This window comes from Prosopis cineraria, unplaced genomic scaffold, assembly GCF_029017545.1.
Source record: "Prosopis cineraria cultivar Desert tree isolate PC_DT_omini unplaced genomic scaffold, ASM2901754v1 PC6, whole genome shotgun sequence".
Classification (NCBI taxonomy): Eukaryota; Viridiplantae; Streptophyta; class Magnoliopsida; order Fabales; family Fabaceae; genus Prosopis; species Prosopis cineraria.
The window spans coordinates 9,013,142-9,085,230 of NW_026555337.1; the positions used below are offsets into that span (position 1 = coordinate 9,013,142).

General features: G+C 31.2%; 4 protein-coding genes across 11 annotated transcripts; 2 read left to right on the forward strand and 2 right to left on the reverse strand.

Moving 5' to 3' along the window:
- The first annotated feature begins 20,516 nt into the window (after positions 1-20,516).
- LOC129313447 (phytosulfokine receptor 2) lies at positions 20,517-25,246 on the forward strand. The gene has a single exon (XM_054956555.1). The coding sequence runs from the start codon at positions 21,788-21,790 to the stop codon at positions 24,941-24,943; it is 3,156 nt and encodes a 1,051-aa protein (XP_054812530.1). The 5' UTR covers positions 20,517-21,787; the 3' UTR covers positions 24,944-25,246.
- A 9,882-nt stretch (positions 25,247-35,128) lies between these two features.
- On the forward strand, positions 35,129-36,688 carry LOC129312766 (squamosa promoter-binding-like protein 3). Its single transcript, XM_054955468.1, has 2 exons — positions 35,129-35,579; positions 36,054-36,688. The coding sequence occupies exons 1-2, from the start codon at positions 35,224-35,226 to the stop codon at positions 36,280-36,282; spliced, it is 585 nt and encodes a 194-aa protein (XP_054811443.1). The 5' UTR covers positions 35,129-35,223; the 3' UTR covers positions 36,283-36,688.
- A 467-nt stretch (positions 36,689-37,155) lies between these two features.
- Positions 37,156-42,197, reverse strand: LOC129312764 (probable protein phosphatase 2C 39). 7 transcript variants are annotated; one of them, XM_054955464.1, is made up of 8 exons: positions 41,954-42,196; positions 41,490-41,559; positions 41,238-41,309; positions 40,844-40,907; positions 40,068-40,310; positions 38,112-38,388; positions 37,745-37,899; positions 37,156-37,607 (listed from the first exon to the last, which is right to left on the reverse strand). In XM_054955464.1, exons 5-8 carry the CDS (start codon positions 40,260-40,262, stop codon positions 37,470-37,472), a joined length of 765 nt encoding a protein of 254 aa, XP_054811439.1. In that variant the 5' UTR covers positions 40,263-40,310; positions 40,844-40,907; positions 41,238-41,309; positions 41,490-41,559; positions 41,954-42,196; the 3' UTR covers positions 37,156-37,469. The 7 variants fall into 7 exon arrangements, with proteins under 7 accessions (XP_054811439.1, XP_054811438.1, XP_054811437.1 ...); XM_054955463.1 differs by lacking the exon at positions 41,238-41,309; XM_054955462.1 differs by having other exon boundaries at positions 40,844-41,309.
- A 5,820-nt stretch (positions 42,198-48,017) lies between these two features.
- On the reverse strand, positions 48,018-52,290 carry LOC129312763 (protein RICE SALT SENSITIVE 3-like). 2 transcript variants are annotated; one of them, XM_054955458.1, is made up of 7 exons: positions 51,791-52,290; positions 51,610-51,660; positions 51,074-51,208; positions 50,726-50,831; positions 50,477-50,518; positions 50,296-50,352; positions 48,018-48,837 (listed from the first exon to the last, which is right to left on the reverse strand). In XM_054955458.1, the coding sequence occupies exons 1-7, from the start codon at positions 51,925-51,927 to the stop codon at positions 48,256-48,258; spliced, it is 1,110 nt and encodes a 369-aa protein (XP_054811433.1). In that variant the 5' UTR covers positions 51,928-52,290; the 3' UTR covers positions 48,018-48,255. The 2 variants fall into 2 exon arrangements, with proteins under 2 accessions (XP_054811433.1, XP_054811434.1); XM_054955459.1 differs by having other exon boundaries at positions 51,775-52,285.
- Positions 52,291-72,089: the final 19,799 nt, after the last annotated feature.

Below are 72,089 nucleotides of genomic sequence, written 5' to 3' on the forward strand. Positions count from 1 at the left end.
ATTTTACTAGAAGCAAAAAAAACTTGAAAACTCATTCAATTTTTATTAATAAATAAGACTATAGGACATTGTGAACATGAAATTTGTCTCAACAAAAGGAATGAATGAGGAGGAAATCCGGTGAATTAAAATGCATGACCTCCAGAATAGAATCAAATTCAATTAATGCATGCATGTCCATTATTCAACTTTAAGATCATTGGGCCCAATCCTATGATGAGTTCGACCCAAAACCTCGTTTTTTGTTTTATCATAATCAGAGTCACAATGAGTAATTAATTTTATGGAATCCATCCAATTTGAGCATAATCGTCTGACAAATTATAACCTCTTTTTTTATTTCATCATTTCTTGAAAGACTAATTTGAATCCTCATTGTGTGGACTCTTAGAACCACCACCGACAGCTTTAAATGCATATTTATCACAAATTTCAACCTCTAGCTAAAAATAAATCTATAAATTCTATAGGAAAAATAATTTTTAGAATAAACAATATCATTAATGTGAATATTATAATATAACATTTTATTTAATCTATATCTCTATCACATCATGATTATGGAGAATCTTACTGTCCTTTATTATTGTACATGGCTATATATTGAACGAAACGATTCCATTAAGACGATCTGTAAAACAGTAATACTGGATCATTTCATGCTCTTTTTTTTTAAATGCAAATCTAGGATCACGATATTGAATATACTCTAATCTAACTGATGATCAGCGTTATGTTCAGGAAAAAACCAAAAAAGAGGTCGTTAAAATGAGAAATTGTATTGGATTAATTGGATTTTCTTCTTCTTCTTTTTGGCTATAATTGGAGTTTGTTTATATGAACTAAATAATTATAAGAAATTTGGATAAAGGATTTTTTTTATTTTAAAAATGCATATATTGAAATCTAAACATTCGATTCAGCATTTGTTCGAACAACAAATGACCATAAAAGAAAAAACTGACAAATTAAAGAGACGATGAAGATCAGTAACAAAATCATCAAAGTATAATGTCAAAATTATTTTTAAAAAAGGACGAAAATGGTGCTGCTCATATAATTAGAAAAATAAATTAAGAAATAAAAGGCTCATTAATCCATTATCACACCCTGAAATACAGATAAAAAAATAAACTTAACAATAAGCTATTTTATTTAATAACCCCATAATATTCTCAGCGAAAAAGACATCATAGTCCTATTCTTTTGTTGGGCCTAAAATACGTAAATTCATATATTATATAACAAGTGCAGTACAAACATCAAACCATACATACAGACAACAAACGATTCAAGCCACAAGAAAAGACAGAAATAAATTAAACCTAAACTCCAACAAACTGAACAAACAGAGAACAACCGGGAAAAAAAAAAGGAAGAACATAAAAGAGAATGCGCATAGTAACGTAACATATCTATGAGTCCACAGAAATCATATAACGATTTGACTACACAAACATGGAGTTTCTGGAATCATCAAATTCCAGAATGAATACACTGATTGAAGCAAAGACTGTAGCAGTTTCTGGCCCCAACGAATGCGCATTCAGCTTCGCATTCTTGTCTGCAATGTTCTGCGCTGTTTTGCGCTTCTGCTCCTATCACTATTATCATCATCATCATTAACCCTAACACTAACATTGCTGCTGCTATTTTGTTTGAAGCCATTGTTTCTGAGATTGTCTGTATATGTCAACTCTGTTCTATTCTTCTTCTTTATATACATAACACTGAACTTTTAATGTGTTCTGATCAAGACCATATCACTTCGGAATACTGTTGATTGCTTTTCCTATTCTGCGATCTAATATTCGTGAGAATTATATTATAATAGCTTTTACTTATTTCAAACGGAAACATTGAATTTCTTCATAATTGCGTTATCATAATCATTGATCTCAATATACTTGGATGTTCTAGTGATTCGCTGATTTGTTTCTCTTTTAATCCCTTCAGATTAGTCAGATATTGATAATGGAGATTTTCTTAAAATCTTTTTTAATACAATTATCTAATGTATATCCAGTATAATTATAGAATCAGATATTGATATGAATATACCATGGATATTCTAGTGATTTGCTTCTTTGTTAATTAATCTTTTCAAATTAGTCAGATATTGATCATGGGAATTTTCTTGAAAAAGTTTTTTAAAAGTACAATTATCTGATATCCAATTAAATTAAAAGCCTTATATAAAGATTCATATCTAAACCTAAATATAATGATAGTCATTGTCGCCAAATAAATAAATAAAAATGATACTCAATAAAAATATACTCGTGCGTGATAAAAAAAAAAAAAATTGAACCTGATTTTTGTATTATGGGCCGAATAAATCCTTAAATAAAAAATTGTTGGTTATCTTTTATTGAGATTGAGCTTCCGTACTTGCTCGACAGATAAATGTTCATTCGGCCAAACAAACAAAGATGAGTCAAAAAAGTGTCCTCCACCAGAATTCTAAGAATATAACGATATCATATTAGAAGCTTACAAGGATCATGTAAACTAATTAATTATAAGAATCTAATCACACTCTAATGAGTAATGAGTGTGTAGTCTACTCTCAAAACCCGCACTTATTTGTGCAGCACGTGGCGCAAGCTGCAAAATTTATACCTTCACACGTTCTGATGCATGTGTTACGGCACTTAAAATCGTTTGGGTCTCAAGAAGGACATCTCTGGTCGCAGAAATTACGCGATAATGGAGGAGATGGCTGTGCTTCTCCAACTTCTGCAACTGCCAACAACATCATCAGTCCCTGGACGATGATCTTGTATAGTTTTAATGCATTCGTTTGAGGTTACGTTCTCGATTAATTAATATTCGCAAATAAACCTAATTAGTTAGTATTTCTCTTTTTTGTTGATAGAAATCATCCATTCTATTTTGATAATCGTCTATGATTTTTGAACTCTGGTATATATTCTTTCTGTATATGACACTGGTTATGATTACGACACTAAAGTTAATGGATTTTGATCTGAGACCATATGTCAATTCGGAATACTGTTCATTGTTTTTCCTAATTAATTAATCAAAACATAGTTTTTCTCTTAATTCATACGGAATCATTGAACTGAATTAATAATATTGGTATTCTAGTTATTTGATTTTGTCACCGTAATTTATTGTCAATGGAATCGCATAATTCACATTGGGAGGGATGTTCATGGGTCAGACCATTTTTTATGTTTTCATTTTGGCCCAACTCAGCTTAGCCCAGAGTGACTACGCAACCTGGCCACCAAACCGCTTGAGCCTTGAACGCCGTTATCTAGCTAATTAAGTAAAATCTTTGACCTTTACCAACAAACATGTTGGTAAAAATTTAACCAATAATTTATAAAGTTGTGAGATCAAATCTGACTGTTAATATAAAGACCTTATTAATAGGTGATTTAAAAATACTTCTCTAAACAGACTTGATGTAATGACTTTTTTAAATTTAGAAACATGCCCTAATCTTGATGAGCCTCTGAAATCTAACTTATCAAAAAAAAAAAATTGACATTGAATTCATTACCCTTAGCTGCAGTGGACAACATTTTCCTCTTTACAATGTTAAAAAAAATATGAAAAGAAATTTGATAGAAAGATGGCAGTTTTGGAATGCTTATCAGAGAATCACCGACAAAAATCAAATACCAGGCTCATTGGCATGATACGTACATCTTATCAGTTTTACATTATCATCATCCTTTTTCCCTCTTCATCATGTTGCTTTGAAAAAGAGGCTTAATTAACCCGTGAACCTTTATCCAGTGAGATGCATGTACTATTTAAAGCACAAACAAAAATGCATCCATACGTTGAAGCTTCTTGTGGGGTTTGTTTTGTCTGTCCTTATCCCCTTCTCTATCATGTGCTCTTGTTTAACTTGATCTGTCTCACACTCACACACATACATGTGATAGTGTTAAAATTTTTAGAGATAATGGCATGGAATTTGAAAGTGTTGCCCGAAGCTCCATCTTAATTGCTGTCAAGAAATCTTCCATAGAGTTATGCTTTTCTCTTTAAATTTTTTGTATCTTATTTTCAAGCTTGGGCTTGCCAGATGTACTGAAAAAACAGAGAGAATGACGTTCAAGTTTCTCATAAAACAACTAAATATCACCAAAACTATTGACAATTGAACATAACAAAATAAAAAATTTAAAAAAATTGTCAATTTATTATGTACAATTGTCCGTGTATTTTGTAATATTTAATTGTTTTTTGAACGACTTGAAAGTAATTCTCTACAGCTTCCGTGTTAAACTGTTAATTATATATCAATGTTAGACTAGTTTGACGTCTATTTTTAGTCTCGTGTGTAAATATATAGGAGAATAATTAAAGTCTACATGATAATATCGCAGCTTTTGAATAATCCAAGTGGTGTATATATATATTGAATTCACTTATATGACATTAAAGTATATGCAAATTAATTACATGCACAAGACCCCAAAAGAATATTAGACTCTTATATTTATCCTGTTCTGCGTGATTACATTTCATGTCGCATAAGAAGACTTAAATCCTTAACATACCAAGCTAACGACAAAGAATCATGCGAATATATTTGCTGGAAAAAAATTCCCAATGGATGTCTCTTTCATATTTTAGTGAATGAATTATTGTCAGAATCTCTGAGTCAGTGTGGAAAGTGGAAACAAAGTAGTCACACTCATAAAATGATAAACGTTAACTTAATAATTTTTTCCCATCAACTTGACACCTCTCGCTGATCTTACAGCTGCTTCATTTGATTCCAAAGTGATAAAACACCATAAGTTCCCCATGATTTAATAAACCTAGAAAATGCCAAAACAGTGTATGCTTCTGTCTATCAATTGACATATATATTGAATAATATTCACATGCACACAGCCACAAAGGCGCACGCACTTGCTTGAAATTAATTTGTATAATTGCAAAATTTTCATTTGAAAACTGTCGGTTTTTACCCCACCGACAATGTTTCAACACTCAATAGACAGTATAAATTTTCTGGTTTATTATTACCTAACAGTAATCAGCAACGTTTTATTTTATTTTTACTATATTTTGTTAAAAGAAAAAAGTAATCAGCAAGCTTCATCAATTTTCCCCATTGTCTTCCAAAAGTACAGCTCAATGAAGTTCCATATACATGTCAAGCAATGAAGAAACGACAATGTGAACTCAATAATAAATTGCAGTCAGAAGTTCAGAAGATAATATATCTGCACATTCTGTGAAACACAGGTTGAGGCCAACCAAAGGTATAATATATAACGGAAGGATATAAGCAATAATACAATTACTGAGATAAATCTTTTATTTAATTCCTCACAGAACAGCTAGCTCGTAGTGAAGGCACATATTAATCATACATTCGAAAACTGACAAACATGTGTGTGTGTGTGTGTGTGTGTGCAATGGCAGTGCCAACTCTCTGAAGAAGAAAGTAGTAAATTAAGGAGAAGCAGGAGGGAAAGAAAAAAACTGACAGTGATCAGAACAAAGTCTCAATCTGTCTTTCCTTCTTTGGTCTCTTTGACATCTTCTTTCACTTCTTTCTGTCCCTTCTCTTCTTTCACTTTTGGCTGCCCCTTCTTGGGCTTCATGAAGCAGAAGCAAGAGCAGCAAGGACACTGAAACAAGAACTTCATCTTCTTCTCCTTCTGCTCTCGGATCTCAGACTTTCAGGAGAATCTGTACTGATGAGAGAACCAGGCAGTGCTAACAAAAGGTTCAGCTTTGTGATATCTGCTTTTATTTCTTTCATATATCAATAGTCAATATTTATTTATTTGTCCCCACTTTTGCCCCTTTTGTTCATGACCCGTTGGATTCCACTTCGATCACTTTCAATGAAGATGCCTGCCTGGTAATGACAGCTTTTGATGATATGGAGGACTGGCTAGTGGGGCCGCACTAGGCATGGTGTGCTTGAATCTTCTTCAACAGTGCAGTCTGTGTAATTTTTTTTTTTTGGGTAAAATCAGGGCAAAGCCCTGTCATTGTTCACTCAGTGCAATCTGTATAATTATTGGAGAGAGATCATTTATAGTGTTAAATTTAAATCCCACCTATCCAATGCAATTTACTATACATTATATTTTCTTTCTCTGTTCAATTATATGTGGGACATTAGGTTAGCAAAGATTCAAGTTCATATAAGAAATTAAAATGGTACAGAGTGCAAACACTCTCAGAAATTAAGGCTTGTTTGTTTTCTGTTTTTAAAAATAAAAAAGTTTAAAAATTTGTCTGGATAAGTGGTTTTCATTTAATTATTTTTAAAAATATTTTAATTTTTTGTTTTTAAAAACAATAAAATGGAAACAATTTTAAGTTGTTTTCATTTTATTTTCTTATTTTTAAAATATACTACATTTAATTATTAAAAAGTATAATTACCTTGACTAATTTTTATTATTAATTATCACCATCAGTTCATTTTTAATTCTAAAATTGTTTTTAAATTACATAACCAAACAAATTTTTATTTTAAAAGCAATTTTTAAAACTAAATTATAAAACAACTTTTAAAAATGAAAAATGATAATAGAAACCAAACAGGCCCTAAATTTCAAATTCATTCAAGTTATATATGTGTAGTTCTCATGGATTGAATAAGTTTGACAGTATTTTTTTTCTTTTAATTTAAATGTTATTTATTTTGAAAGATGTAAAATGTTAAAAAAAAAAAACGGTTTACATTGTTAACGTAAAAAGCAGGCATAGATTCTTTTGATTAAAAAACAATTTAAACGATTTGTTTTTTTTTTTAAAAGAAACAGTAAATAATAATGAATGGGAAGCATAGTCTCAACCGTGCCAAGCAGTCACGTTTGTGGGTCACCTTGGCCATGAACCAGGGACAAAAGGGCACTCCTTTTTTTAATTTTTCATTGCTCTGTCTAATATTATAATGATTCCTAAGCTGGAAAGTAATAAAATCATCATCATATGCTGAAAACAAAAATCAATATCTAAAAGATTTAGTTAGTATGTTGAGGGTTAATAATCTTGAATAAAAGAAAAGATTAAACTAAAGTTTAAAATATGCTGTGACTTTTGACATTAATGTAATATTTGGCAGACGCTAAAGTGTTTCGTAGAAAAAAAAATTAAAAAAAAATTGCATCTATTTCTTTCTAGATACATTTCACATTTTTTTTCTGAAAAAATACTTTTCTGTGCATCAACATTACTTGAACTTAAAACTTCAGTCTTCTTCCATTGTTTAAAATGAAATTAATAAAATCTCACCGCACCATGAATTTGAATAACTTCAGTCGTCTTGGGTAACTTTGAATCATAGTAATCCTTACACATGAGCATGACCATGAAGCCCAACAAATTAAGAAAGATGAGGCATGAATGGCTCCATAAGTCCAGTAAAGCAAGGCCATGTCAAGCAGATCAAAACTTGATAAAATCTATGTGGTTTAAGTCCCAAATAAAAGCCCAAAAGTGTATTGTGTATGGGCCTCTTTAAGGTCAACCCAGTCTCCAACGCATCACAGTCATTGTTAAATATCATGATATTTATTACCAAAAAAAAAAATGAAACAATTCGTGATGTGTCCATTACTCATGACGGACTCGTCGTGCGTTGACCCAAAACAAGAAAACAATATCTTAATCCCCGCGGGGGGGGGGGGAATGATTGTAGCCATTTTTCTTTTCTAACCCTATATTAACATACAAAGCATGTTTTGTATTTTACGTAGAAACATTACTTGAACTAGGACTTGGATCAAAAGACTTGGATGTGTCAGTGTAAATTTGTTTTTGGTTTGGTTTTTTTTTTCTTCCAAATCTAATAATTAAGGAAATCTATGATTTCACGTAGCTTTCCTTGGTGGGGATGTCCCCATTGTTTGAGCCTCGACGCTTGTATGATCGAGGTATTGATTATATATTGGAAAGTTGTGTGTGTGTGGCTACAATAATGTTGTTAGAGTGATGATTTAAAGGGTGGTCCTAGTGGTCCAATGTATGTGAATCCATTGAGACTAATGCTGAGGGATCCAATGAAGTGAATTTGCTAGTTCTCTTCGATTACAGAAAATATCAAAGTGACAAAACCATAGTATGTATGATGAAGCAAATGTATATATATGTTACTCTTGTTTCATTCACCAGAAGTCATAAAGTATTATCAGGAACAGACATATTCATTACAAATTTCTTTTAATGTATCAATTGCCTCCAATTTGCATGTCCATTCCTCTAGTAGTTGATAATTTTTTTAATACAAGGCTGTATAGCATAATGTGAGAAAAAAGTAATCATGACATATCTTATGAAGATTGGTACTCAGGAGATGAATAAAAAAAAATATTTTAATATCTAAATTGTTATTAGGAGTCTGACAAACAAACCAGTACGTGTATTTACTAGCTTTTATAAACACATGATTGAAAGTGATCATTCAATCTCTTATAATAAAATCTTTAATATTCTATATAGTTTTGATGAGGGATGGTTCGTGATGAAATCATGCTAAATAAGCATGAGAATTTTAAAAGAATTGAAATAAATATTTAATCTAGTGAACTTCTTCATCCAACAAAAGTTGAGATCTTAAAAAATGGCCAAAACCTCACTGGCAATGCTAGAATGTTAATTAAGGTATTTGCAAAAAGTATTTTATCTAATTACATTGACTGTCATGAATAAGACCTCCACTAATAGTAATTATATTGGTGTAGCAAGAGCCATCAATGTCACCAGTAGCAGATAATTTTTTTTATATACGTGTCTCAATGTGTCAAGCCCAAATTTTTTTGGGTCACTGACTAACATGGGAGATTAAGAGACATTCAAAGAGAAGAGGAGCTAAAAGCTTTATGAATTGGGCCAGTTTTGTTGTGGCCTAATCCAACTAAGTAGGGATTGGGGTTGGTGTGTTGCTTGTTTGAATTCAACTTTGTTTGGAGGAAGAGAAAGCGAAAAAGAAAAAACAAATAAAAAAGCAAATGCGGTGAATATAATTTTTGCTTTTTCTTTCTTTTCTTTTCCGTCAGTTTGCGTGGCTGACAGGGAAGAGCACCATCATTTCTTCTTCTTCTTCTTCTTTTCTCCTTTTCCCTCCCAAGTTGCTTCCTCACTAATCCATCCCTCCAATTTGAATCTGTTTCCTTTCTTTCATTATTTATCTTCTTAACAGATCACTAAACTCCACGCCAACAAACAAGACAAGTATTAATAGGCTTGTTAGTTGTTACACCAGATGCTGTTTTGCAAAAATAAAATGTTTTTTTTTTGTTTTTAATGCATTTCTTTGACACTTAAGGAATATGCTACTAATTAATAAAAGATAGAAAAGAACATTAGTCTCTAAACTATAGGCAAAGAAATATTTATAACTCTAAACTCATTTATAGAATAAAATTTCTCTTCAATTTTAAAATGATGTAATCTTTTATCGTTAATACAAGTTAACTTTAATTGTTAGTTTATAAGAAAGTGGCAAAAAAATAACTTTAAAGATTATAAATAAGGATTAAAAAGTTACAATAAAAAATGAACAAAATTACATACAATAACCACAAAAATTATGACAAATGACCAAGAAAATTTTATTGGTAACTTTTTGTTTGTAATTTTTTAGGTTATTTTTTATTATTCTTTAATCAACTAATTATCAAAGTTAATTGTTAACAATAGAGGTTATATTACACTATTTTTAAAAGTTAAAAGGGAATCTTATATAAAAAAATGAGTGTAGGATTTAAAATTTTTTTGAACTTATAATTTAAAATCTAATTTATTCTTTCACCCAATCATTAATAAAATTGTTAAAATACACTTTTGCTCCTCAACTATTCACGTGTGAGTGTTTGGTATCCTAAAATTTTTATGGTAAAATGTCTCTTTTTAATATTTAAAAACAATATAATATTATCTCTATCATTAAAAATATATATTTTAAAATGACTCAAATCACATGAAATAAATCCTTATCAGACGCACTATTTCATGATCAAACGACTTGGATGTCAAACATCACTTGAAGAGAACATATTGATTCATTTTGAGCTAAAGGAACCCTGTTTCTTGATATCATTTGTGTAACATGGAGAAAAAGATTTATCTTAATTTAGATGGGGAGTAAAATGGAGACAAGAGAATACAAGGAGAGAAAATTCTAAAAAACGGATCTTTTTTTTTCTTAGTATTCTCTCCTTTTTTATATTCCTCTCATATTTCTTACCATTGAAGCCAATCATTACACAAGCTATTATTGTTTCCTATAAATGCTTAAAAAATGAGAGTAAACAATACATACTCCTTTCATTTAATATTATAAGATATTTTTTTAAAGTATCATATTAAAAAAAATATAAGATATTGTGGCTCCTTCAATGTACAACAAATAAGATATTTCGTAAAATATTCTTAATTAAGGATTGCAATTAATAAAGTTTTAAGATTGAAACACCATTTATGGAACCTATCGCTTATGAATAATTTGACTTAATATACATTTCAGGGAAAAAGACATTATAGAGACCACTATAACAAATTGATCACATGTACAAAAAACGACTCATTGTTACTTAAAATTATTAAGTGGAACCAAGAGTTTTTTAGAATGTAAATGGATAAAAATGGCAACGTGGTCAGAAACATATATCTCTGTTGCAAGTTTTGGAAGCGTAGTCACAAATTTTAAAAGCTCGATTGTAAACCAATTGTAAATTACAGAATTTTTGTAAATCCTGAAACAATAATCGGAAATTCGGGAAGTTTGGCCGTAGATTTTAGAACTTTAGTCACTAATCATTTTAAATTACAAAATTAATCTTTTCAACTGATGCTAGATAATTTACAATTAATTTTAAGTTAATATTCGAAATTTTATGATTGAACTTTCAGAATTTAAAATTGTCCTTCCGCGATTTATGAAGCTTACACATTTTGCACCTGATTTGTAACTGAGTTTTCAAGATTTACAACTGAATTACAAGAATTTGCAACTAAGATATTTTATTAGCCGTGTAAGAGCATTTCCATCGGTATCCTTTAAAAAAAAAAAAAAACTTGATCCTTCTTTGTAATTTCATAAATATGTGATTTTGTAAATATAATTAATTTCCTATATTGGCCCTAATGAAATGTCTTTTCTCTTCATTTCACTATATGTGTATAAGTGTATTATTATATAAATTTTAAAGAATATTTACACTGCTATATTTTTATAAATTTTAAGAAAAAATTTGATTTCAAGTTTTTTAATAATCAATATTGCAAGTTATACTTTAAAATTTTAAAATATTTTTTTAAAGAAATCATTAGCAGGTGGCAATAAAATTTCCATCCTTGACTCTCTCTTTTTTCCTTGTACTATTACAAAAAGATATGATTGAGCAAAATGTTGAGCCGCTAATTGTATTTGGGCTCAAGTCCTCATACTCCTAAAAATATACTTTCTTTTTTTAAAAATATAAAATATTTTTAAATAAATTTAACTTTTTAATAAAGTAGTTACTTATTTTTAAATTAATTTTATTTTTTTATATTTATCTTTATTTAATAAGATATTTTACTTTAAAAAATATAAAATAATTTATTTAATAGTGGTATTATAAAAAAAAACTAAAATTGTCTTATGTTTTTTTTACAGAGGGATTAATTGTTTTTTATGTTTTATAATCTGTAATTTGTAATTGGTATTACTAATTATAGATTTTACATTTTATATACATAGAATGTGGATTGATGTGGAAAGTTAGTTGCAAGATTAGACCCGTTTTCCAATATTGAAATTTGTTTTCTTAGAACACGCTCTTCACAAAGGAAACTATATTATATGGTTGGACCAATGAGAGCTGGTCACTTGTAGGTCTCATGGCAAACCATATTATAATTATCCCTACATTAAAAACATTTTAAAAGCTACCAGCATGTATTGATTCTACTAAAAATGAGTATGACCACTTGAGCATAAAGTTTAAAGTTTAAATTTGTGTGAATGGAAAAAAAGAAAAATTTACTCCTGATTTGGACGCAGAGAAAATTAGAAAAAAAAAACAAATATGCAAATATTATTCAATTAGATAACTAAATGAAAAACATTTTAAAATGGGCAAAAAAGGCTCAATTTTCTTTCAATAGTTGAAATCTAATGGATGGAAATAATCATGGCAAAAAAAAGTGTAATCAATTTGACCCGATAATGCTAAAGTCTAAACCGATAATAACAGAAACAAGATATATGTAGAAGGAAAAGAAAAGCAAAGAATAATAAATAAAATGCTTAAAAATGTCAACGAAGTAAAAGGAGAAGGAAGGAACAAGTGGGAAAAAGGGATATGATTGAAGTGTTTAATGGTGGGGGTCGGTGCCATGATGGTCAAGTAGGAAAGTCTATGCCCTCTTTCCACAAACCTTGCTTCCCAAACAATAAAACAAAAGTGACTCAGTTGCAAGCCAAATTAGCATCATCATGTTCATATTCATGTCCTATTCATTTCACACCATATTTCACCTTTCTTCTTTTTTAATTTGACTTTGGTTTTAATTAAGCTGAGGTTAACCAAACTCTTAGATATATTAGTTAGCCTTACTTTTGTCAAATCATTTTTTCTCCATTCATCATGTGTATGTTTTCAATGATGATAACAAAAAAGAACATGGGGCAATTTTTTCCAAAAGTCTACCCTTTTGGCCAACACACATGAACTAAATTAATTTGAATTAGGTTGAATCATATACTCCCTCTCACCCAAATATAAACAGTTTTTTTGAGAAAAATATATATATCAATAAAGTCTTTATTTCAATAAAATATATATTGTTTTCTCATTTTACCCTTAATTAATCTCAATTATCGATGTATTTAATGATGAGTGAGGGATATATATTTATATAAATATCTAGATTAATAAATATAAGGGATGAAATGAATTTTTTTAAAATTTGTTAAGTTTGTTTATATTTTGAATTAATATTAATTGAAGGAAAATGTTATATTTTGAATTGGAAGGACTAATTATACAGTTCTTTAAATAATATGCACATAAAATTTGAGTGTTAAATACTTGAATCAACTAACATTAGAATATTCATCCACTCTCTTGTTTATTTATATATCCTCTTTGGGGTCATTAAGTTTAACAATCACCGCCAAATTCACATGCTTCATATGCTTTTGATGTTTTGGAAAATGTGAAGATTTGCATATATCTTGAATTCTATTAAAATTATATATTTCTACTTTCAAAACTATTGCAATTTTATTCAAAGATTAGGTAAAATCATCACCTAAAGTAGTTGAATTGATTCTTCTCCTTCAACAGTTGCAGATTCTCTAGTTGCCTTTATTGATCCACTCGTAAGAATTTTTTGTTTTTATGGAGAGCAAAGAACAAACCTCTTTCAATTGGTAGAAAATTTCTATTTATTTTAAAATTTTATACAAAATTATCCTAAAATATAGAATACATCATGAAATTTTTTATTTGCTTCATTAAGACTGCAATGTACGTAATTATATCTACGCCCCTGTTTTAAAAGAATAAACAATCTCTCATAAAAATAGAAGAGAAATATTATATATATATATATATATATATTAAAAAATTGAATTAAAATGAATTTTCTACCCTGTAATTTTCTTCACAGGGCACCCTATATTAATTAATAAGTGAATTTTTTTCTCTAAATAATTTTTTAAAAGAGCAAAAATCCCTCTATATTAATGATCTGTTGACAGAAGCTAATATGAAAAATGGTTTAAAGAAAAAAAAAATTTACCTATTAATATAAGGTGCCTAACGCTCATCAAAAGAAGGAAATTTCAGGCACCCAATACCTCTAAAAATAGTTCAAGAATAAATTAGTATTTAAAAATATGTCATATCAATAGAAAATAATAGAGTTCACAGATACTAATGAAGGGAGATTCTTAATTCTTTAAACAATAATTTAAACAAAACATCATTTATTAATACAATACTCGGCACTCCTTGAAAAAAAATATAGGAAAAAAAGTACACTTTAACTCTAAAAAATTATAAGAGATGTTTGACATAATTTAATTATTTTCAAGTAAAGGGAATAGAATAAAAATAATTAAACTAAAAATCAAATTTAAAATTAATCAAACTTGTTGATGAATTGAATAAATGGAAGGTCCATGTATAATTGATCACGGTGCCGCGTACATGGCCCATTAATAAAAGGAAAATTCTTGTTCGTTACCGAAATTAAGGACTAAGGTCACTAATGTGTCCCAGAATTAAGGAGCATTGTGTTGATTTTATAGGGAAAAATGTGGACTTTTTACACGACAAGAAGACAAATACTGCTGAAATTGTGGTTAGCCTGATATATATATATATATATATATATATATAAAAGCTCCTTTTTTCATTATCAACTCTTTAGGTTAAAAGTGGTATTACTTTACCCACAGATCTTGCTTCAATCCAATTCTAAAATATATATTCATATATAGACAGACTCAAAAGCTGACTATATAAAACGTATATAATTGCTTAGTTGAGAATTTAATCATCTACATGATAGGCCTGTTTTGCTACTCGAAGCTTGATTAGATGCATTGTTTATGATTATCATATATTATTTTAAATAATATCTACACCAACATTAGGATATAGATGGACAATTCACTAAACAAAATTATTAGTCATATAATTGACGAGAGATCAAGAACATTTCACATTTGGCTCCCTTTAAACTTTTGTTAATCCAGATCACAACATCTATGTAAATTATATAAATTGGATAAGAAGCCAATTATGTGATGTGTTTGGCTCATATTTCGCATTTTGTCACATTTGAAGCAGCATATTTCTAATTATTAAAAAGGAAGGATTTTATTTTTTATTTTTTGGTAATATCAAACTCTGCTTGCGGTAAAGACTATAATTTTAAGAATGGAGAGCAAAAGACAAATTCTTTATAACTCAGTTTGCTTCATGTATAAGTAAATATAATTTATTCAGTCGATTTTATACACTGTCTCTTTATATCTTCTCTTCTATTTTTGATAATTCACCCGGTGGAATGTAGCAAATTCATGTTGTGTTGGACACACTTATCTGTGTGTGTATTTAAGTAGTTTCAATCTTAAAATAAATTTAAAATAAATTATATTCTTATTGTGAATTTTAAAAAAGATTACCAACGATGGCAAATTTTATTAAAAAAAAACCAGTCATTCAAATTAAATTTAAATGGTTCAGTTGTATTATTCTAATGCCCCATGCCTCCATCCCATTTTACAATATCCGGTTTTGAAATTCACGGATACTACGAAAATAGTTAAAAGTTTGTTGATACATTTGACAACCTGTTATAATTTTTCCTAGAATTGTGAAAAGAGTTTTATAAAAAGGACATTATACCCTTCAAAACAGGGTCTTGTAAAAAGAAATGATGGGAGTAACTTATAACATACTCTTTTCATTTAAAAATGTGAGACATTTTTTAAAGAGTTTGATATTTAAAAATGTTAGGTATTTTTAATCTTTTGATGTGTAATTATTAATTTTTTTAAAAAATATTTATTTTATTAATAATGACTCTATATTTATTGTAGGGTGTTTAAAAGGGGTAAATATAAAAAGATATGGTTAGTTGAAAAGTAGGTAACTACTTTATTAAAAAGTGAGATTCAGTTAAAAATATCTTATATCTTTTAACGGAGGAAGTAGATATTTTGTCAAAATTGAAATAAGTATAATTAATAAACTTTATTTTTAAAACAAATACAATTAATGTAGTATAATTGGAACAAGTATAATTTTGTCAAAATTAAAACAAGTTACTAGTTAATAAAATTTTATTTTTATTAAAATTTCTTATATTTTGACTTTTGAAACATGAATCATTACTTCTAAAAATATCTTATAGGCTTCATGTAGAGATTAAATTCAAGAGTGTCTGACATTATACTTAGCTCCCTCTCTCCCGGCACTATTTCATCTTTTTTTATCCCTCTTATTTAAAAAATATAAGCATTTAATTTCAAAATATTCAAGTTTTATTAAGTTGTATTTTTATTTCACAAAAAAAAGAAACTTTTCCAGAAAATCTTAAGTCAATTAAACTTTCTATTCACATGTCAAACTTTTAAATTTTATTAAATATGTGGATAAAAATATAGAAAAAATAAAAACAAAAACCGTCCTCTCCTAAATTCAGTGAAACATATCGGGGGGAAAAAAGTTGCATAGAAATCATGAAAAGACACCTTGTTTATATAACCAATGAATTAATTGATAAACCACTCCTTATGAATTTTTTTTTTTTTATATCGAATGATCGTCGATGACTAAAAAAGTTAAAGATAAAATCAGACATGAGCCAACGTGGATTAGGTTGTGTCCCAATGACAAGGGGTCTAAATTTGTGATCATGCGCTCCTAAAAACTGTGATTCTCGGACACAAGTTGACTACTTTCCAAGTCTCATAAATGTACATATTTTGCATGCTTACAAATCCAATTTTGTCTCGTCTACTGCGTTACTGTCATCCTCACCGTTTTGGGCCTAATCTGTAAATATCCTCGGATCTAAAATGTCAATTACCCTCATCCCCCCCCCCCCCACAAAAAGACATATGTAGATGTCCTTTTACTATGATTATGAACATATACGCAAAATATTATCGTATATATTTACGTTTCTTTATTACTATATTTCATACACCTCTTAGTTACAATTTACTTTTAATATATTTTATTGGTAATTTTTAAAAATTTTTATTAATTTTATTTAAAATTTTAATAAGTTTTTAATTTTGCCCCTATTTATATATACTTTAACAATAAAATTTTTTAATTTATAATGAAAATTTAACTATGTGACTCATAAATGAGACTATTTTTTTTATTTCTATCCCGATGAATAAGACCGGAAAGTGTCTAGTTATAACAAGCTCTATTATAAGAAATACTATGGCAAATTGAGATATCTCCAAATTAAAATCAATAAAATAGAATATATTTTTTTAAAATTTTTTGTTTGGATATATATATATATATATATGCATATGGAAAAGTAGCAGCAACAATAACAGTAGTAGCAACAACAAATAGTAGTAGCAGAGAAGGATGAGGAGCAGCAGCAAGAATAGTAATAGCAATAGCAATAGTAATAATAGTAGTAGTGGTAATAAGAACTGTAAAATTGATCTATTACTTTACTCTGTAATTAAGATTATAAGAAATATGCTTTCTATCCAACTATAATTTGACTCGTGGCAAATTATTGAAGTGTTCTGTTCGTCACATCACACTTGTATATGATATACATTCATTTCAAAAGTCCTCCTATCATAGATAGTTTAATTTTCTGCATCATGTTAATTTATATATATATAATATATATATCCAGTGTTTAATTTAAAATATTTTCAAGGAATCCGAAATGCCTAAACATAGTAGAATTTAGAAGCCTCGCATTTCGAAATAGAAGCATATGAGTACCGTTAAACTTGTGCAAGTTGATTAATATATAATTGTGCGATTCCCATGCATGCAAGCTGCTTCTTCCTCAGTTTTTTGTTTTTTTAAAACCTCTTCCTCAATTTTGAGAGACGATCCTAGCGTGTGCATGTAAATCCCTATGATTTGAGGCAGACTTATATTTACTAATATATACTAGTTTGACTTTGAACTTTCAATCACATGCATCCCAGTAGATCAACTTTATTAGTCCTGTCATTATTTTGTACAAATAAATGAAGTTTAGAGCATTTTAAGTTACATGGCCTGATGGTGAAGAGCGGAGCCAAGTGCGTGACATTACCACATAGAGCTGCATTAAATGTCCCAGGTTTCTTCTTCGGATTATATAAGTTTTTTTTTTTCCCATTAATATACGATATCCAATATTATTATGGAAATAGTATCATATTAGACAGATTTGAGTATCACTTGGATACAAAATCAGATTTAAGCATTTTTTTAATATTTTTTTCTTATAATTACTTTCAGTCAGCGAAATGGATAGGACTCTTACGTTGGAAATATTTATTACACGAAGTTTTTTTCCTATCTAAATACCATACTATTACCAAAAACTAATCAAAGTACTAATGAATTAGTTGTGGTAATCGATAAGTGATCTTGAATTCAAACCTTTGATACAAATTAAATGCTTTAGATTTCAGCTGGATTACAAATTAATCGGTGTCTATACATGACTTCTGGTTACAGGTTGCTTTGATGAATAATAATAAGAATAATAATAGTAATCAAAGTGGGCTAAAGGGGGGGAGAGAAATTTCATCAAGGAGTTATTCTTTCCCATCCAAAAATATATGATATTTTCTGCACGTTAATATTAATCCAAAACCTATGACACTTTGTAAAATGTCAATTAATAACATTAAATTCTTATTTCTAACAAACACTTTTACTAATTGTATTTCTATTTTCTAACAAACATTTTTATTAATTTCATCAAGGAATTGACGCATTTATTGGCAGCGACAATTTTGTCCCTTATTATTTAACTATGAAATAATCCCTCCGGTCCTTATCGTACCATATTTCCAATCTTTTCATGCAATTTTTAAAAAATTATTTTTATATGATAAAAAATAAAATGTATCACTGTTATTTTTATTCTTAACTTTTAAATAATGATACAATTATACTAAATATTTTTATATAATTAAAAAATAAAATAATAAATAATTTAATTATTATAAAGTATTTTATATTTTAAATTAAAAATTATTTTCAAAAGGCAGGAGGGAATATATTTTTTCCTGCTTGAAATTTTATTATAATATACATTTAATAGACTTGAACCAAGACACACAGTAAATCGGAAAGCAGAGAGTATATTGATTGAGAGAGAGAGAGAGAGGGGAGTTGACCCGACAAGGGCGAGAGAGAGAGGGAGTGGGGTGATGAAATAAACACAGCTTCTTCAACCCGTGACGTTCGCCTACCGTACCGCCGCTCCCCTTCCACCTGCTCGTTTTGCAGCGCGTCCTTTTCACTTCAACCTACCTCCTCTCCATTTCACTCATTATTCCTCTTATCTCCGAAATATACCTGTAACCAAGTTTGGACGGAACATGTAGAGGTGAACCGGTTTTGTTATTGAAATAATAAATACTTCTCCATTTTAAATTAAAAATATTTTTTAATAAAATTTTACATATTAATAAATATTATTAAATATATTTAATAATTTTATTTTTTTTAAAATAAAAAATATAAATTTTAAAAATATTTACTATTTAATATATTAAACAGAGAAGTGAAATAAATTAATCATAAAAAGAGAAATGACAATATTAAAATTAATGTATTTAATAAAATATTAATTTATTTAAAGTGTCTTATATTTTAAAATTAAAAATTTCTTTAAAAGTGCCTTATAATTTAAGACAAAAGAAGTAATATTATTAATAAGTTTATCTAGTTTTGGGACTATGATGTATATTATATTTGATACTCCATTTATTTTAAATTATAAAACACTTTTAGATAAAATCTCACATATTAATAAATCTTATTAAATATATTTAATAACTTTATTTTTTTAAAATAAAAATATAAACTTAAAAATATAACCATCATTTATTGTATTGAAAAGAGAAGGAACATGAATTAATTATAGAGAAAAAAAAAGACAATATTAAAATTAATACATTTAATAAAATTTTAATCTATTCAAAATATTTTATATTTTGAGGAAGAGAAATTCTTTCAAAAGCTCCACTATAATTATGGACATAAGTAGTATTTTATAATAAAAAATATTATTTGTTTAATGGTTATTATGTTTTTATAAACTTTTGGCACACCAACGAGTTGTGATTCAAACTCATCTTGTCATCCTAGGGTATTTAATTTCTGGTGGCCAGCACCAAAGCTCCCGTGGTCGTTGTGGGGGCAGTTCCACAAGCCGGGGGCGTGTTATAGTGAGGCTATTTTTTAAAATGAATAATAATTCAATGACATTGTACTCATTTCTCCTCAAAACATATTCCAATTAATTTTTTTTGTTTCTGTAGTGAATTTTCAAATTTTTTTGATCCTATACTGATATAATGTCCCAGTCCTTTAATGAAATTCTTCTTATTTATTTTATTTCACTTGACTAAATTATCCTTGGTTCTTTGGGCATCTTATTGAATGAAAATATTTAATTTCTTATAAGATATAAAAACTTTAACAAATTTTATCACTTTTAAATTATGAAAAATATCATTTTCATGATTCTTTTATTAACAGAATAGACCCATACCATATCAGTTTCATATGATAACTAAATATAGGAGTATGCTGTTAAAAAAAAAAAAATTAAAGATGCGGAGTAGTAATCAAACAAAATAATAATAATAGCGCCAATGAAAACATAGAACCAGTAATAATAACCATGCCACGTGTGCAAAGCACGCGCGTAATTAAAGCGTGGGGCTTGAAAGACTCTTTTTCTCCTCGTTTTAGTGTTTTACCACATCGACCGAATCTGTTGAACCTCTTAACCCCATCGCCTCTCTTTATTCCAAAGAGAGAGAGAGCGGGTGAGCAGACAATGCAGGAGCCGTGCATTGACACTTAGAGGGAGAGAGGGGTGAGCAGAGAAGATAGCCATGTGTGCTCAAGTCAGCATGTGAAAGAGCAGGCAGGCTCGCAGGCATTTATCCACCGTGAAGAAGCAAGAAATCCAAACGATATAGAGAGAAAAATATTGTGTCAAGTCAGCTCCCTTCCGGCTCTCCGTCCTCGCCTCACCTTTCAACCTTCAAACCTCTCTCTACTTACTGCTATGACCCAATCAAATAAAAAAAAAAGATTCTCAAGAAAGAGAAAGAACTTTCCTTTTCTGTCTGGCACTGTGCTCCTAGTGCTCTCTCTTTCTTGCACTATTATTTGATTTGAAATATCTGCTCCCCTTGTCTTTCTCACCTCTAGATTCTACCCCCATCTGTGTTTGGTTTGAAAATCAGAGAGAGGACAGCTATTACGTTTGAAAAAAAAAAGTCACTGTAGTACAGGGAAAAGAGCATAGAGAAAAAAGATCGTCTGGTTTGGAAACCAAGGGATACCCTTTGACGAAAATTTTTTGGCTGAGGTTAGGTTCGCTGGGCCTTGTCTTACACCCGTACTCCGTCTTTCTTTATTCTTCTTTGTCAACTCCCTTAGCGCATAAGTAGCCAAAAGATTTGTTTTTTATTGAAGGGTTTTTGTAGTTATGTTGTGATCTGTAGGGATTTATTAATCTTTGTGGTTCTTGTTTTTAGTTTAGCTTATGCCCCGTCAATTTTAGTTTATGGGTTCTTGATTTTCGGTCAAGGGTCTTAATTTCAGGTGGGGACGAGGGAAGGTCACCAGCTCTGCCTGTATAATTGATTGTAGTTTCCTTTACTTTTTTTTTTCCTTGTCTTCCCTCATGGGCTCTGTTGTTCGCTTCACCCGCAAGCTGCTCTTAGATGGTCCTTTTTGTGCTTTCTTAGGCGTCTGGGGGTATGGGATATAAGTTTCTTCATTTGTGCTCCTTATCTCCTTCTTCAAGGGCTTGTTTGTGAGAGTGCGTTCAGATTGAGCAGGGTTTCTTTCCCATTGTCTCGATCCCTCTTCTAGGGATTTGATTTCTCACTTGGGGATTGGTGCTATCCTTTGTTTATTTATAAGTTTTTGCTTCTTCTTGACTTGCAATTTCAACCTCCTCCCTCGTCTGGGGTTTCTTTGTAGTTCTAAAAGGCACCGTGATTCTAATGACCCTAGCTTCTGCTTCGCCGGTGGCAGTTTAGCCTTGCTTTGATTTGAGCTTGAGGATATTCTCTGGTTTCATAATGGTGGTGCTGAGATATTTCTTGATGAGTTTCCTCCAATGGGGGTTCTTGGCCTGCTTTCTTTGCTTATCTCTGGGTGTGAAAACCCCAACCCCGTCTTGTGACTCTCGTGATCTGTTGGCGCTGAGGCAATTTGCTGGCAACCTCACAAATGGGTCTATTATCACATCATGGTCCACTGATATCGATTGCTGCAAATGGGTTGGTGTTGTCTGCGATAATATGACTGATGAGACAACTTCTAGCAGAGTGATACAGTTGATTCTGCCTCAAATGGGTCTCAATGGGGCAATTTCTAGTTCTCTAGCGCAATTAGACCGCTTAATTGTGCTGGATCTTTCGTTCAATCATCTCCAAGGTGCGTTGCCCGCAGAATTCTCCAACTTGAAGCTGTTGAAGTTTCTTGATTTGAGCCATAATATGCTGTCAGGATCTGTTGCTGAAGTTCTTTCTGGTTTGCAATCCATTCAGACACTGAACATATCCAGCAATTCAATTGTCGGAAATCTGTCTCAGGTTGGGGAATTTCGTCATCTCGTTGCATTCAACATAAGCAACAATTCATTCAACGGTCAGTTCAATTCTCAAATTTGCAGTTCCTCTAAGGGGCTTCGTGTGCTTGATTTATCTGCAAATCGCTTTGCTGGTGGTCTTGAAGGCTTGGACAAATGTAACACATCTCTCCAGGAGTTGCGTTTGGATAACAATTTATTTTCAGGCCCTCTTCCAGATGCCTTGTACTCACTGTCAGCTTTGGAGCAACTCTCAGTGTCTGTGAACAATTTCTCTGGTCAGTTAAGCACGCAGCTAAGTAAGCTCTCTAGCTTAAAGTCTATCATAATTTCTGGGAACCAGTTTTCTGGGGTGCTCCCAAATGTGTTTGGGAATCTGACAGATTTAGAACAGTTAGCAGCACACACCAATTCATTTTCTGGGTCATTGCCATCTAGCCTGGCTTTATGCTCAAAGCTTCGGTTGCTTGATCTTCGAAACAATTCTCTGGCAGGTCAAATTGATCTTAATTTCACAGGATTAACTAATCTGTGTAACCTTGATCTTGCATCTAATCATTTTACTGGCTCTCTTCCAAGCTCCTTGTCCTATTGCCGCGAATTGAAAGTTTTAAGCCTTGCTAAGAATGGGTTGACTGGCTCAATTCCTGAAAACTATGCAAACCTTTCATCACTTTTTTTCCTGTCCTTGTCCAACAATAGCTTAGAGAACTTGCCTGGGGCCCTGTCGGTGCTGCAGCATTGCAAAAACCTCACTACACTTATCCTTTCTAAGAATTTCCGTGGTGAGGAAATACCAAAAAGTGTTATAGGCTTTGAGAGCCTAATGGTTTTAGCTCTGGGAAATTGTGGTCTCAAAGGCCAGGTCCCTGCTTGGCTATTGAATTGCAGCAAATTAGCAGTCCTTGATTTGTCTTGGAACCGTTTGGAAGGTAGTATCCCTTCTTGGATTGGTAGGATGGACAATTTGTTCTACCTGGATTTCTCGAATAATTCTTTCGTGGGAGAAATGCCAAAAAGTTTGACACAGTTGAAAGGTCTTGTATCCACGAATTGCACTAGACCAAATCTGTCTCCATCTGCTGGCGTTCCTCTCTATGTTAAGAGAAACAAGAGTGCTCATGGGCTGCAATATAACCAAGCTTCAAGTTTCCCTCCTTCAATATTATTGAGCAATAACAGATTGAGTGGAATGATATGGCCGGAAATCGGGCAACTCAAAGCGCTGCATGTCTTGGATTTAAGCAGGAATGAAATCTCTGGTACTATTCCTACCAGTATTTCAGAGATGGAGAACTTGGAAACATTAGATCTGTCATATAATGATCTCGATGGAGTGATCCCTCCATCATTTAACAACCTCACATTCTTGTCAAAGTTCAGTGTGGCATATAATCACTTGCGGGGACCAATTCCAACAGGGGGACAGTTTCTAAGCTTTTCTAGTTCAAGTTTTGAGGGCAACCCGGGACTTTGTGGTGGAATAGTTTCTCCATGCAAAACCGACAATATGGGATGGAGGCCCAATATGCCTTCTGGTTCTTCCAGCAAATTTGGTAGAAACAATGTTCTTGGTATAACAATCAGTATAGGTGTAGGGCTAGCCCTGCTTCTTGCCATTGTTCTGCTGAAAGTATCAAAAAGGGATGAAGAGAAGCCAGTTGAAAACTTTGATGAGGAATTGGGTGGGCCCCCCAGGTTATCTGAAGGACTTGTTTCTTCAAAACTGGTTCTTTTTCAGAATTCAGATTGCAAGGATCTCACAGTTTCAGATTTGTTGAAATCCACAAACAATTTTAACCAGGCAAACATTATTGGTTGTGGTGGGTTTGGTCTTGTGTACAAGGCAAATCTTCCAAATGGCACGAAAGCTGCAGTCAAGAGACTTTCTGGGGACTGTGGTCAGATGGAGCGTGAATTCCAAGCTGAAGTAGAGGCCCTTTCCAGAGCTCAGCACAAGAACCTTGTTTCTCTGAAAGGTTATTGCCGGCATGGCAATGTCAGATTGTTAATCTATTCCTACTTGGAGAATGGAAGTTTAGATTACTGGCTTCATGAGTGTGTGGATGCTAATTCAGCTCTGAAATGGGATGTGAGACTCAAGATTGCAAAAGGTGCAGCCCATGGATTAGCTTATTTGCACAAGGGATGTGAGCCGTTCATTGTCCATCGAGATGTTAAGTCTAGCAATATACTTCTGGATGATAGATTTGAAGCTCATTTGGCTGATTTTGGTCTTTCAAGGCTACTTCAGCCTTATGACACCCATGTTACAACGGATTTAGTGGGTACATTAGGATATATTCCGCCAGAGTATAGTCAGACATTAACAGCAACCTTCAGGGGTGATGTCTATAGCTTCGGTGTTGTTCTTCTTGAGCTTCTTACCGGTAGAAGGCCAGTAGAAGTCATCAAGGGTAAAAACTGCAGGAACCTGGTATCTTGGGTGTTTCAAATGAAATCTGAAAACAAGGAGCAAGAAATTTTCGACCCAGCCATTTTGGACAAGGATCATGAGAAGCAGCTCTTGGAGGTACTGGCCATTGCTTGTAGATGTTTGGACCAGGAACCAAGACAAAGACCCTGTATCGAAGAAGTTGTTTCGACGCTTGATCGTGTTGGGGTGGATGGTTTACAGCAATGATTATCAGTTCCTGCATAAATGACAGCTAGCTATCTGGATTTTGGTTGTTCTTTGAGTGCCAACATACATGTATAGCAAGTTTGTTGTATGGGGGTGGAACGTTCTTTGTTTATGCTTTCTTGGTCCTTTGTTACACAACACTGATACTTGTACCCTGTAAAAAAGAAAAAGGCTAATTTTGGCCACTAGACGTTCCTGCAATAAGAATCATAGAAGATCTGCACTTTCTTCCCATTAGCTGTTCTTTTGCATTTGTATGTGCTTGCAACAGATAGTGAATATGACAAAAAATGTTCTTTCCTACTTTGTATATCTCCTTATGGCCTTTATTTCTGGCGATCCAGTGGAGTTGAACATGATTCATTTACTGATGAAATTTCTGTTTTACATTGCTTTGACATCCAAATACATTCTAGAAATCCAAAGTGGGAATTAAACTAACTAGTCAAAATCCGAGGATATAATTTAACAGGTATATATTGGTTCTTGTGGCTCAATGAGACGACTACTTTATCGCCAAACTTGATCATAAGATTATCTATCCACCCACAAAAGAAGGACGAACAATTCATAGTGGTTCAAAAGGGTAATTGACAAAACAGATAGAAATCCAAAAAACCCAAGCGGGATAAGATCATTGGCAAGAGCTCAAGCAAGTTTGAGAAAGAAATAAGTGGAATCTGCACTTCAGAATCAACCAATTGGCTGAAGAAAATGCCACCTCAGTATATGCATAAAATATGTATATTGCTGATGTGAAATCCACTTGGACACAGTATATTACTCGGGATGATCCTTTTGCATATGGTTGAAATTGAAACTAATCCTCTGCTTTTGCTTTAAGAGGCAAGTTCTGGCTGCGGAACTCAGAAAGTGGCCTTTTCTTTTTTATAAAAGGAAGCCAATCTGTGTGGTTGAGAAGCATGGAAGTTTCATTCCAGGAAAAAAAAAAAAAAAAGCTTTTGATCAAACATTAGTAATCCCCATGAAACCAACCACAAAGTTACGATCAGACAGTTAAGGATACACTCAAATATTGGTGTGGTTTGCAAACATTTCAAAGGTGTTTTATCCACTGTCGTATAGTTTTTTTTTTAAATATATATATATATATATATATATATATATTATAGTATTCTGATTACTGGTATGATAATTAAAAGTTATTAAAAAAATACAGCTAAAAATATGTTGAGATTCCTATATCATTTTATAAATTTTAATATGTAGGTATTCTTTCAATAAATTTTGGGGCCCTTGGTCAATTTTATTTTTTAATTTCTCATAATGTGTGGCTTAAGCGTGCTCCTTTCTTTTGGGGTAAATATCAAGTGTTTTTTAGAGTTATATTGAACCCCCAACCAATTTAGATTGAATCAAGCTGAGTTACATAAAAATTTTTAAATTCATATTATTAGACGAGTTTTAAATGGAACGGATGGAAACAGTGTATTTAGATTTTTTTAATTTAAAGTACACTTTTGATCTTTTAATTTTATATAAAATTTTATTTTAATTTCTTAATTTTATAAAATATATTTTTAGTCTTTTAATCTTAACACCATTAATTTTAAATGATTAATTTTTGTGCTAATCATTGTTATGTTTTTAAAAAATTAAACTTAATTAATCAACATTTGAAACTATTTTGTTAATATTTAAAAGTTTAATGTAAATTTTTTTTTGATGAAACTAATAGTGTTATGATTAAAGAATTAAAAATATACTTTTTAAAATTAAATAATTAAAATAAAATTTTGTGTGAAGTTAAATAACTAAAAATACACCTTAACTTTTTTTATTTATATTTATTTTATTTTTTGGTCTTCTATTAATATATTGTCAACATGTAAATCTATCATAACATCAATATCAATTAATATTCAATCAAAACTATAAATGCATAAGGACCGACCCAACATGCAATTATTATTTTCATAATTGTGTGAGATCTAAATTATTCAAATCTTGGACTTAGCTCATTTAATTTAGTGATTTTATAATGACATTTTTTTAATAGTTTGTGTTAAAGAAGATAGTGTGAAACTGCCTAATGCGTTTCCCATTACAAATTGAGTGGCAATTTCACTTTTTTTCTTTTGTTCTTCTTCATGAGATAATGACCTATAAGCTATGGTGCTTAACTTTGAACATTATTTAAAAAAAAACACACACAGAAAAGAAGGCTCAACTTATTCAAACTTTTGATGGGATTAATTAAAAAAAAAAAATCAAACACGAAATGGAAATGCTTTGGACGCGGTCTTCTTTGCGTTACGTCTCTTGGGGTATGGAAGAAAATATTCATATTGTATTTTTCAAAATTTCTATAAATTAAAAATAATGTACTCGTATAAGATTGGAACTTGCTCAATATCTTCCATACACATTCTCTTGTTCTTAAATTGACAAGATAATGAGTGAGGAACAATACAGAATTTCCAGATTTGGATTCTTCACATTTTTTCCAGTGAATTTTTATAAATTTTAAAGAAAAATGATATAAAAAGAATTAGTGTATATAGATTTATTTTCTCTCTTTCTACCCACTAATTTTTTATCGTTTTATAATCGATTGGGGGGCGTTTTGGAGGATAAGATAGTTTCTAATTGCTTGGGCTTAAAAATATTCGTCCAGTTAAAAATTTTATGGCCTCCTACTAATTTCTTGGCCCTTCATAGGTTTCAACATGTTTCTTAATGGGCCAGATGATCCAAAACAGAGTGAGAGGATAAAAGATGAGGCCCAGGTTCAGACTTTTGTGGGAAACAAAAGAAATAAAAAATTGGGAAAACATTACCGATTTAAATGATCAAATAGTAAATTACCCGTACTATAAAAAAAAATATACCTATTTGATAACCACCATGGTGTGATCCTGATTAAGGTGCATTAGCATATCTTTTTTTTTAAAAAAATTCCATGTGGTTCGTTCTCCCAAGTTTTCCAAGAGCGATTTAAATGATTGAAAGTCATCTCCACTCGATATTTTCGTCGTGTATATTGACTGTCGTGAATTAATGGAAGTCTTTTGTTGGTCAAAAAGTGGGAAGGGGGGAATGAAAGCCTTGGTTTTATTTTCTATTTTTATGTTTTTAAAATAATTTTTTAAAATAAATTTTGAAAATATAAAATCTGTCATTATTTTAAAAATATATATCTAAATTGGTGAAATAAAAGGTGAAAGAATACTTTATTTTATTAACAACATGACGTTTTTTGTTTTTTTTTCCTCCAGTTTTGCAGAAAAAATAACAATATGCCTTCTCTTTAGTTTTGTTTAAAAAAAAAAATTAACAAACTGATGTTCTGGTTTTTTAATTCTTCAGTACAATTTTTAACTTTGAAAATTATAAGCTAAGCGGTGCAAAAAGGCTAGAGTGTAGATAACGTGTCCAAAATCCATGAAGGAAGGTGTTATACTAATAAATGGGCGAGCTATATGGGCTCGGCCCTTATGGGCTTAGGCTCTAAAATTTAGTTATCTTAATTTTATCTTAAAATTAAAGCTTAACTTTTATTTAAAGGGTTTAGAGCCGGGCTCATAAGCCCTAATAGAAATAAAATAAAATTTAACATTAAAATTTACTTAGAATATTTTAAAATTCAACATACATCCAACCAAAGTTTTACATAATCTAAAAAATAAATAAAAAATTTAAAAGTTTAAATAAGATGAAGGCAAATATCATCATCAATCCTAATCAAAATCCCCATCATCATCAATACTAATCAAGATTCCCATCATCATCATTCACAAATAAAATATTAGAACCCTCAGATACAGGTCCACTCATGGAAGATGGAGGCGGAAACTCAATATTAACTATCTCTGCAGCTTCTTCATCATCATCACCTACAATACCAAATTTTAAGGCTTCACAAGCTTCTTCATCATCATCACCTACAATACCAACCAAAAAAAAAAGTAAAACGGGCTTCACGGGCCATCCGAACCCGAGTCGTTTTTTTAGGGCTTAAAAGGGTCAGGCTTTGAAACCCAATTACCCAAAAAAATATCAAATTTTCAAGCTCGAATCTTTATTAAAATAGGTTTAAATGGGCAGCCCGTCAAGTCCGGCTCTTATTCCCGACTCTAAACTCATACTCAGGCGGCTTAAATTCGCTCTATGTCAGTGATGAAGAGCAGATACATGTACTGCATATATCGCACTACAACCACTATCACAGAAATGACTATGACAACAATAATCTTCACCAACAACATCCTCAGTATCTCCAAATCCTCATTATTTCTACGCTCTTCACCTCGCCTACTTTCTTCTTGCTTCTCTGCTGCCTTCCGTAGTCGTCGTTCCCAAGTGAGTATATATCCATCTCTCTCTCTCTCTCTCATAGTCTGCAACATGAGAGTGTTTTTTGCTGCATGCATACTGTATGTGAAGCAGGATGGGGAAGGAATAAGTGAGGGTGGTGGATTGGCGAGAGAGGACATCGCTGTGACGAATGATGCAGCACGAGAAGGGCCCATGAGAGCCATGGAAGACTCTGACCAGACCATGAATGAAGGCCAACAACACCATCTCAACAACAAAGGCTCACACAATAACTAAACCACATTATTGCGTAAGGGTTTGTTTAAACATCGTCACAATGGCTCCATTTAGCTATCCGATCATGCATATGTATAAGGGTTAAAAGGAATTTTTGCACATCAACTATTCATTTAGGAGTGTTTAATTTAGTGTCCTAAACTTATATACGTGGTTCAATTTTTCTTATCAACATTTATTTTGAATACCTTAATATTAAAAATATTAACTTTGATGTTAGTTGGTTGATCCAAAAAACTATAAAAAATAACCACAAAAATTACTGAAAAGAACACATAAAATTAAAAATAAAAGTACTCTATTATAGGAATATTAATATGCATTAAGTCTCTAAAATAGTGTACTTATAAATAATACTCCCTCCGTCCCAAATTATAAGATATTTTTGGATAAAATCTTATATATCAATAAAACTTATTAAATATACTTTACAACCTTACTTTTTCAAGATAAAAATATAAAATTTTAAAAATACCCTTCATTTAATACTTCATTAATAAAAGAATATTGAAGAGAGAGAATATATGGAAAAAGTAATATTGAAAAAGTATAATTAATGAAACTTTATTTTTATCAAAGTTTTTTATATTTTGAAACACTAAATATTTCTCAAAAGTGTCTTATAATTTGAGATGGAGGGAGTATTATTTATAAATGAATGCATTCTTATATCAATTGTAAATTTTTGAAGGAGGATTTATAAACTTTGGAGGAAGACTTATCAATTATTATAGTACTATTTTAGAGATTTTATTGATATTAAGTCTTTATAGAGTACTTATATGTATTTTTTGGGTTTTTTTTATAATTTTTAAGTCAACTAATAATAAAATTTAACTTTTTTTAGTGATAGCGTGTTCAATGCATCATTTGTAAGTATTAAAGGAGAAAATTGCACCATTTATAAAATTAGGATACTAAATGCACATGAGTGAATAATTGAGAGGCAAAAATGCACTAAATGTCCTTTAACCCTATGTATAATTATCTGACCATGTACGTATAAGTAGCAAAATATATGGTTTCCTAAATTCAAATTAATAAGGATAACCTCTTCGGCAAAAGGAGATGATGTTGAGTACTACATTGGGGAGACAAGAAAAGTGGAGTTTATAAAAAAAAAAAAAAAAGAGTCTGTCACACAAAAAATAACTTGATAGATTGGAGAACTCTATAAACTTATAAATTCTACTTTCCTTGCAAGGTGAGAGACTCAAAGCAGAAGATGAGTTTTTAAGGTAAAAATATTGGTCTTTCTGGGGTGTTAGTTCATATAAAAGAACAAGGAGTCGAAAGGCTATGATCAATTTCCTATCTACAGTGTTGGTCTAAATTTTTTGTTTTCAGATACACACAGACTATCTGATGTATTGTGATTTATCGTTTGGCTAATTTAGATTCAAGTTGAGTTGGATCAAGTATCAAAAATTGCAGCAGCTATTAGATTATAATTTGTTAACTTCTTTGAGTGAACAAGGCACCGGTGAATTTATACTTCAATATTATACTACATATACAAAGCATACCAGAGCTCTTAATTATACAATTCTTTGCTGTTAGTTTAACTTGACTAATAAGGGCTCATTTGGTTGTGGAAAAAAATGGCTAGAATGGACTAATGAATGACTTAATAGAGAACAAAATGAATTTAAATAAAGTTGTTGATTGATAGAAAGGTAAGGACAATAAAGATATGAAAGCTATAAAGTGATAGGGAGGTGAGAATAGGGATTAACATGAATAAGATCATCAACTCCCATTCCTACTTATCTACCACTCCATGGCTCTCACCTTTTTATTAGCCTATGATCTTATTTTAGTTTATTGCATTTTCTATCAACACATTTAATTCTATTCTATTTCTTTTCAACAATTAAACGAACTTCATGTCAACCAATTTTTATCATAATACAGTTTTCAGTCCTCACTATATGATATCCTTCTTTATGATAAAGCCATTAGCTATTGCAAGTTGTCTGAAATTTATTTTTTAAAAATATCATATATTTCTTAACTAATTAAACAATCTCCTAATTAGTCCATTATCTTCTAATTAATGAAATTTAAATATTAAGAGTAATTTTAAAAAAAGTTGAAGAGAGCAAGTTAGTAGTTTTAAAAGTTTAAGAATATTAATTAATTTTAATTGAATTTTTTGTTCCATACTATATATTAAAATAAATCTACGCATACTTTCTGCCACGTATATATTTGAATATTTGATATGTTTTAAGTGTTATCAAGAAGAAATATTTTTCTTAAACAATAATTACTATGTACTGTGAAGCGAGAGATATTTGTCTGAAGAACAAATCGTTAATTTCTCACTTTTCGATGTTTTCCTGCAGCGAAAGAATCATTCTCGTCTTCTATTGCTAAAAATCAAATCCACAGCGTAACTATATATCCCTTCAAACAAATCGATTACATATATTCTTGTTTGTTCATGCTCTCCGAACTAAAATCTCAACTTGATGACATCGATCGGGATATTTTAAGATTCCAAGACAACCCAAAAGACAAAAAACAAAAATCGAAGAGTCAATTATATGTGAACTTAGTAGAACACCATGTCAAAATTTACATATATAGAATCAGATACCTTAGTCAATTATTTGAGCACCTACGCAAATCCTCCTCGTATAAAGTTACAGCAAAAAACAAACAAACAGGTATGAGCGAGAAGACGGACACAAAGGTACCTTGCCTTCATATACATCATGTACGAAGTGTGGCGTGAAAACAAGTCCTCGGTTTTTAATTTTCTTTCAAGGCCTAGCTAACGTGATTGTTTGTACTTGGGACCAACACAATTATACCATATGCTTCTGCACGAACATGACTTATAATTCCTATCATCTTATCAATCATTGTTCAACTCTCTAGCTGTCTTCACCATCTTTGCTTCTCCACAAAGACACATGGAAGCAGAAGAAGATCAGCAAGAAGAAGAATCTGCTTGAGCACTAAATATATATATATATATATATATGAGGCTTACCTTTAGTTCCTGCTTTTGTCCATTCACAATAAGAATTTGCTCACAACTGTCCTACACAAAGCAGGACCTTTTTCCTCTCTCTCTCTCTCTCTCTCCCCCGTGTCATGCTCATGCATGTACCTTTGTGGGGTTGCAGTACATCACCTGCAATTCCATAGCAACTCACCGCTGAGAGAGAAGAATATAATCCAAGAGAGCAAAAGCAGGGGACCATAAAACAACTCAACGAGGGCGACAGGCTTGATTTTGTGGCGTTCAAGTTTGTGTGTGGTGTGATATTCTGATTCGTTTAGTGAAGGAGAGAGAATAACACAGTTATTATTATCATGAGACTGATTTGATGCTTTGAGTTTTCATGGCTTTGGATGATTATATTGTAGTGCAAATTTCGAAGCGGAACCATGCAAAAATGGCCTGAACTGACATCCATGCATGCCAATGAAAAATCTTTTTGCATCTATGCACGTTAGCTCAAGCTCTGTTTTCTGGTCATGAATTTTGATGGAAACTAAACTAGTAGTATGAAACATCCAAGTCCCTCGCTGAATAAAATAAAAGTTTTAAGATATTCGAGGAGATCAATTCTTCAACCTTAATACCAAGAAAATTTAGATCCTGTTAGAGCAACCATCCGAAAATGGAGAAGAGAAAAATGCCACGAGCCAGTCCCAAAAACATGAGCACAACTAGGGTATAGGGCTTTTAACATGTCTTTTCCATAAGGGTTATGGTATCATATTTTAATTCAAAACTTCAAAACTTAAACTTATTGATTCATTCTTTTTATTATATATTAATTATTAAATTTAATTTTTTTTTAACGTGAGATTTCTCACATCAACTCAAGTCTATTCACACTTGAATATCCTAATAAAACCGATAATTGACAGTTGCTCACATGACTTGACTAGGTGAGATTTCAACTAAAAAGCTTAGGTTAAGCGTTTCTTACTTAAAAGAGGCATTAGCTAACAGAGTTGCCCGGAAGATGCTATGAGGTGCTTGAACCTGTGTTGGAAATTTTCAGATCAGTAAAAAGCACAGAACGTGGATGTCCCACATATGGCGAGAGTGAGAACAAGCTAGCAGTCTAATAAAAGCACAGAGGTGAACATCAAATCCTCAGATCTTTTCTCATTAATAAGTCCCTCGAATCCACCTGCTTTTGTCCTCCATATCCAGATACCTTCCATGGTGAAAACTCACATCACGTACTTAGTACTATGGCATCTTATGAATGGTGCTAGCGTGCTTGGTCGTGTCACTGTAAGACATCATTTTCTTGGTGGCCCAAGTAGTTCAGTACTACTGTTGCGACATATATGAAAAGCGTCATGGTTCAGAATTTTTGTTTTGGTTTGAAGACTACGGTATGATTATAACTTTGATAATTGACACTCACAAAGACTTTTTAAACAAAATGAAATAAAATACATCTGAGGACGCAAAAAGGTCTGCCTCAAAAAATTTTAATTTTCAAAATCAAATGTTTGTATCAAATTTTAAGAAAGTAATTATTAATTACAACTCCTTTTTTAATATTTTCAGAGCAATAAAATCTTCCAAAGATAAATATCTTTTTTATGGGATTGAATAAAATCATACTCTTTAAGGTACTAAATTGAAACAAAAATGGGTGTGTGTCCAACAACAAAGGTAATGATTGAAAAATATTGCGGAGCCCTCCATACAAAGGGAGAAGATGGAAGTAAATAAAGCAGGATCCTATTTTGAAGGCCAAGAAGGAAGGCCGAAATAATAAGGAAAAGGAAACAGTTTGATATACTCTACATTTAACTTAAAAAGGCTTCCAAGTAACACTTGGTATGTCTCTCTCATCTTCCTATGCTCTCAATGTACACTGAGCTCTTCATATAGACTTTTAAGTGAAAATGCAGTGCATCAATACCTTCCACCCAATCCACCTCAGTTAAATGCTTAACCCAAAAAGTTGGGGTGAGATAGTACTGGAAGAGAGACCAGACCTACTAATCTGCTAGATTGTTTACCATTTACCCCATCCATGTAAATAAATAGTGGCAGTGAATAATTTCCTGGTAAAGTTCTTGTGGTGATTCTGCAAAAGTTTGTAGGATATCATGAACTTTTGGTAAATATGGTTTTTGAAGACATGGATTTTATTATGCATTGCATGTAATGTGGATCCTTCATCTGCTTTTCATCAAGCACAAAAACAAAACAAAAACAGACAAAAAGCAGAATTTCCCTTTTTCCATGTATAATCCCTTCAGCAGCAGTAGTTAAGTTTTTGAATGGACATGGAAGTGTATCTGAGAGAACTATCACTTTCAACAAACCTTTCATACAAAATCAATCCCCACTTCCCACTTACTGCAAGAATTGGGATCTAAAACTTTCCTTTATTACCTTTCCATAACAGACAAAACCCATTGCGTAAGGACAAGACTTTGATGAAGTTCTTCGCGTATTTGCTATCTAATTCTCTAATTTTTTTTTTTTAAGTTGTCTACCAATAATTCCTCCTCTATGCATATTCCCCTCACTATTAACAAAATGCACACACTTGACAAAATGGAACCTGTGGTCCACCCTCTCTTCCCTTTTCCTCCTTATAAAACTCCTCATGGCTTCCTAGCTTTCCAAATGGCTTGCTCCCCTCATTGTAATTGCCCCACCATTTTCTTCTCCTCCACCAACACCATCTTATTGTAAGCTCTCAGCAATGGAAGCCAAGCTTGAGAGGAAGAGAACTTCAATTGAGAAGGTAAGGAAGGATAACAACGTAGTTGAAGAAGAAGAAGTAGAGGATGAGGTAGAAGAGGAAGAGGAAAGTGGCGGTGGAGGTGATGGTGGTGTCGCAGAAGAGCAGAAGAGGAAAGGTGTCATGGGAAGTGGAAGAAGAGGGTCAAGTGGAAGTGGTGGAGTTTCTCCACCTTGTTGTCAGGCAGAGAGGTGTGGAGCTGATCTGAGTGATGCAAAGCGTTACCATCGCCGCCACAGGGTGTGCGAGTTCCACTCCAAGGCAGCAGCTGTAATGGTTGCAGGGCTAAGGCAGAGGTTTTGCCAGCAATGTAGCAGGTGTTTAATCCCTAATTCAACTAGAGCTTCATCTTTATGTTAGAATTCAATATAGATTGTACAGATTGATTTTGCCCATACTCCAGTATGATATATCTATTTGTTTCATCCTTAATCCTTTGTTCTTTAAAGCATTATGGTTTTCATGAAGCAGAGGAATGAACAATAGTATGTATATAAAGAGGCTAATAGGGATGGAATAGTGTCCTCCTCTACCTTAAATATAGGAAAATTAGTTCGCCTAATTTTATAAGTCACAAAAAGTTGGTTCCTGTTAACCATTTCTACCAATTGAGAATCAATGTTCTGTGCGTATAACATGAATGAAACCTTGTCTGAGAACTTGAGCTTCCTTGCTTAAGTATTTTTCACTTTACAGTTCCCATGAATCCCAAGGAGAATAAATGCCAAATAAATGTTCAAAATTCTGCGTCTGCTTGTTTACCTGGATAGGAAACTATAATGACTCTGCAGGTTCCATGACTTGGGGGAATTTGATGAAGCTAAGAGAAGCTGCCGGAGGCGCTTGGCTGGGCACAACGAACGTCGCCGCAAAAGCACTGGTGAAATTTACAATGAGAGCTGCAGCCGTGGCAAAGGTCACCACACAAAGGAGAGCCATTGCAGGCATGCTGATGATAGAGGACGAGTCCAAGTGAGCACTCCTGGGAGTTCTGGCTACAAATCTTTTCACATAAAATAAATCCTTAACTATATAAGAGGCTCTCTCTCTTCTGTCATCCTCTAGTTTCTCATGTGCCAAGGCATACATAGAATATTTGCATGTTATCAGAATAAGCCAAAGAGAACAATCCAATGTCGAGAGAGGGTGACTTCTGAGTTTAGTTATTACTACGTGAATTAGGCAGAATAAGCCCAAGAGAACAATCCATTGTCTAGAGTATGTGACTTCTGTTTGTGTGCTTCTCTTCTGTTTGTGTGCCTTAGCTAGGCGTCCTGTGAGAACACCCTTGAATGGAGTCCTCGGACTTGCATGGGCAAAGAGGACGTCCCCCTTTCAATTATTTTCATACCAATATTATGTTCTATTCTATGTTATGAGAATAAACTGTCCAGAAGGGAGTTATTAGCCCGGTCGTTTAAGAAAAGTACCATCTCTTCTTACGTTAATATCCCAAAAAAAAAAAAAGGAAAAATCAATAAAACATTTCAATTTTGATGTGCAAAAGCAACAGAAGGAAAAGCATAAACTAAGCATGTGAAATGAAAAGTCCCATATTTTAAGAAAATAAAAGGCAAGTCGTATTTGATACTCAGACTGCACACCTTCCTGAGTTGCCTTCTCCTCATTTTATTTTCTCACAATGGAAATGGGAATAAGCATGTGAAATGAACTTTCCTGAAAACTTGTTCTCTTAACTATGGTTAGAAGATGTATTACTAATTTTTAGTGCAACAAATACACAAGTTTAGCTTTCCTTTCTCTTTTTAGAAAGACTTGTCCTCAGAGTAAACATAACATTACTGTCCTTAATTTGTTTAATGAAGCACCATGGCATGGCATTCCATATTTCCCCTTCTTTTTCGCTCTCCGAATAAAGTGCAAACAGAATCATACACAACCAGAAGATGACTTGTATTTAATATGAAAAGTGTGTAAGATCTCCTAACCGGAGCAAACATCCTTGAATACAGTAATACGTTTCGCTTGTCTAAACAATCCAAAACTAAATCTTTCCTACATTGTTATATCAAACAACAGTTTCTCCCCCAGATTTTCTGCAAGAAGAGCAGGCATGACATCACGCTCACACCTTAAAAGACTCAAGCATAGCACCTGGCGGACATCAAGTTTTCCAAACAACAAACTATGTTATACACAACTTCCAAGTCTGCACACCTTATTCCACATATTATGAGTTTTTGCGATCAATGAAACTTCAAAACAATGCAGGAGATATCATCTGAGCTCTTCCTGTTAAGTGCTTCTTCAGTGAGAAGCTTTGCTGCTGATCGAGCATCCTTTACATCCTTAATAGTATCAACTGCTTCTTGATTTGACATTACCTAGGATAAATGTGAATAAATGATTGTGAGCAGCAGAAAAGCATGCAAGTGAATCCAACAACATGTATATTTCACAGGTATTGCAACGGAGTATCCGTAAGGTGATTCATGATTTATTATCATTTATCAAATCTGACCTTCCATAATCCATCACTGGCTAGTATAACAAACTCTGCACGATCATCTATAATCTCCTCTGCTACGTGTGGTTCTGAACTAAGGTGTTGCTTCAAGCTTTTGTCACCAAATGCCCTCGACACTGCCAGCTGCCCATCCACGCGTGGGACATCCCCTAAATTAATCACAAAATCTGGATTGTTAATCCTGAAACAAAGCCTATCTTGGTCTCAGCAAGAGCAGAGAATATGGTAGCCAGCTAGATCAGAAAGACATCTATGCTAGGATCCTTAGCCCATGGTACTACAACCACCATAACAGGATAAACGAATGCAGTCTTCTAACAAGAACAAGGCATAATGATCTCAACGTTTAAAATCTGCTTACCTGGAAAGTTTGATACAAAGCCGCCTCTGTTCTCAATCTCCACCCTTTCAGAGCTTGGCTCATGATCCACTGATAGTTGTTTAGCCACACCATTCTTGGATAGGACAGCCCTTGAATCCCCAACATTGGCTATTACCAGCTTATGACAATCAATCAATATTGCCGTGACTGCCGTGGAACCCCCTGGTCCCAATTCAACTGCTTTCTCAAGAATGGTTGAATCAGTTATACGATATGCTCTCCTGATTGCTCTTCCAGTTTCTGTCCAGAAGTCCGGCTACAGGGAAAAGAGTTATTGGAACATATTATGTTCCAAAACCATTGTCATTACTAAGTAAAGGCGAACAGAAGGACATAATAATTGACAACAGAAAAATGATTTACAAAGCCAATATGAGCAACAACTTGAAAATCGTGAGATATGAGTACAAATGTGGGTGTATATTAGTATATATATCCAACAAATTAATAGACAAAAATCAACAATATAAAATAAATTTGATTTCTAAACAAGGAAAAATTAATCCTTTAATCCTTGTAATTTTGACTCAGTTATAACTCAATCCCTGAACCATGACCTGTTATAACTCAGTCATTAAATTTTGACCCGTCATAACCACTATATGGAAAACCGGATCGAACTAGCCAAGTCAACCCTTGAACTGGTGACTTGGCCTCTCCACCGATCCGATTTTCATCTTGACCCAGTTAGCGAGTGATCCGGCATGACCTGGCCAACCCGAGGTCAACCTGGTGTAAACCAATAACCTGGTGTAAACCAAATAACCTGATGGGTTAGCTGGGTCACCTATTTTGTCCTTCATAAACCTCAAAAAGTTCTAATTTTGCCCTTCAAAATCCTCAAAATATGACATTTGGAGGCTTTTTTTCTTTTTAAAGAAAACAAAAAAAGCAAAAGGGCAAAAAGGCTTTGTTGGTTTTGCTTTTGAATTCTGAAATCAATTGATCAAACCCCACCCCCACCAGCTCTAAATACTCATCCCCTGCCCTAGCACAAATCGAACCCCACCAATCGATCATCGACCATCATCACTACCCATTCTATCATTTGTTGCTCTCCTGGGCTCCTGGCTTTCCTAGTTCAAACTCTATCTCTCTCACTGTGTAGCAAAAGTGCAAAACTCATCGTGATTGTGATGCATAACTTGTGTCGCTCTCGACTATCTTCTCTCTCACCGTGAAGCAGAACTCGTCGTAACATTGCTATCCTCTATCTCTCTCAGTGAATCTCCTCGTCATCTAGTCATTAGTTTTCTGATTGCTATGCCTTTTCCTTCTCTGCATTTTTAATTCAAAATAAGTAGTTTCTACATTATTTACTATTGTTAATTTGTCTATTATTGCTTAGCATAATGTCTTGACCGATTCAATAACCAATCCGGTTTTAAGTAACTTGGTTATAACTCAATCCTTATATTTTTAATTATTTAAATATGATCCGTATATCTTAAAAAATAAAATTATAAAAAATTAAAATTTTGTTAAAATTTACTGCCAATATTTTAAATTACTAAAATCTTTATAAATATTATAAATATTAAAAGTTTAAAATATTTTTAATCTTCATGATTTTATTTTTAAAAATATAGGGACTAATATTTAAATAGTTGAAATTATAGGGATTGCAACTAATACTTAAATAGTTAAAATTATAGGGATTGAGTTGCAAGAAGCAAATTTCATCAAGAACTGAGAATAAATCAAAGTTCAAGGACTGATTCTGCACGTTCTTGAACCCACCCCAACTAAAAAAGCCAACATTAATATGTAGCATGTCACAAAACGATACATAAATTTCATTTCAAATGTGTTCCATACTTCGGTATGAGCATGTCAACTTTTATGAAGAATCAGTGCAACATAGTTCACAAGTAAACATACAATGGGTGCAACTCATAACATAGGTAACTGGAGATAGCTAGGATCCTTTATTACCTCTTTTAAGATATTTTCAAATAAATGAGACTGTAAGTAGTCAGCCACGTCGTGACCCATGTGGCCATCAAATATTGCAAACAAACCCAATTCATGCTCATCAACTTGCTTAAATTTTGCAACGAGATAATCTTCCATAGCATGAGCAGATTTTCCCTTTACCAAGTGAAAGCCATGACTTATCTCCTTTGACATCTTGCTCTTCCCTTTCCCTGAATCAGGATCTGACAATCCAACTTTTTCCTGCAAAAAACATACATGCGTCAAAGACTCACTTATTGTACACAAGGCAACTCTTTGAACTACAGTTAGACACTTCATATTTTGTCTATATCCATTCTTCCTAGAGCAAAATTTGTCAACGATTTATAACATCATAAGCAAAACAGAGAACTAAACTCTACACTCTTTTATTTCTAGGAGCACAAACATCAAAATCAATAGGTGAACGAGGATTCTGCCCAGAGTTAAGACAAAAATGAGAGGAATACTGTTGTTAAGGATTGGGTTCTGTCCAGAGTTATTCACTAGTAGAGGTTATTGTTGTCTTTTCCACGCACGTAGGCACCTTATCCACAAGTTTAATTTGCTGCATCCTTGCATGATTAGTAAAAATAATTCCGAATGTATTTTCCCAATAACTGGATATAGCATCAAAACTGGGAAATTCCTTCTACCTGGGTTTTTTATGGTCACTAAGTGTACGGTGTGTCCACTATATCAGTTCTGTATAGTGATAAAACAATATATATCTGGAAGAGTACTCAATCATGTACCTTGTGAATGGTAGTTTGTTTTTAATTCAGAATCTTGTGCTTCCACATTGGCAGTTTGTTTGCCCTTTAATCCATCAGCAAATAGTCATAGTTAAAACCCCAAAATCATCTACAGGATTATCAAAATCCAATGCTCTTTCACTGGGCCTATACACAACTAACAATAAATACAACAATTCATTCCTCATCTCATCAGCATTGTGTCACTTTTCGATTCCAGTAATCTCATGAATTTGAGGCATCCATAAGATGCTCCTGCTAAATGCAAAACTATCTCTAGAATTCAACATCATTAGTTTGATTAGCTCGCAGCCAGATATATCTTTACTGACAGAAACGGTACACAAGTGTGAAAGACGATTCACGCCATATGAATGATATAAATGAACTTTACCAATCATCCTATGTGTCTATGGTTGATGAACGAAAGCAACTGAGCTTTGAACCCGTGATCCAACCTGCTTTGCTATTAAAGGACCGAAGGTGAAATGCATTAAATTTCAAAGATCGTTGGCCCCAAGAAGACTAACATTTTTCGACCAGTAGCCAAACCAACATCTATAAATGAAGCAAAAGAATCCCAACTCCAGCCAACTGGAAGGAACTATATTTACGACAAAAAGATTTAACACAAACAAAATGAAACCTGCTTTGACTAATTGTGAATAGAATGCCACACTAACAGCTGCGCTCTAGAAGAAAGCACCCCCACCATCCTGGTTATGTTTTATCAGGAACATTTGCATATTAGGGACGAAACACGATGGACAGAGCTAATAGCATGATACATCCTCACTTATATCATTTTCATATTGTGAATAGTCACCAATGAACTCGTACATGGATGCATTTATTATCTATACAAATACAACCATATCCAATCTCTTTGATTGATCACCAAAAAAAAAAAAAAAAAACCACCAACAAATGAAGATCTAGAATATTTATCCATCACAGAATACAAAAGGCAAATTGCACCAAAATCAAAGGTATGAATGAAAAGGTGCAAAATGCGATGCAATTATGCAAATGAGCCAATACCGAGGAAAATTCAGCCAGAAGGGCGATGATTGGTGAAAAGGAAAAGAAAAGTCAGGGAGCCATACATACCTTTATTTTGTGGAGGATCTCTTTGCCAGCCATGGCAGGAAAGCTTGGGGTGTATATATACAGGAGAGGAGGAGGGTATGTGATGTGGGAATAGAGGCGACTTGCTGTGCAGATCGAGGCGGAGACAGGGACAAGGAATAGAAGGAACAGGAAGCAAAAGAGAGGGGCGAAGGAACGAGGGAGAGACGAGTGTGCAGAACGGAAGATGACCAGTATTATTTCGTTGACACGACGACACTCTCTCTCTATCCCAAGTCCCAAATCCGAACTATGAATGATGATGGATCGGACCCGTTCGCGTCATGACACGTCGTCACTCTTCTCCTTTTATTATTATTTTTTTTTTTTTTGGGCCTAAACCTCCTTTTAATTCATTAGACCCTCTATGTGTCTCTCTCTTCCTAATTTTATTATTTTAAAAATAATAATATAATCCTCCCATTTAAAAATATAAAATATTTTTAAAAAAATTAAATATTTAAAAATATAAAATATTTTTAATTTTTTAAGATGTAATTATTATTTTTTTAAAAAAATACCCCTATTAATAATGACTTTATATTTATTATGGGGTGTTTAAGTAAATATAAAAAGATAGAATTAGTTAAAAAATAAGTAACTATGTTATTAGGAGGTAAGATTCAATTAAAAATACTTTATATTTTTTAAAAGAAGGAGTAGTTTTTTTTGTTACCAAACAAAAAAATATAATTTAAAACTTTTTTTAAAAAACATAATTTTGAATCTAAACTTTACTTAAATTTTATTATAAATTTTGATACTTTTTTAAATGTTTTAGGTTCTCATTCTTTTTAATGTTTTATGGATCTATAACAAAACTTAATTAAAATGTAAGAATTTAAAATTCTATTTTTTTAAATTTAAAAACGCATAGTAAGAATTTATAACATCCAATTCAAAATATAAACATTTTTTAATTTAATTTTAATTTAAAATATAAATAATTTAATTTAATACTTGTAAAAAAATTTCATTTTATCCTTTGTATTTATTAACCTACATTTTTGTGTATTATATAAATTTATAACATTTTTTCACTCATTATAAATTTGAATTAAAAGTAAAAAATTAATGTATATTTTCATAAAAATGAAAATGTTATTGATGTATAAATTATATTTAAAATATATTTAATTTTGGATTGGAGGGTGTAGCTTTTTAAATATTGATTTTATCTCTTGTATAAAAAGATTGAGAACGACAATAAAAGTTAATTTAAGAAGAATAGTTAGTTACTCACAATGTGATTGATAAATTCTAGCCATGAAAGATGTTTATCCTTCTTATGAAAAACACATGTATATAATTTTAAAGTCAGATTAAAACTTAATAGGATGTTAAATACATATTATTTATAGTTCACTTACTAACATCAAATTGGCTACACTTTTGATATTTTATATTGACGTTCTGTGATAATTTGATGACAGATAAGCCTGAAGGAAATTGGATTTGGAAGGTGAAATTAGAATAAGAGTGAAAGCAAAAAAGCAATATTGACTTCTAAACAGATTGTCGTTCAAATTGGTGCTTAATCGGAGTGTTTGTTTCTTTCTTTCTTTCTTTCTTTCTTTTCTTTTTTTTTTTCTTTTTTTTGCCAAATCGTAAGATTCAAGCCTTCGACGTTCACAATAGATATACTTTGGGTTGGTTTTTATTAACATTTCATTTATGACATTTCACATTCTCTCGACCCTTCACATATTGACTTTTTTATGCCAAAATATTCTTTAATTACCATATCATATAATGATGAGAGATTTTAAATAGGGAAAATGGCACCTACGGTCCTAAATAAAAAAAAATTGCACTTAAAATCTAATACATTCTGAATTTTTCTCATAAACCCAAATGTCTTATATACAAATATATTTTTTAATAAAAAAACTCATTCATCCTTCATTTAAAACACACAAGTATAATGTATACAACAGAATGTCCGTATATAAAATAACAAGATCCATATATTAATAATACGATGGCTTTTCACTACATATAATTTGCATGGTCTGCTTGAATGACAAAATTTATATATTGACAACATAATATCTATCTATTATGCATACTTATATAATCTATATGGTTTAGTTGAACTATAATATATAAAATTCTCGGGCATATAAACAACAGAATGTTTGTATATAGTATGTCAAAGTCGGTACATTAACAATACAATATTCTATGTATGGTGTTGTTTTTTTGTCAAATGAGGTGTAAATGAATCTTTTAATTAGAAAATATATTTGTATGTTGGGTCTTTTGGCTTGTAGAATAAAATCTTAATATATTGAATATTAGATGTTAATTTTTTTGGTAAGGCTCTTAGGTGCCATTTTTCCTTTTGAATATAACCTTCACTAAAAGATCCTTTTTTGATAGCCACGTCTTTTTCCCTAGTACATATTCTGTGCTGCTATCAGATTCCCCCCTGTTAAAAAAACTCTGAATCAGAATGATTTTCTGTCATCGTTTTTTAGTAGATGCCATGCCAACGTTTTCCTATGTATGGTAATTATTGATTTGATCTTTATTTTTTACAACCATGCATCTATGATCTCTACATCCTCATATGTGATACCCTAATTCGACACTACAAAAATATATATTTTAAGTAGAACCATTTAAATTTAGATAGAGCAACAAAAAAATTAGAAACTTATGGACCCCAAAAAAGGGAAATCAATAAACGTTATAGTTTTGATTTTATGACAAATTTTCAAGTATATGTTCTCCTTGGAATGTTACAAACAGCATCCAATGCATTGGATCCGACTCAGATCCAATTTTAAGTCTTTTCATCATTTGTCAAATTTTCTCCACCATAATACCTTTTGAATACTATGGATGAGATTTTTAAAATAAAATGAATTAATTTATATTGAGTAATTTTGACTTTAAAAAAATAATTTAAATAATCACATATGAAACTGTTGGCATAGAATCCCCAGTTGTAGCTTTTTCAGTTTAAACTATTTATTTTTATATTATTGAGAATAATGTTAAAATATAATGTCTTTTAATTCCAATATTATCTCCCCAGTCTTCAGCTTGTTTCTCTCCAATCTCCATCAAGAATTTTTTTTTTTTTATTTTCGGATAAAGATTATTGGTTCTTCTCTATGCAAACGGGCTAACAATAAGGATTAAGCCCACTAAATACCTCCACCAAGCAGAGCCTAAAAATATGGATTTAGTTGTTTGACTGTTATTTGGGCGAGACTTTTAAAAACTTGTTCTGAGACATTTCCATACACATGCAATAATCGCTTAAAAGTGAAACAATCATATAATATCGGGCCTCGGTAAGTATGGACTTATCAGCCCAATATACAAACCCAATAGTTTCTATTTGGATCTTTCTCAACCCAGAAGCTAGAAACTAAAGTGATTTGAAAAAAAAATGAAAACCTAGACAGAGGCTGGGTTTAACAGAAAATATTAGTTCAGTGAACTAAAGTTTTAATACATTCTTAAAAAATATCCACATTGAATACCTAATCTTATATCAAACAGCATTTACCTTTAATAGAAAAATATTTATAAGTAATAAAAAAATATGAAAAATTGAAAAGGGAGTTCGTCATAAGATTTAGGAAGAAAAAGATATGCAATTTTAAATATTTATTATTCATACCCTTGTGATCATTACTCAACAGTACCTTTTTATTCTTTTTTATTTATGGATAAAAAAGACGTTTATCATTAAATCGTTTTTTATTAAAAAAATCATCTCATCTTTAAGAGTGCTTTGCAGCTTTGCAGAAAGTTGACAAATAATTGGGTTAAATTGAAAAGAGGTGGTCCCATGAAGAAAGAGCTCAAATGGGACCAATGATTCTTGTGAAATAAGCGACCAAATATTTTTGCAGGCCACACTTTGTCTTGTTGATTAACGAGCTTATCAATCAAGAGGTCTTTTATCTAATCATATTCTCTATTTTATTTAACATATTTGAACTTTGGAGTTAGGAGCCTTTGATTCCTCATTCAAAACTACACCAAGAATTTACAGCTGCTGGGTTCTTTGAAACAGAGGGGGAGCCAGTTTTTTTTTTTTTTTGGCCTATGGATCAGAATTGATTATCAAAAAAGACTTAAGAATTTGTGCTGGGAATTAATCAAAAAACTTGATTTTTTTTTATGAAAGATCAAATACAGATAACGTATATATAAAAGGAAATAAAATGAGAAAAAGAAAAAGACTTGAATTTAAGTAAAGCTATATTGGTAATAAAAAGAGAAAGAAAATGCACAGCATTATGCATTTTGTTGAGATTATATAAATCTCTCCTTTAATTTTTTAAAAAAAAAATTAATCTAAAGGTTCTTATAGTTTCATATGATTTTGAATTAGGTCCTTGTAGTTTATTTTATTTTAATAAAGTCCTTATAGTTTGTAGATTAAATATGTTAGTCCCTGATTATTAAAATCCTTTAATTTTCTCTTTTAAAAAATGAAATTAAGGGGTTCTATTTGTTTATCAAAATATTATATATCTTTAGAATTAATTTCAAAATTTTTATAATTCAAAATTTATATAATTATGTTATATTTTCTAAATAACTTTTAAATATATGGAGTTTTCAGAAGAAATTAATAAAAATATAAGTATTATATTAAATAAAAAAATTTGGCTAAAAATATCAAACCACTTTTTCTACCAATTGTAAAAGTTTTTTTTGTTTTTAAAAAAGTCAATCATTCATTAGTAATTTTACCTTTCAAGGAGTAATACATTTAATCGATCAAACTATAAGTTTTTATATGAAAATATTAAATTGTTTTTTCTATAAATTTTAAAAAATGTTTTTATTTTGAAAAATTCAATCATTCATTTATAATTTTATAATTCAAGGACTTATACATTTAATTGATAAAATTATAAGAGCTTGATTAAAATAAAATAAATTATAGGGATCAAATTTAAAATAGAGAAAAATCAGAAGGACTTGTAGATTAATTTTTCCATTTTTAAAACATGTGTTCTGGTTGGATCTTTAAATTATCCATTAACATATTCTCTTTGGATCTTTAAATTATCCATTAACATATTCTCTCTGGTTCCTATTATAATGCACCTTTCAGAAAAAAAATTTGGTTTTTAATATAAGTCACCATGAAGGATTATTTATTATCATTTTTTAATTTTATCCTTATTAAAAAAATTTAATTCATGGCTCATTGTATACTATGTACCTCTCTCTTCATATTTTTGATAGGGTAAAGTTGACTTTTTTTTCATTTTAAGATATATTTAATTACGTAACTATCATTTCTCAATTATAATAAAAAATAATTGAAAGTATTTTATGATAGAGACAGGAGCAGTACATGAATATTAGAACCCATGATATTAATCAATATAGGAAAAGGCATGTGGTAAGTGGAATTCTTTATTTGGATTGCTTTGGAGAGAACAAAGGAAGGTGACAAAAATGAATGAGTAACTTGATTGGATAACGGAGATGAACAAAGATTGAGTAATCAACGTACAGCTTGGAGGCTATGTAGTGACATTATGATGAAGCATATCTTATCTTTGATTTTTCCAAAACCCACATAATTATTTCTTCATCAAACTCGGTAACACCATCATTACCATTTGTTCATCACAAGCTAGCTAGGTTTAGTTGGCATCTACTACTCACTAGTTCACACACCACCACTTCCTTTCTTCATTCGAGCAAATTAGGTTCATCATTCCTTCACTCTATCATATGCACCTTCTTCAAACCAGCCCTGTCGGCTAGTGAGTGGATTTGAATTCATAAAAGAAATTCTATATTAAATAAAATTAGATTTAATAACTAGTATAAAAATAAAGAAAAAAAAACCTAAAAATTTGAGTTCCAAGTTTTTGAGTTAACATGTAATGCCCGTGCATTATTCCTAGTCATTTGTCATCCCTCTTGTTTTCAGGCCATTTCTGATCATAAACCTATCAAAAAGATTATAGCCAAATGATTGTTCTCCTTTTATCTTTTAACTGGTCATGACTATCCATTCAACTTCAAGTGTATGAAAAGGGCCAACATTTGAACCTTGTATAGAGCTAAAAAGAAATTATCATTCATAAAGTCTCACTAATAATCAAGAAACGAAAAGAAAGAAACACAAGGGACAAAACAACAAAGTGAAAAGCCAAACACATGAAAAAAGAGAAAGCCAAAAAAAAAAAAAAAACACCACCAAAAGCAATTACGTTGAGATACAACCTAGATCCTCATCATCAATCTCATCATTATGTTGTGAATCAATTACCCTCTTTTCCCCTTCACCATTATTCCAAAAAGTTCCCAATCACATCCTGGTATGGCCCTTCTTCAGATTTCCTGTAAGCCACAGGTTGCTGCTGTTGCTGTTGCTGTAGCTGATGTTGAGAAGACGACGAAGAAGAAGACAAAGCCATTATTCTTGAAGGTAAAGTAAGGCTCCTCTTGAACTTGTTCGTCTTCCTCTCATGCTTCGTGCCATCAGAGCTCAAGAACTCACTTGCAGTACTAGGGTTCGAGTCTGGGTTGAGAAACGACAACCCATCCTGCCATCCAAGGTCATTTTCATGCCCTCCAATCGGCAGGGGTTGATCAAAGAGATGGTTATGGAGGAAAAGGTGGGTCTGGTCTCTGTGAAAGTTGGCGGGAGAGGAGATAATGGAAGTGGTTGCAGGAGGGAGGAGTGGCGGCCGATGGTGGGACCAATTAAGGAGAGAAGGCGGCGAATGAATGGCAGTGGCGACAGCAGAGGCGGAGGAGGAAGGGTTTCTGGTTGAAGAGAAGAGGTGGGAGAGATAAAACCCAGATTGGTATCCTAGAGACTCGAACGTGTGTCTCATTCTCAAAACGAAATGAAGATCTTCAGCAATCTAATTAATCACGTCACACACATTACAAGCCATGCATCACAAATTCATAGTATAATTTATCAGTAAAGTAGGGTTGAGCATTTTGATCATGTCTTTGCGTTTTGTTTCGATCATAGATGTATATACATACAACAACAACAACAACAAGCCTTTATCCCACTAGGTGGGGTCGGCTACATGGATTGCAAGACGCCATTGTGCTCTATCATTTATTAAGCTTTTAGAAATATTATTAATTAAGAGATCACGTTCAACAACTTCCAAGAGTGTTCTCTTAGGCCTTCCTCTACCTCTTTTAATCGGACTCAAAGTTATATGTTCCACTCTTCTCACTGGTGCCTCCCTTGGTCTTCTTTGTACATGCCCAAACCATCTCAACCGATTTTCTACCATTTTTTCCTCAATAGGTGCCACCCTCACTTTTTCACGTATGTGCTCATTTCGAATTTTATCTTTACGTGTATGTCCGCACATCCATCGTAACATTCTCATCTCTGCTACTCCAACTTTATGCTCTTGCTGTCCCGTTAGAGCCCAGCATTCATAGATGTATATACATATACACTGAAAATGTCCTCATGCTCTATGTCCCTCATCAATATTCTGCATTGAGAATTCCAATGTTTCGAGATACGATAAAGTAACGTATACAAAATAGTAGAAAAATCTTGCACTTTACTATATTTTAATTAATATATAATTCTCTAATTATTGATACTACTAATATGATTTGATAAATAATGTGTGCTTGTTGGTAATCAACATCGAAAATCATAAAAAATTAAACAAATTAAAACGGATTATATGGGGACCAGCTCCGCACAAAATGGAAATGGGTCAAACAGTGGATTCCAACTCACGAGATCATGGAAAAGAAAAAATGTGCCAAAACAACAATAATAACAATAATAATAAAAGAAAGAGAAACCTTGTAGTACCTTGCAACCCGACAACATGATGAGTCAATCTGATTTTATTATTTTCTTGAACACTGTTCAATCTGTTATGTTTTAATATTATATGTATAGTTGATAGATGATAATCTTGCGTTGTGATGTGGATGCAAGTATATTATCATACTTAAAAATTGACACACACACGCACTAATTTTGTCGCAACGTTATAGTTATAAGGACATAAACCGTAATTTCAAAAACATTGTTTTCTTTGACTTTTTGTACTGCCACCAAATATAAATATACAAAATATATATTGTTAGGTTATACCTTGAGATATCTAATAGACTAATACCATATGAGATATGCTAATACTAGTATACTAGCTGTATATGAAACTAACAAGACACTTGCATTCCAAAAACATCCATTTGAAATATCATATTTCCTTGAATCCAAAATATAGGATGAATGATAATGCACCAATCTTGTCCAGAGCATTTCCTTAAAAATGATATCAAAGGCAGATTGTGCAAATAGATAAGCAAAGTAATGTACTCACAATCTTGCAAGAACCAAGCTGCAGGAGTCCATGCCCAGCTTGAATCACAGCGATTGTCTGATAAAATTGAAATAAAAAATGCCAAAACAATTAAAAGAACTAAAATAATAATAATTATGATGGTGATGATCGTTCTGTGGCCTGTAATGGCAAAACTGAACGTTGATTATCTGATTCTGACCTGGATACCTGATTCAAACTGGTCAGTCCATTCTGGTGGAAGCTGCAATTAATCAATATCATGAAAAAGACAAATGAAGTAGGGTCAGTCATCAATCAATAGGGGGAAAAAAGCCAAATTTAACGCCACATTCTGATTGTTCAAAGTCAAGATCTTGGATAAGTTTTAGAAACCCAAAATAAAAACAAACAAAAAGAAATCAGAACGGAATGGATGAACTTCTTCACGTTAATTTGGTTTGGTTCATACAGCATCAAACGAACTCTGCCAGTAATTGGACACGTTTGGTTCACTTCCTGAGGCTTCTTTGAATACCCATTTGTGACACTTATCAGATGCTACCTTGCCCATCAGCCTGTTTCAATTCAAACACTTAATTTAATCACCTAATCAGAAATAATAGTGCAGAGAACAATAAACAGACCAGTTTCCCACATATGTTCAAACCACAATAATACTATATTGGTTTTTAAGGTTTGATATATATATATATATATATATAATGATGTCTATAGCAGCTCAGTGAGCGTTGAAGACGAGAGGAAGATCCAGAAAAGATGGAACCAAGAAAATAATAAGCACCTACCCAGTACCCACCCTTCTCCATAATTATATAACTGGATTGACATTTTGCTGAATGCTTTTCTGACAGGATCTTCTTCTCCGTTGTTAATGTCTTCCAGATAATCTGAGATTCTTCCACGACAGAACCCATCTTCCCACATCAACATCCTTCCATGAATCCGAACGAAAATTGCATGTTAGTACATGAAATTTCTAACTCAAACAACACCCAGGATTAGAAAAGAAAACTGTTTAAATTTCGAATCTTTTGCTGTTCTGTTTTCCCAGGCAAAAACTTAAAACTTTGGTTGGCTGCTGAGTGAGAAGATCACAGAGTATCTGAAAATTCTATGTTTTTTCTTCCTGTTTTCTCGTTACTGCAAAGTCCAAAGGACACCCAGAGTGAAAAACAGCTTAAATTTTCAGAGTTTCGTTGCTGTGTTTCCGTTGCAAATACTGTAAACTCTGTTTGGATGCTGAGAAAGTGATCATACAGTTGTACAAAGGCACAGAGAATTTTCTTAGCATCCAAACAGAGGGTGTGAGAGAAACCAGGAAACCACACTTACAAGCTGCCGTTATCGTCCACAGCCTTGCATCCATTACCACCTCTGAGTCTTCTGCAAGAAACGGAGAATCCCCAGTTGAGAAAACACGTTCCAAATAATGTTTCCTAGCAGAGAAAAAACAGAGAAAACAAAATCTAACACACACACACACACACACACACACACAGAGAAAAGCATATACGGGCGAGGACGTATGGTCCAGAAGACAGAATAAGTCCAATCTGAGTTGAGACAGACGCTTCTGAGGGCCTCATGAAGTGCCATCATCCCAACAGCTTCTTTGCTTCTATCTGATATTGATCCTCCTGAGCCCACCATTTTTCTCTCTTTCTTCTTTGTTTCTCTAATTCTCTCTCTCGCACTATTATACCTTTCTTCAGCCTCTCCTACTTTCCTTTCTGATCTATCTCTGAAACGCCTACTCTGTTTTTTTTTTTGGCCCCTTTTGTTTTTCCCCTTCTAATCACCACAAAGTAGCACACCGGTTCTGTTCTTAATTCTTCGGGGCTTAACCGTTTAGGTACTCGATCACAGAGATTTTGTGGAATCTTACAAAAGCAGACCGAGAGTGAACAAATGATTCTTCATCAGTAGAGAAGTGTGCCTTTGGTATGGACAGTAATAAGGTTACTTTGAGCGGGGAAGGAGGTGGGATTGTAATAAGTGCGTAGCCATGGAAAGACGTGGGGTCAGCTTTTGTCTTCTTTTTCTGTCTCACTGTGTCTTGCAAAGCAAGAGGCCAAAGAAAGTTAAAACGGGGAAGAACGGAAAAGAAAAAAAAAAATAAAAAAGGGGGGGGGCGGTTCATGGTTTTCTTTTTAAACCCTTTTGTTTTTATATCGTTTCAACTTTTTTTTCATATCTCAAATCTCATAATAGAAAAAGTAAAATATTGACAGATTTATGGAAATACTTAAATTTCAAATATTCATTTTTTTAAAAAAGCAATAGCTTGATAAAAAATAAGAATAATAATATTTTTAGTCTTTAAATTTAATCTTAATTATTAATTTAAACTTTAAACTTTGACTTAATACAATTTAAATTCTGCAATTTATAAAGTTAAAGGAATATAAAAATCAAGTCATATCAAGTCAAAAAAACTTAAAGGATTACCAATATCCGGCAGCCGCATATCTCAGCTAACTCTGAGCTATGTTAACTAAATCAAAGATATTGGATTTTAATTTTTGGATATACAACTATATTAATTAGTCATTCAAATATATTTGTTACCTCCACCTTGTGGTCTAACTTGGCTCAATTTGAATTAATTGAGATTCACATGATTCAAGATACTGAGTGCACATGCAAAAGAAAACTTAAAGGCTAAACTATTTAAAATTAAGAAATTGCAAGGATCACATTGTTTCGAGTTTAAATTAAAAAAGTGGATTGATAGTTGAAGAAAAGTTCAAAAATTAGAAACTATATTCCCCCAAAAAATAAAAAACATCGTTCCAAATGATGAACGGATTAGAAGTGACAAAAAAAACTAGATTGATTGGATTGGATCACATTGCTGTTTTTTAAAAATTTAAATCACTATTTAAGGGTTTGATTTTTGAATATCCCTAACAGGTATAGTTTTATTATTTTAAAATGAGACAGATGAACAAATATCAGAACTAACTCTATTCAGGGTACCTGTTGACTTATGAAATTGAAATGATTTGTCCGTTTTTCTAGTTTTGTTAGCGCAATAATGTGTGTAGCAAAAGAATAAAGGTAATTTCCATTTGAGCATGACACACGTTTTATTTTGCCCCTTCCCCCCAAAAAAAGGAGACATTGTTGATAGGAGACGAGCTAACGATTTCTTTTTCTTTTTGGTCACTAACTCTATAACACTCCTTCCGTGGATAATTCTATGATATTTTTAAAAGAATTTTTCTATCTCAAAATATAAAATATTTTGAGTAAATTAAAGTTTTATTGAATGTATTAATTTTAATATTATTATTCTCTTCTTATAATTAATTTTCGTCCCTTCTCTTTTCAATATAATTAAATTATGCATATTTTTTAAAGTTTATATTTTTTCAAAAGATAAGATTATTAAATATATTTAATAAAATTTATTAATATATAAAATTTTATTTAAAAATATTTTATAATTTAAGATCAAGGGAGTAATTCACATAATTGTGACAACGGTAAGTTGATGGCCAAAATATAAAGAATCTAAACCATTGATTTGCAGCACACACAAAAAAGTACCTTCATTTTTATTTCTATTAAATGATGCAAAAAATGTAAAATGAATTTTATTTGAAATTCTTAAAGTTTGATTGGAACTCTACTCCTGTGTTTTCTCTCTCCCGAAGGATCATAAATTCTCAATCCAATAAGAGGTTCTTGAGTTAACCTGAAACATCGATCTGAAGGATGTAATGTGAAGACTATTTCTTAAAGTGAGATTAAAAGAAAAAGGAGGATGTTACTTTGGGGCTTTTTTACTTTTTAAAGAACGATGAGGGCTAAGACCCAAGAGCCTAAAATTTGAAAATGCTAATCAAGAACCAATGTCTTCTACTGATATTTAAAAAAAAAAATTGGTATGGACCGAAATCTCACTGTTCAATGGGGAAATTTTGCAAATAGAACTATAATTCTGCGCCCCCCCCCCAAAAAAAAAGGCATACTTTAGTTGCAAAAGTATTGCAATGTTCATTCTTTCTGTATGTTTTTCTGAATTTGATATATTTTTTATAAATTAGACGGAGTCTCTAATATATAGACATGATACAAAGCATCGCTTATAAATAGTTGTTTTTTTATTGGACTTTTGGTCCATCATGTTTACTACTTTTCAAATTGTACATTTGCCTGAACTACATAAAAGTGAGCTTTTGTTACTCGTATAAAATTTAAGAAACAAATCATGTTATTCATAACTGACTTATGAAAAAAGTTTATAATTTATATTGTTAATGGTGATGTAAAAAGGAGAAAAATAAAGCTGAGATTAGAAATCTATGATTCAGAAACGAGGATGGGATTAGAAAATAGAATCTGAAGGGTATATTGGTCAAAAGGGAGAAGGAAGGAGGGTTGAGGGCAGTAATTTGAAAATCGAACCAGACTGGACTGAATGGTGAGATCGATCCAACCGTCGATTGATCTAGACTTCAATTTAGTCAATATGTAAAAACTATTTTGAGGGTTGAGCCGAGTTAGTTCATTTCAGACTAGCAGTCAAACCAAGAACCGCACTGTTAAAAAAAAACTCTTTTATTTTTTTTATCAAATTTTTTTAGGAAATGATCAATTTTTTTAATTACCTGATATTATATAACATCACGTGGCTTGTTAAATTATAATAAACTTAAAATATTTGTTTTTTTTTAAATTGAGTAATAATTTTATATTTATTTTTTATATTTAAATTATCATATACATGTATAATTTTTTTAATTTAATTATTACATTACCGATTTGATCATTGATCTAATTTAATTGAAACATGAAAATCATAAATCATTGATCATTTTAATTTAGCATCCTGTTCGATTATAAAAGCATTGGTTGAGGGGCTTTGGATTTGGATTATTATTTTATGGGATTATAAGACATTTGTGTTATGCATGTCAGCACTCAGAGCCCCATACTTTTATCAAACCTAATATTATATTAATTTATATTTAAAAAATAGCCCCATTTTAGCTTTTTATTACTTTTTCTTCTTTATAATTATTTTTTATTAGAAATAATTTTATTTAAAATATAATTAAATATTAAATATGTATATATTTTTTTAATAAAGATTCGAACATTTATTTATTGTTTTTTGAGAAACCAGCACAGATCCAACCTTGCTAGTGGCCCACTGATATTATGTTTCTATTTTACACTCCGCTTACCCTCCAAGCTTATTACGTGTCTCTCACCCTCTGCCTGGTTTTCCCTTTTTCCCCTCATTCTTCTCCACTAGGCTATTTGAAATCCCAAATTTGCCCCTATCCCATCAAGTGTTAATTTTCTGAAAAAAAAAAATGCAAGTGACAATATCTATGACTCGTGAATAATATATACACGCCACATAATTAAATCATTGGATGAACCAATGCATTAATATTTTATTTAAATCACTTTTGAGGGTGTTTAGATTATCTTTTAGATTAATTAAATTTAGTTAAATTTTATTATCGCTACTTTTAGGATTATTTCATATTTTACCATTAAATAGCTACTCAAGGTTTTTTTTTTGTGTAAGAAAGGCTGTAACAAAAATTGTGCAAGAAGAACAGAAACTAAATTAGATCTAGGGGTATTCAATCTAGACCCATCTTGATTGATCCGGTATCGTCCCAATCATATCGGAACAGAACTTTACGGGACGGGACGGGAAAGGGGTTCGGGACGGGATGGGACACGGGATTACCATCGAGACGTCCCGTCTCGAATATTATATATACTATTTTTTATTTTAAATATATTAATTATATTAATATAATTTATACTTATATTAATTATATCAATTATAATTTAATACTTGCAATTCTTATTTAAAACTAAAATTTTTTTATATTGATAATTTTAATGGCATAGAGTAAACATGGCGATATTTTTCTTTATAATATATTAATTATATTAATATAATTTATTCTTCTATCTATCTATCTATTTAATAACTTTTATTTATAACGTATTTCTTGCTTTATTTTTAGAAGAGTAATTAGCTTAGCACATCTTCACTAAAGTAGAAGAACAATAATTTGATGTTATATTTGACTTGCCTATTGTTGCTAATCTTATAGGATAAAGATCACATGTATTTGTTATTATAGTGTATAGTTGTGATTAATATAATTTAATAATTAATTTTAAATTATTATTATTTATGTACTTATGTTGTTTTGATTTTAAACTTAATAAATTATATGATTTAAAATTTTAATAAACGTTATTATTCAAATTTTTTTCGATACTATTTTATTTATTGGGACGGCGAGACGTCCCGATCTTGTCCCGATCCCGTCCCAACTCTTAACGGAACGGGACGAAACACGGGACCAAAATTCAGTCCCGATCTTTTCTTCAGGACAGGACACAGGACGGGGGTGTCCCGATCCCGTCCCGTCCCGTGAACACCCCTAATTATATCAACAAATAAAAGGTCTCCACATGTTAAGATACTCCTTTCGTTAAAAAATGTAAAGTGTTTTTAACTGAATCTCATATTCAATAAAGTAGTTACTTATTTTTAAACCAACTTTATCTTTTTATATTTACCCCTATTAAACATCCTACAATAAAATATAAAATCATTCATTAATAAGAACACTTTAAAAAAAATAATGATTATACCTCAAAAGATTAAAAATATTTTATATTTTTAAACATTCAAGTCCTTAAAAAATACTTTATATTTTTAAATAGAGGGAGTATTTTTTTAGAATCTTAATATTCAAATCATATTGATGTACTTAATAAGCAAGTTAGTCTATACAATTGCTAACTTATTTGAAAACGTGATAAAAAATAACTGCTTAATTCATCATAATTATAAGAAGGTACTTAGGGTGTCATAAATAAACATGCAATTTCTCATTTGCACATTTGGATTGTTTAGGGTAAAGAGTGGTAATCATGTTTTATCTTTTCATCACTTTCTTGCTATTCTCTCTCCATCCCACCTTTCTCCCCCGTTTTGCATTATAATTGCCACCAATGCGGTGACCAAACCACTCCTAATGGACAGGCAACGCGGTGAACAGAGGTCACCTCCCAACCATTATATTATTGATACATGATGAGGATATTATTCTTTTTATTAGTACTTGTAGTTTTTTTAGATTTTCTATCGTATGTATAAAAAATAAACTATCTCCATTTAATATTATAAAAAACTTTTCACTAATTTATCACAAACTAAGTTAGTTAACAGTATTTAAAATTATATATTATTTTTATATTTATTTTTATTTAATAGAATATATCAATTAAAGAAAACTCACTAGTCGCACCCTTAATTAGAGATATTTGCAGAAAAACCATGTTAATTATACCTTTTAAGACTCAAAATACTTTATATTTCTAAACAGGCCTTGACAAATGCATTATAATACTGTATGGATGGAGTATAAATTAACTTTAAATATTTTTTATTTTTTTAAAATATTATATAATTCTAAATTATTATTATCTTATGATTTTTTACATTGTAAAAGTATTTAATAAAAATTTTATTTAAAATATAAATAAATTTTCAAAATAAATTATCAAAGTTTAAATTTGACCCCTAACACTTCAATTTCCATGTCTGTCTTTGTAGTGTAATATAAGTAATAGTTAAACAAATAAGTTCATGTTAACAAATATTGGTTCAATAATTTATAGTTGGTAATGATTTGGCTTCTAACTATAACTAAAAATATAAGCTAACCTGGATCATGTGGAATATAGGTTGAGCTAGGTTAAATCCATTTTTATATGATGTATTGAAAAAAATCTCAACCCAATTCAATCTTCATGAATTGGTGGGTTAAATAAGTCAATCTATCAACTCATTTATTATGTTTTGCATGAATCTTTTACAAAATCACACCAAAAGTATAAGCTTCAGTATGATATTTCATACAGCCAAACAAAATTTATATAATAAATGTATGAAATTGATCCATTCTATCATGACTTATTCTAAATCTTCTTGTCTTGTGGGGTTGTGACGTTAAAATTCTGTCCATCTTTTATTTTTCAACTTTTTAATAAATAATGTGTTAAATGAGCTAATTCTAACTCATTAGGGTTAAGCTACTTGTGTCCATGAGTTATATGGTTTGTGTTAGAAAATACTTATTCTTATATGGATAATTTAAAATAAAATAAAAAAAACCTAACTTGACACTTACAAAAAGTTATTCAGACCAATCTATATAACTCGAGACTAATATTACCATCCATGCCTATGACCTATATGTAAATGTGATGACTTTATTAATAAATAATTTATAAATATCTCTGTAAATTATTTTTGAATTTGAAGACAAACCCTCACCTTGCTAAGACTTCAAAACTCAACTTAATCAAATTTAATATTTAAGAATTCAAAAAACAAAACAAAAGGGTTCGTTAAAAAAAGGGGAAAGGGTGAAATTAAAAAAAAAAAGGATTGAGTTTAAAAATCCAAGCGCGCACGTGCCCTGTCAGAGAGCCGGCACGTCATTGCTCACAAACAAATGTCTCGCTGCATGAATTGCGCGGCAAATGCGCCCTTGAAGTATAAATGAGATAAACCTACCATCTAGGGTTGTACAAAAATCTTGCATTAATCTAGTCCTATCAGGACAAATTAAATCCAGTCCAATCTTGCAAAATACTAGACTGGAATGACTTAAAAAACCAACGTGATTCACCTTTGAAATAGAATGAGGATACCTAACTTTCAAACTATTTGATTTTAAAAAAATATTTAACTAGATCGAATATATCACGTTATTTATAATTTATTTAATAAAAATATTTTAAATAATTTAAATAAAATTTTTAATAATTTTTAATTAATTTTATTTTTATAATAGAATGCACATTTAATTTTTTTATATTTTCTCTCTCAATTATAATTAATATGAAAATTCATTTATATTTAATGCAATGTAAATGTTATTTTTTATTGAATAGACTACAGATGACGTAATGCATCCTATTTACTTAAATATTTTTCCTTGATTCTGTCCAATTTTATAAAATTATTTTTAATATAATTATAATGTGATAAAATCAATCAATTTATTATGATTAGATTTTAATGTTCTGTAATAAATTTTATATGATTATAAATATTTTTATTATCTTAATTGAGTTTATCAAATTAAAATAAATTATTGTTTTTTATAAAAAATAAAGTAAAATATTAATTTATTGAGACTACTTTCTTTGTCCTCTAAACCTAATCTCGAGTTAAGTCACGGTCAGATTAGATTATAAATTGTTTAATTAGATTTTTTTTTAATAAAAGGGACGCTTTAGGTTATAATGTTGTCCAGACCATCTTTCGTACGGCCCTCTTCTATCCCATGTCATTCTTCATCACGCGATCTTCACGTAACTGGAATCGATCGGTAGATATTTTTCTCACGAAGCAAGCCCCGTGAGCCGTGGCCAATGACGAATTCTAAGCCGTTGTTTGGACCGTGACATACAATCGCTAACGAGGTTAACTGGCACACGTCACCCCATGGATGCACAGTCAAAGATCCCTCGGGCTTCTCTGTCCTCCGCATTGAGCGGCTCAGCTTTAAACCCCGATGACTGAATGTTTGGTGGGACCCACGCCAAACGTTGTCCAGGAACTTCTTAATTATTTTGCTATTCATAATTCCGTTACAAAATAACATTGTTTTTTTTGGATAATTTATGAAAAAATATAACTTCAATTTCCTGGACTTTATTTAAATTTTTTTATAAATTTTTATATTTTTTTAATATTTTAGATCTTTATAAAAAATACAAGATCTAAAATTATATTTTTTCATTATTTTTTTATATTCCAATTTCCTAACTAATATAAACATTATTTTTATACTCCGTTAGTGCTATTTATAAATTATTTTTAATATATTTTATTATAATAAAAAATTAAAAATTCATTGAATTTGTTTTAAAAATTAATAAATTTTTAAATTTTGATCTTATTAAATATATACTCTTTTCGTTAAAAAAATATAAGGTATTTTTTGAGGAGTTGAATATTTAAAAATATAAAGTATTTTTAATATTTTAAAATATAATCACTATCTTTTTTTTTAAAGTATCCCTATTAATAATGACTTTATATTTATTGTAGGATATTTAATATAGGTGAATATAAAAAAATAGGATTAGTTTGAAAGTAGATAACTATTTTATTGGGAGTGAGATTCGATTAAAAATATCTTATATTTTTTAATGGAGGGAGTATATATAAATATATACATACTTTAATAGCATATTCTCTCCATTTTTAAATATAGAAAAAAATAATTTATTTACGCAGTTTAAGAAGATTGATTAAGTACAGAAATTATGTCTAAAATTAAAAAATTTAAACTAAATTATTCTTGTGATTAATGATATAAATTCGTCTAGTGAAAACAAACACTAACCCTATGAAGGATAATTTGAAAAAATGCTATAGATACTTCTTAAAATTTATAGTTTTAATTTGCTTATAAATAAAAAAAAAACACATGATAGATTGTATTTGAAAATGGAAGGAATATTTTTTTTCACCAAAATTAAAATTTAATTAAGAAGGATGAAAAGAGAAACTCATGATAAAAATTAATAACATGATAAAATCTTATTCTTTTTCTATCTTATAAATAAGATAGAAGTATATAATTATTTTCAAGTATCAATTATATATTTATTTAGTGAACATTATTTTTTTGAACTGATTCGGTAAGTAGTTCCATTAAAAGCATTGCTAGTTCTTTAGAGTATCCTATTCCTTGTTATTTCTCAAACTACCAAAAAAATATTTAATAAAGGGGCCTTTGGTTGGTGGGAAAGGGAAGAAAGAGAAGGGGATGGAAAATTTTCCCTCCCATCCAAAATAGGAGGATTGGGGTAAAATTTGTCACACCCTGACTAATATACTTTTTATGATAAATTTAAAAAATGCAAAGACGCTCCTCTAATAACTTAACACTAATAAAATGAGGATAAAATTATTCATATATAATGATTTTTTCTCCTCTCACCTCTTCTCTTGAACCAAATAAAGTAATATCAAATCTCTTCTCCTCTTCTCTCTATTAAGATCTCCCCTTTTCTTTTTCCTCTTTTTGAACCAAACATACTTTAAATGAATATTATCCAATCAAGTCAATCACTTGATGAGTATGAGTGAAAAGAAGTTGAATTCTTTTTTATGAACATGTATGATGACAATATTTTTAGACATACCGGATAAGATAATCTGATAATGTGCCTAGTTTGTGTACAACATTGACTTACTTGAAGTTTATCTATTTTGTCCCCCTGCTCGCCATTTATCATTGGTTCATGCTCGATAACAAAAAGGTAATATTAATTATGTACTTACTAGCATAAAAAGTATTTTTCACCCCAATTCAAATACATTTTTCCCGACAACAGTGCTGCTTAAATTTATGTCACTACTTGGATTTTACATAAGTCTATATCAAGCTAAATTAATAATCTAACCTAAAATATAAGACCATGTATAATCAGAATCTTTTTGCACACTAGAATTGGTTTATGATAAAAGCTCAAGGAGTAGAAAATTATTTTCTTTAATTTTATTCAAAATAAAATAATATATTTATAATTAGAACACCATTTATAAGTCATGAATAATGATAGTTTTCGTCGGAAATCCATTCTTAATGAAGCTCAATGATATTAAGATATAATGCAATCATGCCGAATATAATATGTTATGTATGTTGAAAAAATAAATGAGACTATGTATGTCAGTTTCTTAAGATACTTTTTTGTTTGTTGCAATAAATGAATTTTGGAGAGATTAATAATATAAAGTTTAAGCTGTTTCTAGGCAGCAGGGCTGACTCGAGACCGAAGTTAGTTTAACATGTACATGTGTACGTGCATATTTTTCATCCCTTTCATACATCGAGCATCAATGGCTGCCTAATTGTCAATGGAAACAAATGCAGAGGATTTTGACTTTTTGCTGCGATTAATTCAAACTCCATTTTCTTCTTCCGGAGAAGATAGACGCATATACGCATAAAATTTCTCAATTACATCGAATGTTCCTTCTGCTTTTTGACCACGATTTCGCATGCAGACCAAATTCTGTGATCTTCTCCAAATAAGCAAATGGTTCTTCATTCGTCGGTGAAAATTCATGAATATGGCAATTTCATGTCAGGCATCTCTCTCCATGCTGGCTAGCTAGATGATGGTTGACTCTAAAAAAACCAAAGAAAAAACAAAAACCCAAATGTCAAATTAGGACGTGCATAGCAATGTTCAAACTTCAAAGTTGAACCAAAAATAAACTGTTAGGGATTCAACGTGTAGCATAACTTGCTGCACCAAAAACAAATCTTAGAAAGTTAAGATATGCACTGTTTATTTTCTATCTGGAAACTGCAGGCTTTTGTACCCACAATAACCAAATTCTTTGTGTTTTTCTTTTGGAAGTTGGCCATCAATTTACCAAATTTTGACTTCACAAGTGCGTCCATGAACTATATTGTACATGTTTTCTAACAAATCCGTCCCCTTAATTATGAGGGACGTTTTTTTAGGGGAAAATTAGAGTGAAGGACCAGGTGGAAATAATATTTATTTGATGCGAGGACCATTAAAATTATAATTATTAAGAAAGACCAACTACCAAAATATAAATTCCAAAACACTAAATTGCCCACGGTCAAATCTTTCCACGTTATTGAAATTGCCGGGCGTAATGCACTCATTTAGCCAAATATTTTATACAAGGGCATAATGGTCTTTTAGTTATATTTTAGTCAGAATCACCTTCATTGCTCATCAGTATGATGAGTATCACTTGATGAGATTTAGACTATTCAAATCTAATTTTTTTATTTTTAAAATAAATAATATAAAAAATTGAAAAATTTGTTTATTACCAACTGAACAATCTGGATTTAATTTGAATTGTCCAAATTTACTATTGAATTTTTTATAATTTTATAAATTTACTAACCAAGTTTATTTTGAAAATTCCAAATTAAAATTTTAAATTACAACTTTTTAAAATATATTTTTTAAAAGTACCAGTTCAGATATTATCTTTATTTTTAATGTTATATTAATTAAATTAAAATTTTAAAAAATTGTAAAAGAATATTAAATCTAAGCCATCAAAAATACATCTAAATAATTAATTTATAAAAATAATAAAAATTTTAATATTAAATATAATCATCCAAATTAAATCTGTTTTGATTGATAATTGTTTGGGCTAAAATATGAAACATCGCTTGCTAAAGTATTGGGTAGGTTATATAGTTACTTGAATCAAGTGACTAAAGAGTTAAGTTCAATCAGCAATCTAAACAAAAGAGTCAGCCTCGAACTCAATGAAAAGCCACGATAGGATGAGTATACCGGAATCCCACCAGTTGCAAACCTTAGACCGTTGACACATAAAGTCACTATTCTAAATGATCTCGAAATCCGTGGGAGTAGCATCATCGTGCTCAAGTATTTTAGTGAGACAAGTTAGTTGCCAAAAATGAAAGACACTGAGTAAAGACCATGCTATGAATTTTGCAGGATTCTTAATTTTTCGGCAGAACGTTTTAGGTTTTAAGGGAGAAACTACTACCAATCTGACACTATAAATAAGATATCAAATCACTGAAGAAAGACAGTGAACACTCAAAAAAGACTTGCATTCTATACTCATAACTTTTAGATTTATTAGTTAATTTTTATTTGTAATTTAGATTTGTAATTTTTCACATTTCAATAATAATAAAAAATACTTGTTCTACTAAGTTTTACGTATCTTTTACATTCAAGTAAACTGTAGTAAAGGAGTTCGAGACCCTTTTGTTATCAATTAAGATTCAGTGTCTTTGATATAGTTGGTAATTTGTTGTTTGCAGATGAAAAATGATAAATTATTTATTAAAAAATATAATTTTTTATTTTTATATTTATAAAAAAATTAAATCTGTACAATTCAAAAGGCAAGTACGATGGACCCTATATTTTGGTCTCCCAACATGATTTAAATTTTTATGGTCCTTCATAAAAATAATGATGGCCGTAGATCGTGCTATATAATTTCCCCTTTTTTGAGACAGTACAATGTCCTAAGTTTTTTTTAAATTGAAAATTTTGGACTATAAAGAAGAGACGTTACCTTTTAGTTATTTCGGATTGGCATGATCATCTGATCAAAATTATGATAGGTAAATTGATTTAATTCCACGTAAATATGTTCTGTTATGTAAGTTAAGGATGCAAAAAGAAGAAGAAGAAGGAATTTTTACAGTATTTTTAAAGTTAAATAGTTATAGCTACTTAAGATTCAGATAAAGGTCAAAGTTTAATCCTCTTCATGTATAAAAAAGTTAAACAATTAAAGAACTTGATAAACAAGGAGAATCATATCAAAACTCAGCATAAAATTAAAAGTCCAAATGTACACCTTTACCAAAAAAAAAAAATCTAAATAATCAATAAATTTCAGTCTTCACAATAAGCAATTGAAAATTTAATTTGGAAGTTGCTAGTTCAAATGCTAAGAAATAATATGAAATTCTGAAACGCATATTTTTTAACAACAATCTGAATCACTTGTTACCAATTCTGAAATGAATGAATCAACAAAGGAAGCAAGTTACCTTAACAAATACTTGTCATTAACTCATTATCAAGGAACAATCTCGTGCCCCTCAAGATGAAAACAAGTGATGGCCCAGCCCGTAGAACTTGGGCTAGCGTCATTATTGGGCGTCACATAATCAGCCCGTATTGCAGGAATACATTTAAGAGCGATCTGTACCCGAAGAAGGGGAAATTAATACAATAGTCCTTATAGTTTAATCATACTTAGGTCCCTGTAATGTTTTTCCTTTTTATGAAATCCTTGTTGTTTTGTTCGTTTCAGCCATTCATCCCTAACATTAAATAAGGTTCAACAGACATTGTAACGATGCTTATGCGTTTGAGGATGTTGATATGGGCTATATGACAGATGACCTGTTCATCTCCAAAGGTTATACTTTGAATAAACTATAAGGAATTCCTCCAAAAAATGAAATAAAATTAAATTGTGAGGAAAATACTTGAATCACCTCATCCTAGATTTCACAAGCTTGGCAAACATAGAAAATGCACCCTTTTCAACCTTGAATCTTTTCATATCTAAAAACACCTACAAGATTTCTCAATAACAATCTCTTATTTCTGCGACCATGTAAAAGAATACCTATCACCGGTACCAGTAGTGCACCATGACCAGCCTTGACTGCTACTAGTAAAACTCATCATTCAGAACCTCATAACTAACTGACGATTAAAATAGCTATATACATAACTGGCGATGTGACACTAGGAATTTTAAGAATTTTCTTCAACAATTTTCTCATTCCTTTTACCCATTCAACCTCGACAAAGAGACCCTAAACGTAAACTAATGAGTGTGACAAGAGAAACGGATTAGAAATTGAAGAGCAATTGAGCAAGGAAGAAGTACAGAGCACATAATGAACGTAGCTTGTAGGCTACTTACTTTTCAAATGTTCACCTGTATTTTGTGTCTTGGAAACAAAACCAAATAGAGTATGGTCTTTTAATTTGGAAAAGTGCTTGGACCTCTCTATCTTCTCATATTGCTTCGGCAAAGGCATGAGGTTCACTGGTTCTGCGATGGCCTAAATGGAGTTTCCATACACACCTATGTGATAAGTAGGCCTACCAGAACTAGTATGCATTTCTTGAGGATTGGGTGCCGCTGGCACTATCAATAGTAGTAAGTATCATGAAGGTGGGCCGCTGGCATATTATAAGGAATGCATCTTGGCTGAGATGATTTAGTGAAAACATTATGAGGTTAAAAAATAGAGGATGACATATTTGAAATTGGTTTGATTTTCTTTTGGCTTGTATGATGCATAACATATGACCAGACAGATTGTGATTTTTTTGAAAATTAAAAATTAAAAATTTTTGGAGGAAAAGATAATAAAAAAATTAAGAAGTGTAATGAAAGACAATGGCAAAGAGCTCGAAGACGGTTAAACTTTGTAAGTCATTTGAGTTTTTATGTATCAATATATGCAGATGAAAAAAGAGATTGAATTAATTATCCATTAATCATTATTTTGAAAATATTGATCTCAATTCATTATCATTCATTATCATGTTCATCTTCACTTCTATTTTGTTGTTATCATAATCATTCACAATTACAAAATCGTGGGCCAAAAGGTAGGATAAATTGGTTTTACCAAATAAGACGTGTCTCCCCACTATCATCGTCATTTTTAGGATATTAAAATCAAATTTTTATTATTAATTTTTAATAACAACTAAAATATGCCTTTTCTAATAGAGTCAACAACTGTCAAGAATGTTGTTGTTGAATCAAATAATTTTAATAAAAGATAAAAGGGATAAAAATACATATAAAGTTGTCAACTAGGAGCATTCGGTGAAATAAAGTGAGAAAAATGATAGAAATACTTATAACGTTTTTTAAAAATTGGTACAAAAGTCACCAAACCATGAAATTAGCTCCAACGTTATTGTTTAGCAACACCTCAGTAGATGGTTGACTTATTTTTGTTGACATGAAAACAAAAAAGATGATATAGCTTGTCTCATCTCTCCCTCTATGCATGCTCGTCTCTCTCTCCCCCTTCTCTCTCCTCTCATTCTCTCCCTCCATACTTGCCTTTATCTTCCCTTACTCCCCCATGCATAGAGTCCTCATTAATCCCTGCTGTCATTGCCGCTGCCCCAAACCCATGGTGGCTCTCTTGTAGCTTTGACGACCTCTCCTTCTCTATCTCCTATAGATTGCTGACACCAATGTCACCCTAGCCAAACATTTGGATGTTACCATCATCTATTAATTAACTAGATAGAAACCACCACAGATATTGATCGAATTGAATCAGGGAGAGTTAGAAACTAAAATTAAGGGTGGGAGCTATAACATTCTAAGTTTTTCAATTAGTAATTATCAGTGTTTTCAAGGGTAATTTGGTTAATTTAGATAAATTATTGATTTAACGAGGTTTATGGAAAATTAATATAGTTTTTGAATTCTTAGATAGTCTTAGAAAAGGGCTAGGTCGATATTTGAGTGGGCCATGGCATAGAAGGGAGTTTAAAATTTTATGAAATTTTTTGTGCCATGCACCATAGCGGGCATGTCAGTGCGCCACGGCACATGCGCAAAATCAATACTTATCAGTTTATGAAAACAGAAGAGAGAAGGAAGAAAAAAAATGAGAGAGCAATAGTTCTTGGTCTGCTAAGGCACGATCCCTAGGCTACTCTGAAAGCATTTGGAGCTTGAATCACCATTGGATAAGTTTTACATTCCCTCTTCTCCCTCTTTTATCTGAAAATCTAGATTGGTGGGACAATGAGGGCTTTAATTTTGGTTCCTTTGAGTTTAAACCAAACCCATTAGTTTATTTAAGATCTTTAGGAGTTAAATCAAGTTTTTAACCCTGAGTTTATGAGTTTTGTAGTGATTGAAAATTTTTGGTAAGGGTTTAGACAAATCATAGGTATAATTTAAGGATTTTAAGATAATGTGGGATATTGATTAGTGATTTTAGTGTGTTGGAATGTTTAAGAAGACGGTTAAAGTGTTTGGGAATGGTTAATGTTGTTAGAAAAGGAATTTGGGTATTTTAAACACTTAAAACTTGGTAAATTCAGGATTATCCAAAGTGATAATTAATGATTATCATTTGATTGTATAGATTGAGTGTTGTTCAAGCAATATCATGCGTTTAGAACATGTAAAGCTAACGTTGGCCATGATAATCCTTTTGTGTGATAAAGGGTTGAGGTAACCATATAGTTTATTATGTTTATTAACTATTATAACTATGTAGAAGTAAACATAAGTTGATGAACTTGTTGTTTAAGAATTTTGTACATGATTTGATATTGAAAAATGAATTTTTAGCATGAACATGGGTTTGTGAAATGAATTTAAAAAGTCATAGATTCCAATGGATATGTATATATATATGATATGAAAATAAATGTGATGAAAATATGAATAAGTAGTGATAAGTGTGAAAAAGTATGATAATAAGGGGTGGGAGTTCACTCGAGATATGTGAGTAAAAAATCCATATGGTCGGACTGGCACTATAGAACATCCGATGCAACATTATAGGATTATTACCATGGGATGTATGAGCAGTCCGACAACTCTCTAATATCCGTTAAGATGTGATTAGGAGTCAATAATGTCCCTATCACAAGTGTGTAAAGAGGGAAAAATTATAGTTTGTAGGTAGGTAAGATTACCTTTGGCCGGGTGTTTCCACCACTGAAAATGTGCTCAGGTTAATAAGTAATTGATCCAAGAGAGCCTATGGTTTCATGTCAAGGAGTATTGGAGGTTCAGTGTTTAGATGATCATACTAGTGTGAAATTGTTATGAAAAGATGCACTTATCTCATAATTATGGTGTACTTAATATTATCTTAGTTTTAATACTTTATCATGGTTATTTGTGGTAATAAATATTTGATGAATTATATTGGTTACTGAGATATTTATTTCACCCTATGGTTGTCTTTTACAGGTGAGGGTTTCGGTAGGGGCAAAGGAAGAGAATGAGCATTTGAAGAGTGAAGACCATAGTTGTATAGCTCTTTCTTTTTTCTTTTTGGGTATTGTAATGAATATTATCAATATATAATGCTAACTTAGGAACATGACATTATTTTAGATATCACTTGTATGGATTTGTTATAAGTGTGCGTATCTTCATCTAAGGTTAATGTGGTGAATCATGTGTATGTGTTAGGCCAAGTTACAATTACAAGTGATGAATTTAAATTGAATTATGTGCCTAAAATAACCAAGTTGATGTGTGAGCTAAATACAATCCACCCTTTTATGTTATTGTCAAATAGGAGTTTAGTGATCATTTTAAACGTGATTGTTTATTTGTGTGATATGAATGAATTTTCATATTGTGTGTGGTCCATTTGAGATAGTTAAAGTGTTTCTAGGGTTTATGGCATTTAATATTGTGAGTTGGACACCATTATGTTGCCATAGCTAGAGGGCTTAAAGAGTTTTGTGTGGACACTTGAATCGCTTAAATCAGACGTCGGATGGTGAAATGGTGCGCTTCAGAAGTTTAGAGGGCTGTCATGACAGTAGGTACGCGTTGCGGCACGTGAGGCCTTTGAGGGATTCGTCCTTCTATGCCATCCGTTGTGGCAAGCGTGGCTTGCATTGTAGTGGACGAACTAGATAATTGTAAAATGTCTTGTTTTAGCTTGTTTTGAAGTGATTGAATTTTCATGTTTCCATATTTGTTCTAAATTAGTTTTTAACCATAGTTTGAGCTGAAATAATATTTTAAAAAGGGTTTTCTTAGGATTTTGATATTTTAAACTAATTATCTTTAAATCTTTGGGTTATAATAACTTCTTTATGAAATTTTATTTAATCCTAATTATCACAACGGTGTGTATGAGTGTTGTTTTGGTAATGTTGAGGCGAACATTGTAGGCGCAGTTTTGGTAATAATGATGATAGCTTGTGTGGCAACAAATAAAATAAGCAAAGGTAGTAATATTGTGGTGGTGTGCTTGGATTGATTGAGGTGGTCGGTGAGCTCAAAGTGTTTAGTGTTAGAGGGTTGTCTTTACCATAAGACAATGTTAAGGGCTATAATTTCTATCATAAGATGTTGTTAGGGGGCTATCTCCTCCATAAAAAGTTGTCAGTAAGGTATTATCATCGTAAGTTGCTGATAGTGATGGTGTGCTATAGTAACCACCACCTCCCAGTGGTACGTTTGATGGTGTTGATAAGGTTGATGGTGTCGATAGGATTTTTAAAGGAGGTTCATATAGGGGTGATCCATTACTGCAGTTCCCACTGAGGGCTAGTAAAGGACTTAAGTTATAACTTCCACATCCTTTATGTGATAGGTTTCCATCAAAAGATGGTGAGCCTCCATAGCCACATGCAAAGCCATAAGATGGAGGCCTCTTGTCTGAGCCAACATTAATTATATCATCAAGGTGTCTTTTGCACCAAGACACTCCATGTTGGTAAGCATAATTAGTGTTAATGGTGTAAAATAACAAAAGTTAGGCCAATTTTATGGTTCAGTGACTTTTGCACTAATTTAAATAACATTATGGTTATTCCAATTTTTTTTTCTTACTTTAAGCTATTGGATATTCTTGACTAATAACTTTTTGAGTATTTTTGCTCTTTAATAATTGATCTTGTAAATTAGCTTCAAAAGAACTTCATTTCCAAGAATAAAAATTATTTATAGTTTTTTAACAACAACAAAATTTATAGTTATCAACACTTCTTTTTCCTTGCATTCTTTAGTGAGATATTTTCACTCTTTTTTTTATTTCTCTTGATTCCATTTTAGTTTTATTTTGCATCTTCTTCTCGCAAGTTCTCTCATTAGGTCTTCGTTTTAGATTGATCTCACAAGTTACAAGCTGAGTTGAACTACAATAGCCGCAAACTCTTTCAACAAAAATTTAACATGCATGCCTATAATTTAAACTTGAAACTTTTGACAAGCTAGCACGATTTTTTACCAATATTGAACTACAAGCTCGTTGGTAATAACATAGTTTTAAAACATTTATGTTCACAAGAGTTTTTATGGTCTCACATGTGCAATTTAAGGGTTGATATATGCAATATAGGATTTTTGACATTATGAGGGGTTGATATGTGTTTTAAAAACAAGAAAAGAAGTTTATGTAATTACAATAAAATAGATAGTAGGTTAGTGTATCTAATTTTATTTTTTAAATAAAAACTAAAACGTGTCTTTTTGTTATCAAACGCCTTTTCTAAAAAATCAATAACTTTTAGGAATATTGTGATTGAACCAAACAATTTCAAAAATGCATATGCAAATTAACTTGAGAGAATGACAAATAAATTCCTTTGAAATAAGAAAATGATAATTTACTTTCTTAAAATATAATAATTAGAGTGAGGTTTTAATGAATTTTTTTGATATTAAATTTCTGAGTGAAATTAGTTTAATACTTCTTTATGATTTAGAAAAATGTAATTTTTTAAGTCGTCAATACTTATACTCCAACCGTTTCTACTTGTAGGTGAAAAAAAACTGTATCACACAGTTTAAGAAAATTAATTAACTATATTAATTATATCTATAAATAAAAAAATTGGACTACAATACTTTTTATTAATTGTGTTAATCAAGCCTTTATTAATTATTTATTATGATAATGAATGATAAAATTATAAGGGATAATTTAAAAAGTTTGCAATAAATGCTTATTGAAAAATATAATTTTGTTTATATAAAAAAAACCTAAAATTGATAGTTTCTTTTATAAATAAAAACAGAGGAGTACCAAACTTGCAAATGCTATAAAATTAATTGGATTTTGCTAGCAGAATGTTGTGATTTTTTAAATTATTTTAGTTATTGGTGGAACATAATTTGTGAATACTTATACTAAATTTGTGAATCATATAAAATTAGTTGAACTTTATTGATTGAAGAAAATTATTGATAGAAAGTTGTGATTTGCTAAATCATTTTAGTTATTGATATAATCAAACTTGTAAACCATATAAAATTAATTGCAGAGGGATATTAAAGTAATTTCATATAAAAAAATTAATCTCAAAAAAATCCCTTGGATTTTACTATCATTATTACATTTTGTGGAATCAAATTATCATTCCTATTTTAGAGGGATTTATATGTCATTCTTCCAATTAACTTTTTATGAATTTAATTTCCAAAAATAAAAACACAATGTTTAAAGCTATCAATCAACACTTATTTGTCA

Excerpts from the sequence above, each read along its gene's own strand:
- LOC129312766 (XM_054955468.1), top strand. The coding sequence starts at position 35,224 with ATGGAAGCCAAGCTTGAGAGGAAGAGAACTTCAATTGAGAAGGTAAGG. Across the intron at positions 35,580-36,053 it reads TTTTGCCAGCAATGTAGCAG|GTTCCATGACTTGGGGGAAT; the intron begins GTGTTTAATCCC and ends ATGACTCTGCAG.
- LOC129312764 (XM_054955460.1), bottom strand. The coding sequence starts at position 41,986 with ATGGCTGGCAAAGAGATCCTCCACAAAATAAAG. Across the intron at positions 38,389-40,067 it reads TTGAAAATATCTTAAAAGAG|CCGGACTTCTGGACAGAAAC; the intron begins GTAATAAAGGAT and ends TTTTCCCTGTAG. Across the intron at positions 37,900-38,111 it reads CTTTGTATCAAACTTTCCAG|GGGATGTCCCACGCGTGGAT; the intron begins GTAAGCAGATTT and ends TGATTAATTTAG.
- LOC129313447 (XM_054956555.1), top strand. The coding sequence starts at position 21,788 with ATGGTGGTGCTGAGATATTTCTTGATGAGTTTCCTCCAATGGGGGTTC.
- LOC129312763 (XM_054955458.1), bottom strand. The coding sequence starts at position 51,927 with ATGGTGGGCTCAGGAGGATCAATATCAGATAGAAGCAAAGAAGCTGTT. Across the intron at positions 51,661-51,790 it reads TGGACCATACGTCCTCGCCC|AAGACTCAGAGGTGGTAATG; the intron begins GTATATGCTTTT and ends CGTTTCTTGCAG. Across the intron at positions 50,519-50,725 it reads GGCAGAGTTCGTTTGATGCT|CTTCCACCAGAATGGACTGA; the intron begins GTATGAACCAAA and ends GATTAATTGCAG.